General features: G+C 50.1%; 4 protein-coding genes across 6 annotated transcripts; 2 read left to right on the top strand and 2 right to left on the bottom strand.

The window, feature by feature from the left end:
• Nucleotides 1-6,239: 6,239 nt before the first annotated feature.
• On the bottom strand, nucleotides 6,240-10,673 carry PTMS (parathymosin). The gene is made up of 7 exons (XM_065740869.1): nucleotides 10,602-10,673; nucleotides 10,075-10,307; nucleotides 9,525-9,957; nucleotides 8,759-8,830; nucleotides 7,965-8,046; nucleotides 7,737-7,801; nucleotides 6,240-7,205 (listed from the first exon to the last, which is right to left on the bottom strand). The coding sequence occupies exons 1-7, from the start codon at nucleotides 10,671-10,673 to the stop codon at nucleotides 7,155-7,157; spliced, it is 1,008 nt and encodes a 335-aa protein (XP_065596941.1). The 3' UTR covers nucleotides 6,240-7,154.
• Nucleotides 10,674-14,577: 3,904 nt separating this feature from the next.
• Nucleotides 14,578-21,472, top strand: MLF2 (myeloid leukemia factor 2). 2 transcript variants are annotated; one of them, XM_065742238.1, is made up of 9 exons: nucleotides 14,578-14,723; nucleotides 14,851-14,926; nucleotides 16,695-16,821; nucleotides 17,129-17,164; nucleotides 18,649-18,702; nucleotides 19,428-19,553; nucleotides 19,871-20,030; nucleotides 20,117-20,357; nucleotides 20,867-21,472. In XM_065742238.1, exons 2-8 carry the CDS (start codon nucleotides 14,877-14,879, stop codon nucleotides 20,293-20,295), a joined length of 732 nt encoding a protein of 243 aa, XP_065598310.1. In that variant the 5' UTR covers nucleotides 14,578-14,723; nucleotides 14,851-14,876; the 3' UTR covers nucleotides 20,296-20,357; nucleotides 20,867-21,472. The 2 variants fall into 2 exon arrangements, with proteins under 2 accessions (XP_065598310.1, XP_065598311.1); XM_065742239.1 differs by lacking the exons at nucleotides 14,578-14,723; nucleotides 14,851-14,926 and adding an exon at nucleotides 15,081-15,273.
• Nucleotides 21,473-32,023: 10,551 nt separating this feature from the next.
• COPS7A (COP9 signalosome subunit 7A) lies at nucleotides 32,024-35,128 on the bottom strand. 2 transcript variants are annotated; one of them, XM_065742229.1, is made up of 8 exons: nucleotides 34,878-35,128; nucleotides 34,726-34,801; nucleotides 34,180-34,268; nucleotides 33,902-34,104; nucleotides 33,338-33,443; nucleotides 32,903-33,054; nucleotides 32,557-32,622; nucleotides 32,024-32,298 (listed from the first exon to the last, which is right to left on the bottom strand). In XM_065742229.1, exons 1-7 carry the CDS (start codon nucleotides 35,037-35,039, stop codon nucleotides 32,583-32,585), a joined length of 828 nt encoding a protein of 275 aa, XP_065598301.1. In that variant the 5' UTR covers nucleotides 35,040-35,128; the 3' UTR covers nucleotides 32,024-32,298; nucleotides 32,557-32,582. The 2 variants fall into 2 exon arrangements, with proteins under 2 accessions (XP_065598301.1, XP_065598302.1); XM_065742230.1 differs by having other exon boundaries at nucleotides 32,024-32,249.
• Nucleotides 35,129-46,853: 11,725 nt separating this feature from the next.
• On the top strand, nucleotides 46,854-51,087 carry PIANP (PILR alpha associated neural protein). The gene is made up of 5 exons (XM_065742228.1): nucleotides 46,854-46,870; nucleotides 46,975-47,540; nucleotides 47,947-48,028; nucleotides 48,161-48,388; nucleotides 48,539-51,087. The coding sequence occupies exons 1-5, from the start codon at nucleotides 46,854-46,856 to the stop codon at nucleotides 48,558-48,560; spliced, it is 915 nt and encodes a 304-aa protein (XP_065598300.1). The 3' UTR covers nucleotides 48,561-51,087.
• Nucleotides 51,088-60,948: the final 9,861 nt, after the last annotated feature.

The raw sequence follows: 60,948 nt of genomic DNA, 5'->3' as shown, positions 1-60,948 counted from the left end.
CTGCTAAGAATGACGACCCTGCTTTACCTATTCTCTCCAGCACACATTTAGTGATAATATGCCCCTTTATGGAGCAGTCAGTCAAGCCAAACATTAAGTGTAAAAGTAGAAGAAAAATACACTCAGATACAGATCAGAAAACTGCAAGTGACTTGAGTATGTACATGCCTTTCAAATGGAGGGACTTTTAAGTTGGCATGGGTGGATCCAGCCACGGCTAGAGAAGATGAGGTGTGAAGAAACTCGGATCACCGTTCAGCGCCTTTCGGTCAAGAATTTACCGACGTGTGCAATGTGATGCCACCAGGGGGCACTTCAGATGGGAAAGATGGAGACCTGCTCTTGTAGGACTCCGGTCCCTCTCTCACTAATGAATCCGTTTGAGAGGCTTAAGGAAAGCAATAGAAGGCGCACCCTTCAAACTGAAACAGAGATCAGTCCAGGCAACATCCGGTTGTGTTGCCTGTTATCTTAGAATGATGCTCTATTTCGAGTACAAGCATAGATCGTGAAAGAACCTTTGTGTCTCAGATAACGCAGGACGATAGAGCCCTGCTGGGGGGGCCCCTTGGAGGCTTCAGTGAAGACAACATATACAGCACCGAGATATTCTGCTGCATAGCACTGTATTCCTGTTCCAAGATGGCATTCTTTCTTGTCTGCTGTCTGGGATCCCATCAGCTGTCTGTAGGCTTTTCACCCTTTGAAGTAAAAGCCAAGGCAGCACTGAGGAATACTGGCTCACCCGTGGGAATCCTGCCACAAATGGAAGATGTTAGGACAGAATATCATCTGGAACTCCTTTTAAACATAGAGAAACTTAGGTGGAATGGGATTCTCACACGACAGGAAGTTGCAGTCGACATGGCACGCTGTTAGCTGTGCCCTAGAAGAATGCTTATTCCTGCAGCAATGAAAGATGAGCCACAGAAAGACCCTGAAGTCTTCTTCATTTTAACAATGAGCAAAAATTTAGGGGACATTTGAGTAATGAGGTTGGCTTCCCCAAAAGTCTCCACTGAGTATTCTGTGAAATTAACCTTGTGGAGAAGTGGCTAATTCCCAGCTGGGCCTATACCTTTCATGATGGTATCTCAGAAGTTCAGGAGGTTTGTTGGATCTTACAGCCTTGGATAGTTTCAAGACTTTGGATTCTATATAGGAAACAAATTCAAGAAACTACCTTTCACATAGGAAAACAGCAAATGGATGGTTTTATGTTTTTGACTGGCTTTCTGGTGTGCTTACAGATGAACCAGAGCATTGCCTGAGTTCATGCTCTAGAGTGCTGTCCCACATACACTCTTTTATGAAATTATCTGGATATGCAACAGAAACAGATGCTGGAGGATGCTTCAGGTAAGGGTCTTCGAAGATTTTTGTAACATATTGAGTATACTAATAGTGTTTAGTTTCAGAGTTTAATCATTATGTTTGCATTTGTGCTGAGGTGGTGGCTAAGCTTCCAGGTTAAAAAAATAAAAATAAAAATAAAAAAATTGCTATTTTCAGTATGCAAAATGATAAATGAATGGTTGGAAGACCTCGGAAAGTCTAAGATATGACTCTATCTGACATGACAAAGACATATAGGGAGACACGATCACAGAGCTCAGGAAATTGACTATTTTAGGCCACATCTCATCTCATAGCCTTTAATGGTTTTAGGAGCTTGAATACATGAAGCCCCAGTAACATTTCATAGAATCATAGAATCACAGGGGTTGGAAGGGACCTCAAGAGATCATTGAGTCCAACCCCCGTGCCAAAGCAGTTCCCCACACCAGGTCACACAGGTAAGCATCCAGGCGGGTCTTGAATATCTCCAGAGAAGGAGATTTTCAGACTTAGCAACAGATTTCTTCTTTGCAAGACATGTGGCCAATACCCTGCTGACATGACAGCACCAATTTGTGGATGAAGCAACTAAATAGAGAAGAAAGCATGTGGAACCCCATTAGGGCACTGGAAATATTGAACTGGACTTTTTGAGAAAAATTGTTTGTGATACATGGTAGAGAATGGGAGCCATAAATGTTATTAAAAAGTCTAGAGATCTGTAGAACATGCAGGTCCTACAGCCACCTAGTCACAGATAATATCAGCTGGATATCACCAACAGCTCATATGTGGGTTGCAAGTTCATCTGACCTTTCTAAAGGGTAATTTGCAGAAAGGCTCCTAGCTACCTGCCATAGCCTGCCTGCCCAGTACACCTGACAAGGGGTAACTTTGTCTGCTCTGAAATGACAGTTCTCTGAGGCTCTAAGGAGCAAATTCTGTCTGCAGATATGTCCAGCTGGGATGTATAGCCTTTTCCTCCTGAGCAGTATGAGATGGGGAAACATCTTTTTCTGTGTCTGGTGGGAAATGCCTTCCATAAGAGCAAGCTATATTTGATAACACCAAGCTTGGTCCATAAGTCATCCTGTGTGGCTGGGACCTTTGCTTACTAACACCCCAGGTCTTCCCTCACCCTTGTGACTGTCTGTGTTTTGCTACAATAGTAGGAGCTCAGACAGAAGTAAACCTCAAGCCCGTTGAGTGATAGGCAATGCTCCAGTGCTGTCCTTCTGCAACACATTCCCAGTCTGAGCCCACACATACAAACACAGAATTCCTCCCTGAGAAAACGCACAGGCTGCATCAGCCACATATGTATCTTTGACTCCACTCTTGAAATAAGGGAGAAGTGGGAGGGAAAAGTACATGGGCTTCTTAAGGATCTGGAAAGGCAAGTTGTGTTAGTTTCCCATCTGGTGTATGGGAATTGGCTGAGAAATGTGACTCCTAATCAGAGGGCCTAAAAAGGCCCCCTATTCCAGAGAAGTGCTGGGAAGAGAAGAAACATATCTGCAATTACTTCTCTTTTAAGCTGATACAAAAGAGTGGTTATGAACTTTCCTGAAGCATGAAAGGTTTTTCCTCCCTGACTAGCAGTGTTCAGAGTGCCCGCTTGCTCCAGGTCTGAAGGAGGGCTCATGGTTCTGCTTGTGCGATGACTTTGATTACAATGATCTCGCTTCATTTATTGGCTTAAAACTGATGTGAAAGACCAAAGAAGCTAGGTAGAGAGCATCATTTGCCTGAGGTGGAAATGAGGAGATGACAGCTATAATATGCAAATAATATTTGTTTCTGTGCTCAGCAGTTCAGTTCAGACTTCCATGGCAGGCCTCATTTCTTCACACACTCACATGAGGATGCTGGTGGGAAGGGACCTTTGAGGTCTCTAGCCCCATCGCCTTGGTCACAGCAGAACTGATGCCAAAAAGGAGATCAGATTGTTTTATATGTACTAGCAGCGCTGACACACTTAATTCAACTGCAACTGAGACCTGCTGCCTGCTCTCATGCGTCTCATTTACAGTTCACTAGCACAGCCAGAACTGTCTTCTTCATGAGACCATGTCTACATGATCCCTCAGGAGGAGCAGGCACCCAGCTGTGTCTGCTCACAGCTTCCTGCTGTCCAGCTTCCACCTGATCCCACCCTGTCTGGATGAGGAGGGCCCAGTGTGGCCACATAACTTCTGGGCTGCTCCCAGCAGGCAGCACTGGCTGGGCTCTGCCAGTCACCCCCTGCCAATGGCCATGCTGAGGCCATGAGATTCAGCTTCTCACCTTCAGGCTGTGAGCTGGTGGACCTGGTGTCCAACCATTCCATTCATTCAGCTGCCTCAACTGAGGAACACGGATGAAAAGTAGTAATTACCTCGAGGGATACGGAAGCATCTCATTCAAACCCACCTCCGTGTGGTGTGTATACAGTCAGTTCTTGCCCAGAACCACTGAGCTTTGACTCCTTTAGCAAGATGCACCTGAGCTACAAGGCAGGGCAACCAAACATCGCGACAAGAAAGGGGCCATTGACACCAAACATCTAGAGAGCTCTAACAACACTGTGATCAGGGCAAGAAAGCTGCTTACAAATTTGCCTCCTGACAGCAGAACCTCCTTCATTTGAAACCACTAAAGACTTTGCTGCAGGCATGTTAAAAACTAAGGTCTGGTCTGCAATTGCACTTGGCCCAGTGGTAAGGCCTGACCAAAAGACAAGTCCATCCGGCACGCATTCCTGCACAGACAGCTCTTGCAGTCTAATCCCAGTATGCGCTGACTTCTAGTGTGACCTTTGGACAGCTTTGAGGGAGTTCTGCCCCCAGCCGATGAGGCTGACAGATGGTGAGAGGAATTAACTGAAATGAGCAGAGGATTAGTGCAGAGCTGAGAAAGGTGGCTCAGGCCTCTGGATGTTATCACTGCTTCTGAGGAATCGCTGCTGAAGATGGTTTTACCTTGGTGATGCCAGCATGACAACACCACCGATTTTACTGTGGAAGAAGAATTAGGCTCAGTGGTGACAGGTTTCTGCAGGTTTGGATGCAAAGTGCAGTGCATAACTCCATATCCTCAACTTTTTCTGGGACTCCAAAACTGCTTTCTGTGACTGTTTTGTCCGCATCGTGGAAAGGAACTAAACTGCGCTATACTCCGTTGTTACCTGTAGCCCTCAACTCAAGCCAACAGTGACATCCTGCAGAGCACCAAGATGAATGAAAATGGAAGCAGATATTCTTCTATTTCCTTATCTTCAGCTGTATCTTCTATCCACAGGTATTGACAAAGGTGTCTGGTAAAACTGAACAAGATGGAAGAACCAGAAGCTGTGGAGTTGAGGACTCCATAGAGACACATGGAAACCAGCTGGCAGCCTTTCATTGCTTCTCTCTGTCCTGCAGCAGATCCCTCAGAGGAAATGGGATTGGCTGCCCTAACAGGCAAGCTGCCCCACTTACAGATGGATAGTGCCAGAGGTGCTGATGTTGTACTCACGTGGAAAGCAGAGACCTCTCTCACCTTCTCATCTGCAAGAGCATTCTTCACTACTCAAACTATAGCACCGCTGCTGGGAAGACGCATGGAAATTGGAATGGGTTTTTGTAGAGGTTGGATTATCCTCTAATGATCTATCTCTGGTACCAAACAGTAAAAGTTTACTGGTCAGCAAACACTGGGGTGAATTCTGAGGACTTGCTCCAACGTGCAAGTATTTTGAAATGAGCAGGGACTGAAATCTATCAATTTTTAAAATGGAGCAATAGTAGGAATATAAAATTGCACAAGTGTGGTCAAATGATACGTGCAGGTTGAATCAGCACATTCATCACAGTGCCCAGGGCAAGTGGGAGCAGGGAGAGGCATTGCAAGTCAGTCTGATGCAAGAGCTACCTGCTTTTGAAATGCTGCTCACCGGGGAGATGGCCAAAATGGTGGCGGCTGCAGTTACTGAGCAGGACAGAGCTGCACCAACACAGCCCGTGCTGCCATGACAGCTTTGCTACAAGACCCCCCAACGTAGGGCCCAGCGCACGGCTTCAGCTGGAGACGGGGCTGCCCCAGAGACCTGCATAGGTGGGAGAAGGGTTGGCAGCAGCTGCGCCATTTGCACCATATCCCTGTCACTCTGCACGCCAGACCAGTCCTGCAGCCAAACAGGGACGTTCGGAGAAAATGACAATGGATGGCTTGCATCTCCAGAGACCAGTGACTGTTTGTACTGCCAGTATCTCATCTGTTGCTGTCACTGGACACGCACAAAGCCGCTGACGCTCAAACAAAAGTTGGTATTATTTACAGCTCCTAGGCTTGGTCACTCATTGTGTGACTGCCAAAATAGGAGTTTAAAAAGGAAGAATCAGTAACAGCAACTTTAAAGGTCTCCAAAGATAAAAGACAATTATTTGACAGATCTCTCCCAGGCAGCTGGTGGGACAAAGAACTGAAGCTCTCGCTCTCTAAACACTTTCCTTTCATTCTGTGACTGATGCTGCACAGGTCATGCCTGATGCCAGCTGGGGCAGGGGTGCTGCAGAGCAGCATTTGCCTGCATAGAGCAGGCACAGCTTAGGCTCCATTTCTGAATCACCACTGCCTGGTATAGAGGCTCAGTTCATTTCCAGAGCTTCGTGACAGCCCCAGAGCTTTACCTCAACATTTGTTGCGCATCCTCCGTGTGAGAGCCTGGCAGATGGAGCTGCGTGAGAGGGAGCAGAACCTATGCATGCTAATCTGCAGCAGGCAGGTGTGATTTAAATAATTACCACAGGTTTTTTAACCGATTTTCTTCTTTCCACCAGCTGCTATCCAAGCCATCCTGCTTTTTCCACATGCTGACTTCTACTGATCAGAGCATAACCTAAGACGAAGACACAACCATCCACACAAGTTGTCTGAAATATTTTTAAACGCTTTTATTTACAGTGCTAGTTGAAAACAATATATATATTTATATCTATAATCCTCGTGATGTCTGTGCCGTAGAAAATGCTGTGGCTATATTGCCTTTAAATTACAAAAAATGGTCACAAGAGAATCTAAACAGAAAAATGGAAATCAAAGTTTGGTCCCCAATTTATTTATCTCTTGATTTGTTTTAAAAAAGCCTCCAAATTAAAAAAATATGCAGTTCAGATGAAATTCATATATAAAAACAACCCTTATCTGCTGAAAAATTCACGAGGGCCAGCTTGCTGTCTGCCATGTAAACTTGGGAAAAAAAAGCTTAAGATAAATCCCATCTCTGCATATGGTTTAACAGAACCGTTATTTGCCTGTAATATTCTTTTTACTTATCTCTCAGGGTTCAACGGGAAAGCAGATGAGAGGAGGACTAGGACTGGAAAATGCACCATGAGATCTGTGCCCGCAGCCTCCTGGACTCAGGGAGAATATCTGACTGACAGCAGGTCCTGGGAGCAGAAGCTGTCAAGAATCTCAGTCACACTAGTGAAGAGGGAGGGCAAGTGAAAAGGAATGAGAGGTGCTTGCCACGTGAACAGCCAGTCATATAGGCCTGGCAGGGTTACGTGTTGGGCCATAATGGAAAACGAGATTCTTGAGGGAAGAGGTTCATTTGTATGAGGGGCACAGCTTGGAAGGATGTGAGGAGGTGGAAAAATTTCAGGTGGGGAATGTCATAGATGGGCTGGACCTTCGGGTGGGGAGGAAACTGCTGTATTCCCTGTTTTGAGAGCTTTTCTAACCTTTCCTCATCTGAGATTGTGTGAAGCCAGAGGCTAATGGACAGTGCAAGCACAGGCTGGAATGGAGGAGGAGAGATGGACGGAACAGAGGAAATGGGAAGGGAGGTCTCAAGCGGAAGACCCATTTTCTGTCTTCTGTCTCTTTGGATCCACTTCATCCTGAGTATGATAAAGAGGGAAAGAAGAAAAGTTACCAGTAGTCACTGCACCAGGACTTAATTTCTCCACAAAATTCTTTGTTGCTCTTTCTTCCACACAAAAATCTGCTTAGCTACCCTAAATCCATTCATCTTTAAAGCATTTTTAGTGTCTGATGACTGTTCTGCTGACAATGGTTAAGACATAGACAGCTTCTTTTCCAGGAGCACGCACACTGCTGCTTTCAGGAGGCATAGCAAGCAGAGGCTTACACCACTTCACACAGACCCTGAGACCTGGCCTGCAGCCCAGAAATTACAGGTCTTAGCAGGGTCATCACCTAGCACTCGACTGGCCCTGGATCTCACCAAGAACCCATGAGGCTTCAATGTCCCTTTGCCACATCAGATTTGTTTACTCATCTGCTGCTGAAACAGCAATGAGACTCAAGATGAATCGAGATGTTCAGCAACAGCATCCTCATGGACTTCATCAGCACACAACGTGGTCACCTTGCTCCCTCTCACTGCCTTTACCCACACAACCACTCACCTCTTCCTCCTCTGCAGATCGTTTTTCTGCATGTCCGTCCTGCTCTTGCCCATTTTCATCTCCTTCTAAGCACAAGCAAGAAAAGAAACTGAGTTAACTGAAGTAGCATTTAAGGGAATGTAATTTCACAAAGGGCTCAGAGAAGGCATTTCCCTTCTTACTTTTTATTTCCCCAAAATTTGCCTTTCACACAACACCCCCCTTTCTCCCTATACTAATCATACTCACCATCATCCTCATCACCACCTTCTTCTTCATCCACATCCTCAGGATTCTCTTCCTCATCCTCTTCAGCTCCATTTTCCTCATCCTAAGCAAAACAAATTCGTCAGAGCAGAAACTACTCTCAGGATGACATCCCCATGTGCTCTGTGCTGCAAGAGCAAGAACACCCCTGCCATCCCAGCCTCCAGTTGCAATCACACACAAGTGAATGACCTCTGCACTGTATTCGGACACTGTCCCACGCTGCCAAAACCTTCCACCCCTCATGCCTCCTTGAGGAAACCAATCCCCGAAGTCCCTCCCCACCACAGCGAACCTGTGACATCCACTAGCTCATACCACAACACGCTGCTGTCACCCAATTCCAACAACAGAAACATCTTTCTGGTTACAAGCTAACGACAGCTGGTGCTAGCTGTACATCTGCTCCAGATGCTCTTGACCTCTGCCAATCTGTTCATCTCCCTGCTGCTCCCTCAGCCCAAGCTCCTCAAGCACCCATGATATGCAGTGCCACATCCCCTTGCTGCCACCTCCTGACAACCACTGCCCCGTCTCCGTCTCCATTCTCCTCTTCAATCCTGCTTGTAGACAATGCTTACTACACCAAGTTCTTCAAGACGCATTCTCTGCAGTTATCCTAGGTCTCATCCATTTGGCCCCCCCAAGCCTCGCTGCTCCTTTCTCTTCCCCATCTCCCCTCGCGCTCACTTCCTGCAGCGACTCTTGTCGATGACCCTTCCCAAAGTCCTCCCATCTCTCTAACCTCGCCTCGAAGACATTACTCCGCACCTCACCTCCACTATCTCCTTCTTCTTTTCTTTGTGGACCGCTTTCTCCTCTAGTTTCTCTTTCTTCTCTTTCATTTCCTATACGCAAGATAGGAAAAAACATGGCAGCGCTCAGCAGCCAGAAACGAAGCCGATCGTACGGGCGATCTCAGACAAAGAGGGCTCGGGGCAGGAGACGCCGAAGAGAGGCACTGACGGCACGCGACGGGCAGCCCGGCTCTCCGAGCCGCAGCAGGGCACCCCGGCCGGCGGGGACTGAGGGCACGCCTCGGGGCTGGCCGCGCGGAGCAGGGCAGGGCGGCCCCGGGCCAGGAGGACAGCCCTCTCGAGCCGAAGCGCCCGCCCCCGTCCTCCTCCCGCCGGAGCGGGGCGGCAGGTTGTCGGCGCGCCCTCGGCCGCCTGCCTGCCGCCTTTGCGCTCCGTTTCAGTCGGCTTTCCGCTTTTTCCGTCGCCCGCTAGAGCGGCTCGGAGCCCCGCAGGACGGAACGGCTCCAGGCGCTCCGCCCTCACCCCGCTCCCTCCCCCCACCCCACCGAGCGGGATCCCGCGCGCGGGCCCTCGCGCCCCCCGCCCCCGCTCCCCATTGGCGGAGAGCCGCGCACCCCCTCCCCCCTCCGGCTGCCGGGCGGTCGGGGCCGTCGGGAGAGGGGGGGGGGCTGTCAGGGCACACGCCGCGGGCGGGAGCGAGCCGCGGAGAGGGGGAGGGGAGGGGAGGGGAGGGGAGGGGAGGGGAGGGGAGGGGAGGGGAGGGGAGGGGAGGGGGGAGTCTCACCTTGGCGCTCAGCTCCGCCGGCGCTTCCTCGACGCGTTTCTCCGACATCGTGGCAGGGGCAGTGCGGGGCCGCTCGGGAACGTCGGGGACCCCCGAGGAGAAGAGGGCGCTGGGAGAGGGGGGCGGCACGCGGCGGCAGCTCCGAGTCCCAGCGGTCCGGGCAGCGCGGCTCCCGCCCCGGGGCCAAAGCGCCTGGGTCTGCTGCGATGGGGGATACGGCGGCGGAGGGGATTTATACCGCGCCGGGTGACGAGGGAAGGAGGGACCTGGCGAAGGGAGGGGAGAGGGCGGAGGAGGGAGGGAGGGAGGCGGAGGACGGCCGTCGGCGAAGCGGACGCCGAGAACAATGTGCGGTCGGCAAAGGCTGCGCACCGCGTCCAGCCCCGCACCGCGTCCCGCCGCCGCTCGCTCGGGTAGCGGCGCGGCGGTGCCTCTGTGCCGGCCCGCGCCTCAAGGCGGCCCCGAGGTGCGAGGGAGGAGCCGCCCCGGCACCGCGCTGCCAGCACAGCTCTCCCGGGCGACGGGACGAACGAGGCGCGGCACGTCTCACGCCGCAGGGCTTCGCCCCGCTGCGAGCGGGCTGTGCGGGACGCGCTGCGGGGCCGTGCGGCGGCGGGCGGGCTCGCGTCGCTCCCGCCTGGAATTTTCCACTCGGCTGTCTCCCTCCCCCTGGAAGCGCTTGCCAGGCCGGGCTCCTCCCCGCGGCCGCGTCCTGCCGGGCCGGGGCCCCGCGCGGACCCGCGGTGGGGGTGGGGCGTGCAGGAGGCTGTTTTTTCCCGCGCTCTGCGGCGGAGGCAGGGGGCGGGGCGGGGGGGAGGGGCGGGCGGTGCGTCCCGCTTCCCCATATAAGGAGGGACCGAGGGTGGGCGTCCGATTGGGTCATTCAAATGAGCAGTTTGCCTGGCAACAGGCTTCTTATTGGCTGTCGGGGGAAGGCTCTGTGTGGGGGAGGGGTCGCCGTAAGGAGAGGGAAGGGCACGTGGGGATGGCGGGACGGCGCGAGGACGGAGCGTGGGGCGGGAGGCGACGGCTGCCGCGGTGCTCCCGTCCTTCGGCCGCAGTCCGCGGTCTCCTTACGGCTGTTCTCCGCGGCCGGCGGCGAGGGCAGCGGGTGGCGTTCCGGAGTGCTACGGGCCCGCTGCGTATCATCAGCGCCTGAACCCCAGCCTTGCGCTGCAGAAGCCTCGTCCGCGGCCGTACGGCACGGACTGTAGCGGAATATAAGGGGCCCCGCGGCTTTGAGTCCGCCGTCCGGGCGCCGCCGCCCGAGTTGCTCGGTTAGGGTGGGGCGAGCGGAGCGCGGGGTGTGGGAGGAGTGCAACAGCGCCACCTGGTGGCCCGCTCGGGAGCAGCTGCGCCGGGCGAGGGGGGCATCGGCCGAGCTCTGGGCACGGCGGAAAGGAAGGGTGAGGTAAGGGAGGAAAAGGCAGCGCCCTGCAGCGCTGCTGCTATAGCAGCTTGAGCTGGTGCTTGCCGCCCCGCGTGGCGCGTTCGTTGTTTTTCCTCCTGTTTCAGAAGCTCCTTTAGCCACCTTCTCAGGTCCACGTGCTGTCAGCATTTGAGCCCTGTCGCCTGGTTCCACTTTCGCTCCTCTTTTCCGTAAGAAACAGAAAATCTTAGTTTCTGGAGCTGCGCTCAGAAATAGGAGTGGAAAAAAACAAATGAAGTTGATGGCTGGATGTTGTCATTCCCGGCTTCTCTTTGTCAGAGATGTATGACTCATGGCTCTGCTGTTCTTTGCACCAATCCAGGATTTTTTGTCCTTATCTTTACATCCTTAACTCCTGTGCATGCAGAGCTGCACCATCACGCATCCCGTACTAGAGATGTTTCTGTGCTACTGCACAAGCAGGCCTCAACATCCTAGAAGAAAAAACGTGAAGACTGTATTTGGTGATGATACTGTGCCCAAAGAGTTGTGTTGACACAGGCAACACGCCCTCAGATGCAAATACACAACCGGCTGTTTATGGGAGGGAAGTGTGTTTCCAACCACCTGTAAAAGGGACCATTTGGTTAGCTCTGTGACCTCTTCCTTCTCCCTCGGTACACTCCAGTACTCAGTGCACAGTCTTGCTTCTTCCTATTCACAGTCCCCACCATATGCAGTTTTTACTGGGTTCTGTTGTCTTTCAACTTTTGCCACATCTGTATTTGTTGTCAACATTGTTCCCTTGGCCATAGCTCCCCCTGTTCTCCCTGTTTTGCTTTACTGTATGTACAAAATTCAGCTCATGTCCCCCTTTGTTCTTCACACATCCCATTTTTCCCTGCATGCCTGCCAGTTTTTTTTTCCCTTTTATTCTATGTGAAACTCCTCTTCACACCCTGGGACATGTCTGATTCTGTATCCCAGCTTCTCCTCAGATATTGATAGTGGGATTCTGTTGTCTTCTAGAGTGCAGTTCCTTCACTTAGACCCTGTGGGCATCCTTTCACTGGCTTGTGTAAATAGTTCTCGGGCCTTCTGTTCCTCCATCACTTGGTACCTCTCTGCATTTTGTCTGCTGGATCAATTTAGAGCTTTTCTCTGTTCCTCTCTCCCATCTGAATTTTTCCCTCTGTGGCATATGCAACTATACTCATCATGCAGTGTGCAGACTTTTCAGTATGTTCAGCAGTCTTTGCTTCAAGTTGCTTTGCAAACTCAGCAGAATATATTCCATCTTTTTTGGAGTCTTCAGTCTTTAGACAAGATGATGGAGGTGCAGAAGTTAACGTGATATATCATTGGGAACACTGACAGTATGCACGTCTGCAACCAGGAGAACAATATGTAATTTTCTCTAAGTTCCCATTTTTGTGTAGTATGCTGTTTTGCTTTGTGTTTACGTGGGTGTATGCATCTGTTTAGATGCAGTACTCACACGTTTGTATACAGTGATGGTGTTTTCTGTCTTTTCACACATTTACTTTTGTGAAAGTATGGCACATTTCTACTGGTATTAAATTTCAAGTTGGCTGGTAAGCATCTTCATAGTGAGTATGTGGCTGTGTATTTGTATGATATGTATTTTTATGTTTCTAGCATATGCAGGGAAATATTTATACATTTTCTTTTAATGCCTTCCTAGTCTTGTCATAGTACCATTGTAGTCAGGGTGAGGAGGTTATAGTTTATGGTGAAGGCTAAACTAACTCCGAGCAAAACCGAAGCATCATGCTGGGTATTCTAAGAATATTATTCTGTCAACTAACTCAAAAGTGGTTCCAAAACTCTTCCAAGCTACTTGCTGAACAGCAGAAGAGCAGAAGGCCAAGTATTTACATCAGCTTTTCTAAGATTTTCAGCAACTGGGGCACAGAGTATCCTTTCTCCTAAGTTGAAACCAGCCAAATTTGGGGGGGGGGTTGGGGGGGGGGGGAGAGAGCCAGCCTGTTAGAGAATCAGAAAGGGGAGGAAGGTTTTGAATCACGATTTTTTGAACTTGTCTTCACTAATATAGCACAGATGGAGGTTGTGCTTCTCACTCACAGTGCGACAGACTCATTCTTGAACAAAATATTCTGAAAGTAATCACTGCTAAGCAACACATGCCACAGTCACTGTGAGCTGGCTCTAGCATTCCAGATATTAATTGTCACTCCTGAGGATCAAATCAGAGCTGTCCTTCTCTTAGGGTGCCCTTCATCTGAGGTCAGAATTAGTTGCTGGCTGAGGGTTACGTAAGAGGCACAGATGAAAGGAACCGGAGAAGTGGCTGTGGGTAGTTCTGACTTCTGATAATGAGAATTTCTTTGTCACATGGATGATCCACAGGGGCCCTGGAGTATTTGGATGTGTTAAGAAGCTGTTTCTGTCTTCTTGTCCACAGTGATTGGTCCCTGTTAGAAGCAGGTAAAAGGCCTGATATTCAGCATACTGTTTATTTACCCATACCACGTGATATTCAGTTTGCTTTTAAAATGCGTACACTGTGGTTGCCCCTTTGGCTGACTGCACAGCTAACAGTGATGGGGACGTTAGGGGGAGGGATGCTGCTCCGCAGCAAGTCAGCAGCAGGCAGCAGAGGGTGGAGCTCAGGGCAGTGGCATCAGTCCTTGCTTTCATTTTGCCCTTGGCTCACCTTCTCCTCTTCCCCCATCCTCCTGGACAGCTTAAAAAAGGAAGGGAAATGAGGCAATGGGGGTAATGGCTTTAATTCATGACAGGAAATTGAAACAGCTTAAATAGAGAATGTGGGAGGAGAGAAATGTGAGTCTTGCTGTGCGTCTGCACACCCATGCTTAGGTATCCTGTCCTAGCACATGGCCATCCACTTGGTGCATGTTAGACATTACGTACTAAGTGGTATACAGAAACCTCATGCACAGATTGTGTACAAAAATGCAGATTCTGCATTTATGAAATGGGGAACTCGTCTGCGTTCCAGAAAAAGGTTGCATTTCCACTTTCCAGGGTTTTACATAGCTTCAGCCACCAGCAAGTTAGGCTCCCTCAAGATTTGCCGAACCGGTAACACTGCTGGTGACCAAGGTTACATAGGTTTTGTGCTCCTGTGCCACTGCTACCCGTGCCTCCACATCAGCAATGGCTGGCACAGCTTCTGGAAACAACTGAAGGAGCCCTACCATCTCTGGGGGTGGGATGACTGCTGGGATCTTTGGAAGGCAGGTCACTTCGTTCTAGACTTGCTCCCAGTCCCATAAATAAAAATGCTTTCGTTCTTGTCCAAGCAGCTCTCTCTCTGCCTCTGGATCCTTCCAGGGCAACTGCACACACCCAATCCAGCACGGCCCCACTCCAGGTTGAAGGAGAACGTGCCGGGCGGGAAATGCTTTCCAGGCTGGAAAGCTCATTAGGGTGATTCAGGATCACAGGACAGGAGGCAAGGAGGCTGCGGTAGTTTGCAGAGGCTCCAGGTGAGCTTCCGTGCCCACGGGAGGGCTCCGACCGCCGGCACACGGGGCGGGATGCGCCCGCCGCCAGGGGGCGCCCTGCCGGGCCTAGGGCGCTCTGCCCCGAGGAGCGGGGCCTGGGCGCCACTTCCTGCCCGGACCGGCTGCGCGGAGCCCCGGGCCTGTGCGCGCATGCGCGAGGCGAGCCGGCTGGAGCGGAAGGGGCGAGCAGGGTGCGAGCCGCCATGGGAGTGCGGGTGTGAGCGGCCTGCGCTTTCCTCATCCTCCTCACCTTCGCTCCTTCTGCCGTCCCCTCGGCGCCGTCCGGCGCGCCTGCAGGCAGGGGAAGAGGCACGGCAAGTGGGGGCGAGCCCGGGGCCGGGGGTAGCGGTGGGGGGAGGGGGACCAGGTCCGGGACCGGGGGCAGCCGCCTTTGCGGGCGGGGTGCGGGGTGCGGGCGGCCCGCTCACCGCCTCTCCCTCCGCAGAGCCCGCCCCCGTCGAGGGCAGCAGCATGTTCCGGCTGATGAGAGACGGGGAGCCGGAGGACCCCATGTTTGCTATGTGAGTCGGCTGGGGGGGCTCGAGGGGGAGGGCGGGCCGGGGCGCTGCGGCAGTGCCTGCCCAGTGGCTGCGGGGCTTCCGCGGGAGCGTTCGGGGAGCGGGGTGCACGGGGAGCGTCCCGCTTCGTGCCGGCAGCACCAGGGTGGCTTTAGAGGACGGCGTAATGAAATAAAGTAGGCCAAGTGCGCCGTGACTGCGTGAGGAAAGCAGTGCTGGAGTACCCAGTCTTTCTCTGTGCTTAAGGTTTTCTTCGTTTACCGAGTAAGGCTTTGATAACGTCTTCTGTGTCTGTTGTTTGTGGCTGCTCTGCTGGAGGATTCATTAATGAAGCTGGAGAAGGCTGTTAAGTGAGTTGCCTTGTTGTAAGGGACTAAACAAGGAGAATTCTGGTGGTTTTAAAATATGAGCCTGAAAATCTGACACAGGTCCCAGGAGCTCTTCTTTAGGATTCCTCTTACTGATTATTTTTTTTGGTGTCCTGTCTCCTGAAATTCTTTGCAACTGATAAAAGGTGGCAGTTCTCACCAAAACAGATAAGGATTAGAGTTTTATACAGTAGGAGTTTGTGTTAAGCGTGGCACTGCTATAAATTTTGTAGAATTTATGTAGGAAAACAAAGCCACGCTTTTTCTTACAGACTTTATTATGAGTGTTATCAACTGTAAACAAATTGGAAGAAGAGGAGACCTTGATGTCGCAGTCACAGAAAGAGTGTATGTTCTCACTGATGTGGCAGCTATGAGTCTAACTTTTATTATGCTAAGTATTCCCAGTAGAAACAGGAAAGTATTGGTTTGCGCTAGATGCTTTTGTGATCTCAGGAAATTATATGTTGTTCAGGTTGTTTATGCTCTGGGAGGGTGAATGCAAGACTGTCAGATGTGCATTGAAATGCTGTGATATTTCTCAAACTCTTAAGTCTGGCTGCTGTTTTCTGTGACTGTCCTTGTTCTACTTTTTCTGTCCTTCTCCAGTGTGTGCATGCCCTCAATGCAGGTGCTGCACAAGAAGGAAAGGAGAAACAGAGGGGTCCTAATTATTGTTCTCTTTCATTCTCACAGTGGAGTTGTAAAAGCTGTCTATGATGTCAGCCTTTTGCAGTTGTATACATAACATCCCAGGAAAACAGCAAGTTGAGAAGACTTGGGGCAGAGGAGTGTCAGACAGTCAGTGTCAGGCCACACAGTGTATTCTGGAGATTTTGGTTATTGTATTTGTGCACGTTTACCTAAAGAGGTGGAGGAACAATAGTTAGGACCATGTATGCTCTAGTCCTGTTAAGTGTGGCCCCCTCTTTGCAGCCAGGGCACTTCCCTGCAAGATGCAGAACTCTTCTTCAAGAACAGGTTGTGTGTTGTGACTGTTAACGTAAAGAGTTTTGATGGCTCAAGGGGAGGTGACTATGAGGTGATGGTGGTACTTGGGCTGCAAGTCCTTTTAGAACAGTGAGGTTTTGGAATACTCTTAGCCACACTCGGCCCAAAAGCATTAGTGGGAGCAGAGCACGGAGCTGCTGCTGAATAGACATCAGTTAGTGCATGAGAGAGATTCTGTGGCATAGTAATACTTTCAGTCACAAGAGAAGAAATGAGATCCAGCCCCAAGGATTAGCATACACAACACTGAGTACTTGGGGTTCTGGATTTCCTGCTTAGGAAGTGTAGTCACTGTTGCGTAAGAGAACCTTGGAGTCAGAATGGGTGTATTGTGCAGGGCTTTGTTTTCTGCCATTTTTTCCTCACCATTGTTCTCTCACTCTTTCCAAAAGGGACCCTTTTGCAATCCACCGGCAGCACATGAACCGCATGCTTTCTGGAAGTTTCGGGTTTGGCCCGCTGCTTGGTATCACTGATGGGACCACGCCTGGGGCTCGCCAGGCTGGCCGTAGGATGCAGGTAAGAGAGGAGCTGGTCATGGACTAGGACTTTTTAAACTGTCTTGTTAAGCTTCTGTCTCCCACCATTATTGGGTTGAGCCTTCATAGAGACGGTGGAGGAAATCTAGGAATATCCCTCCTGTCTGGTTTGTTAGTGGTGATACTCTTTGAACACTCATAAGTCAGTGGGTTGCTTTTTAAATTTTTTTATTGGCTCTGAGTGAACCAAGTCCTGTTTCCTAGAAGGATGAGAGTGCTCTGTGGAGTAAATAGCGTTTAGCTGCTGCAAGATCATTGTTTATTCCATTTTTTTGTTGTCTTGACAGGCAGGAGCTGTTTCACCCTTTGGAATGCTGGGCATGGTAAGTCCTCTGTTATTTGATGCTGAATTTGAAGCTTCCAAATAGATTCACCTTGAGATTTGTTAGAGCTGTGGGCAACTAGTGGCAGAAATGTGAGTGAACCCATATATCTTACCAGATAGTGAGAATGGGACAGTTTGAAGAGAGTAGAATGAGCTCTGTTTATTATTAGATTTGTAATGAATCGTAAACTGAAGGGGGTATTGAATTGAAACTGAAGGCAACTGGTTTTTCTTGGGCTGCTATTCCTGAGTTGCTGTATGATTTTAGACCTTCCCCTTCTTCCCCTCATGCTTCAATCTAGTCTGTGGAGCTCTTTTAGGGGAGTTTGTTGTATGGGAACCTTGAACAGAGATCTATAAAGCCGACATAGCGTGGTATTTCATAGGAACTGGGATAGGTAATATCCAGGAAGAATGGTGAGTCTCTTAACCTCAAGTGACTAAGAAGCTGTGGATCTGTTTGGAGATCATTGTGAAACTGTGATGACACAAGGAAAAGGCTTGTCCATCATTAGGCAGAGGCAATAATTGAACCTCCTTTGCCAGTGGTTGCAGGATGAAGAGCCAAGAGAGTAATTCAAGAGGACAGAATTGGGATGAGAATGGCTGGATGTATGTGAGAATGCCATTCCTGGAGCTTGCTGATCTCTGTCATCTACAGTAGTAGTACAGTGGAAATAAGTTGTTCCAGATCCAGCAGCTTTAGCTGCCTTGCTCTGCAGGATTGACTCAGTGAAAGAGGCTTGCGTCCTGGAATTGCTCTAGCTCAGAAAAGGATTAATAATACAAACAGTTGAACTTCAAAGGATAATAACATTGCATGTGAGTGCTGGTCTGCTGTAAATGAGAACAAGAAGCCACTTGAAAAGGAAAATCAGCACATTTAAACTGACATAGTAATTTTGTTTGCATATTGCACAATTAATCTATGAGACCTGATGGCTGAGTATACTAACTGCAGCCTTTAGGTCTGCCAGATTAAAAACGGTCACGTTTTTAATGTCTTATTTCCCTAGAGGGAAAATAAGAAAAGTTCTTACGTTAGGAAGCAATTCATGAAAATTCCTGTGTGATTTGAATTTGTAGTTAATAGTGATGATGATGACTGTCTTATGGTTAAATCAACTATTAGTGTATGTCCTGGGATTTCATCTCTTAACTTCGCGAGTACCTGAATTCACAAACCTTAGTGCATTGGGTATCAGAGCTAAACTGAAATAACACTATCAGATCCAGAGATCTGGAGAGCAAGAACATTTAGGCAATGCAGGCTGAGAGATTGCAGAGAACAGCAGCCATAAATCTGTCTGTTGTTGGTTTTTTTTGTTTGTTTGTTTTTCTATCAGTAGATAGAAAAGAAGGAAAAACAGGCTGTTTTTTTTTTTTTCCTAGGCAGTTTCATGGCCCTTGCAGGCAAGTTGTTGTAATTCTTTTCTTGTGTATCCATCCAAACTGACTATTCCCCTGATGTCTTTTTCTTAGGCAGGTGGCTTTATAGACATGTTTGGCATGATGAACGACATGATTGGGAACATGGTAAGAACCTTCAATACATTAATCTGCATTAAGAAGTACTGATAGTGCTCCTGCCGTCCTCTCTGTTGTCTGCTGTCTGTTGAGCCTTTCTGGTACTGGCTGTAATCAAGCTGCTGGGGTGGGGAAGCTGTAACATCCTGCTGAGCAAGATGGAGTGACAGAGATCTTGTTCCTGGAGCTTGCCTGCTGAATGCAGGGAGGAGAGATGGAATGGGGTGGTAGTGTGAGTGTAGATGTTCTCTCCAAGAAACAAGAGTTGTTCTTCAGAAAGGTGGACCAATGGGGCATGTACTTGCAGAATCACAGAATGGTTGAGTTTGGAAGGGATCTCTGAATGTCACTGGTTACACAAACCCTGCTCAAGCAGGGACTCCTAAAGCAGAGTGCCCAGGCACGCATCTGGTGGTTTTTTAAAGGTCTCCTAGGAGTAGACTCCACAACTCCTCTGGGCAGCCTGTGCTGGTGCACACTAAATAAGTGCTTCCTGATGTTTAGAGAGAACCTCCTGTATTCCAGTCTGCGTTCTTTGCCTCTGGTCTTGGCACAGGGCACCACTGAGCAGAGCCTGGTTCCATCTTTATTGCAACCTGCCTTCAGGGTGGATGCAGTATAGATACTCTTCCTTTTGTAATTCTTTCCTGCTTTGTTGTATGAAGAGGGAAGTGGCTGTCATCTCTTCTTCCCTCTCTTTTCCTTGTTATGCCATTGCCCATTTTCTTTTGCAGGAACATATGACAAGCGGTGCAAACTGCCAGACATTTACCTCTTCAACTGTCATCTCCTATTCCAACCTGGGTGATGGGCCCAAAGTCTATCAAGAGACCTCAGAGATGCGTTCAGCACCTGGTGGGGTAAGGAGGAAGCATGAGGCTGCTGGTTTTGCTGGGGATTGATAGAATTCCATTGGTGGCTCAGTGTTGGCCGCCCTCAGCGCTTCTGCTCTCCAGCCAGCTGTGGTTTGAGGAATGTTGTGAGTCACTGAACCATGCTGAGGGCTCCTGAGATGGGAATTGCCAGCTGGAGAGGGAGTCTTTTTTCCTCATTATCATGTTGCATTTGACCGGGAGTGGTGGCAAGCACAGCAGGACTGAAGCACTGTAGACAAGAGCCAGCAACTTATTGGGCTGGGGCAGTGAGTTAAAATGCTGGTTCTCAAATCTACCCTCAGATCCGTGAGACTAGGCGGACCGTAAGGGACTCAGACAGTGGCTTGGAACAAATGTCTATTGGACACCACATCAGGGACAGAGCGCACATCATGCAGCGATCCCGGAACCATCGTACAGGTGACCAGGAGGAGAGGCAGGACTACATCAACATGGATGAAAGTGAGTACTGTCCTGTCTTCCGTCTCAGCAAACCCAGCTGCCGCTTCCCGCCTGTTCCCTGGCTGAGCTTGTTCTTCCTGACACAGGTGATGCAGCTGCGTTTGATGATGAGTGGAGGCGAGAGACGTCCCGCTTCCGGCCACAGCGAGGGCTGGAGTACCGGCGTCACGAAGGCAGCGGCAGCCGCCGCGCTGAGGGGACTCGTCTTGCAATCCAGGGCCCTGAGGATTCTCCCTCCAGACAGTCCCGTCGGTATGACTGGTGAATGCAGAGCAGGCCTTGTGGGGGGTGCAACATGGTCACCCCCAAATCTACCTACGCGCTCTTGTAAGTCCTCGCACCGTTCTTTTTTCATTCTCCATTGCCTGGTTGGCTGTTAGATGCGTGGGTTTTCTTTTCAGTGTCCCAGTCTTGTATTATTTTGAAGCGTTGGTTGGAAGTGTTTTCTCACTTAATGTAAAGAACAGAGGAAGATGGAAGCCTCGAGGAAGTGTACTGGGTGGGAAGGCTGAAGCTGTTCGAGTTAGCCTTGTCACCAAGAAAAACGTGTGATGTCAGCCTTAGGGGATGGTTGAAATAGTATGAGATGATGTAGGATCACAATCTATAGAATATTTACACTATTTCTGTGTACAACTTAGAGACTATTTACTGTCAGTCCAGTTTGAAATAAAAACAAGTGCTGCTGTCTGGCCTGTGTTTTGAGGGTTCACTTGGATATGATCTAGAACTTGAGGTTTGGGATTTCTTTTTATTATTATTGTTGTTAAATCTTTGCTGCTTTCTAATCACCTTTTACTCTTTTTATGTTCTCTCTTTATTTCCCTTCCTCCCAGGTACAGACAGTGAAACTCTGAAGCTCCTTCAAAGCACCACTTGGACCCTTCTCAAATTTAGTATTAACCTCCCTGCCACTTAAGAATTGAAACAAAGCAACTAATTTTCTGCATTGCTTTTTTTGTTCTTGTTTTTTGCCCCAGTTGGCTGTTGCAGTGGTCCATGGAGAATCTCACTGATGTGCAAGGGAACACATTAATTGCCCATTCCCTTTCTGCTCTTCTTTGGTTCTGTTCTTTCTGCCAGTAGTGGTGGGCATGAGGAGCTGCCACCTTGCTTCTTCTGTCCTTTCCACTCTTTCTGTGCTGGGTTGGGCTGGTTCTGAAGTTTGTGTTTAGTTTCCCCTGTGAAAGAAAGATGAGGGAATCCTGCTAGTCCCCTGTGTTAGTCCCCTCACTGGGACAAAGGCTTCTATTCCCCTCCTGAATCCTTGGTACAGCTCCAGAGTAGCTGAAGGATGTGTTTGAGAGAGGTGAGGAGCAGAACAAAAGCTGGGTAGCTTGTGCCCTCCCCTCCCCAAGTCTCTTCAGTTGGCTCCTCTACTTTTTTAATTTGTGAAACTTGTAACTAGATGTTTACTGAATAAAGAAACAAACTGTAAAGAATTGTGTCAGTTTTTACCTTCTGCTAATCTAGTTGTGCCTGCTTTGGAGCTAAGTAACTTCTTCTGTATCCTTGGGAAATTACTGAGGAGAAACTTGGTGTCTAATTGTAACTTTTCTGTACAGGCTCCTCATGTGGTTGCAGAGTGAGATAACGCTCAGTGACAACAGGGAAATTGTAAAAGGTGACCCATCAAACCACCATTTGCAAAAGTACCCTGTAATTGTTATAGTTTCACTGCATGTTCAGCGAAGATTGGTTGTTGTTTCTTGCTGCCTGGCCATTCGTGTAGCCTTGAACAAGGCCTCGGGTTTCTGCATGGCTGGGGAGTTTTCCCATTATTTGATTGTTTCTTTGCAATGGATTGACAGTGTTTGACATTGTTACTAATGATTTCTTAACTCTGGTGTTAGATGATGCTCGGAAGACATTAGGAATACAGGACTAAGAAGGATTTCCTGTGTTCTTGGTCCAGTTTCCTGCTCTGGCACGTATTGCTATGTAAACCATTTCATAAAGTCACTTGGAACGGAACAAAGGAAATCAGGGCATGACTTACATTTGAAAATAGCATGCCAGGATTCTACCATGCATTTCCATGTTGTTCATCTGGGAGATAACAGGAATAGGGAGCTCACTGAGTACTGGTTGTTTTACCCTGAAAACTGAATGTGGAATCTGGTGCTTTAAAGCTTTGTGCAGGATTTATGTTACTCGGTACCCTCCAAGGATTCATGGGGCAGAATGAATGGAAGAGCTTAGGGGAGGTTCTTTCCCCACTTCCATTCTGTCCCATAGCAAATCCCAGCAGGATTCTTGTTCTCGTGCCTGTTTACCAAGGCCTCCACACCTGCAGTGCAGTTGGAGAAGTCTCCAGCCTCCGTGAAGGTGATGAGAGGAAGCTTGGTTGAGAAAATGAAGCAGGTGTTGGAAGAGTGCAAGCTAGCTGCTCCCTGGGTGTGGCTGGAGTTGCTGGACATATTGTAATTATGCAGGCACTGAAGTGGGCAAGGTCAAAGAAATAGCTATGCACTGAAAAGCAGGGCTTGAGAGAGGCTGTGTGGAAGATGGGTCATCTTGGGGTTGCTGGACCTCAAGAGAAGGAGCTGAAGCAATAAAGCCCTCATCTCAGCAGTAGTCATAAGCTGATGCAAGATGTGATTCCTTGTACTATGATCTGGGAAAGAACCACTGAGCTCAGAAAGTTGCTTTTAGCATTGAGACAGTGAGCAGCCATAAAGTCCTGGCTGTTCTTCAAGCTGATGTCTGAGGAAGAGAATGGGGAGATTGACATAGTGATGGAGGAAATTACTTTGACCTTAAAGATGCAAGAATCCTTTTCGGTCATGCAAGTCCTAACCTTGACAACAGATACAAGAAAAAATGTGACAACTGGGGTGGTATGACCTGTTGCAGCAGTGACTCCTCACAAACTGGAACAACACTTGAGCAGTTGTGCCTCCATACTTGGATTCAGCTTCTGTGTCTCGTTAGGTGCCATCCTGCCAATAGATCTTGAATCATGTGCACTTGCACTTGATAGTGAAGGGTGTCAGAAGAGTTACCTGGCTTCTTGAGCCTTGTTAACAGCTGTAAAGTCACTTCCAAGATCTCTGCCTTCTCCAGATGTGGCAAGGCTCTGGTATTCTAGGGAAATGGAGGAAAGGTTCAGTTAGAGGACCTAATGTAGGTGGGAAGCAGACAGCACCCCTGGGAATCACAGTCACAGAGTTGAAGGGATTGGAAGGACCTCTGGAGATCATCTAGTCCAACCCCCTGCCAAAGCTGGGAAGGAGCTGTAGGGATACTGGATCAAAAAATATGCACAGCAAGTATAGGAGGAGGTGTTGTGGTTTAACCTGGCAGGCAGCTCCACAACATGCAGTTGTTAGCTCACTCCCTGCTCCACACCATGTGCATGGAGGCACATGGTGTGGAATATCCTTTTGGCCTGTTTAGGTCAGCTGGCCTTTCTGGCCACTCTCAGTTTCTTGCGCATCCCCAGCCCCTCACTGGCAGTGCAACATGGGAAGCTGAAATGCCCTGAGCTTTGTGCAGTGCTGCTTGACAACAAATAAGCCATTGGTGTGTTTTCAACAGTGTTTTTTCTCCTAGATCCAAATCACAGTGCCAGTCACTGTGAAGAAAGTTAGCTCAGTTTAAACCAGTACAGGAGGGTACGCCCCTCTATCACTCTGAAGGTTCCTTTCAACCCAAAGGTTTGATCTGGAAGGAACTTTTAAAGACCACCCATTTCCAACCTCTTTGCCATGGGCAGAAACGCCTCGGACGAGACCAGGCTGCCCAAAGCCCCTTGCAACATGGCCTTGGACAGGTCCAGGGATGGGACATCCACTGCCAACTGAGCTGCCTGAAAACAAGAACATGTGCACTCAGAAAGTCTGCTTCTGGTTAAACCCCTTCAACTTCCTCATTTAAGCCACACTGAACTTGATTGCTTCTTTCCCCTATTAGCTAGCTTTAAGTGAAAATGACTTCCTATTTTAAAAGTAGTCCACCTTTTGCATATTGAAGCCTCGGAATGTCATTTTGTTGCTACTGAAATTGTTAGGGACTGGTTTTATCAGTTGAATATTCATGAATCTACAGGGCCTGATGAGATTTCCTCCCAGAACGCTGAAGAAGTTAATGGATGTTGTAGTTAGACCCCTCCCAACAATTTATCAAAAGCTATGTGAGTAGGAGGAGTGCCGACTGGAAGCTAGCCAGCGTTACATCCATCTACAAAAAGAGCATGAGAGAAAACCCAGGGAACACGTTAGTCTAGCCTCAGTACCTGGAGCAGTTATGGACTAGTTTGCTCTGGATGCTACTGATGTGCAATCATCAGTGGCATGAAGTGCAGGAAAGAAAAATGCAGCCTGGCAGGAAGGGACCTGGGAATGCTGGTGACAGCAGGCTCAGCATGAGCCAGCAGTGTGCCCTCACAGCTCAGAAAGCCCAATGGTATCCTGGGCTGCATCAAAAGTTGTGCAGACGGCAGGGTGAGGGAGGTGAGGCCTCACCTGGAGTGGTATGCAGATGTGCAGGCCTCAGTATGGGAGAGACATGGATCTGTTGGAGCACATCCAGAAGAGGGCCACAGAAATGATCCAAGGCATGGAACACCTCCCCTGTGAGGACAGGCTGAAAGAGCTGGGGCTGTTTAGGATGGAGAAGAGAAGGCTCTGGGGAGACTTGAGAGTGGCCTTTTAGCATCTAAAAGGGAAGGAAAGGGGCAGAATCTTTTTGTTTTGTTGTGCTCCATTTCATTCTGTTCTATATATTTCTGAGATGTCTATGAAAACTCTTCCAGCAGAATGGAGAAAGATGTGAATGTATGTTCCCAACATGAAAGTCACACGTCATGTTTAAGATGCAGAAAACATGTATCCAAGTCATCTTTATCCATCTGAAGGAGAGAAAAATGGTTCTCACCTTTTGTCTCACATCTGTCACCTTTCTGAAGCACCAAAGCAGTGCAGCTCGGTGGCACTTCTGGTTGATGCCAAAGAACAGGTAGGGCACGTGGAGTGAAACAGAAGAGCCTGCCTAGATTTCTAATTTTTTAAATAAAACCTTTTTTAAGTTCTCCATATCTAAAAATTCCTTAAGAAAGTAAGAACTATTAAACCAACTGGGAACTTTGCATGGTTTTCTCAGGAACCATAAAGCTCTGCACCTTTTGTTGTACTTTTAAAGGCATCCCAAAATGTTGGTGAAGTAAGACAAATTAGGAACATTAACATGCCAGTATTAAAATCAATCTTGTGCCAAACAGTGCGTGAAGTCATGTCCATAGCTGTAAAGCAGTTACTGATATTAAATCAAGAGCTTGAAAAGTCAATGTTTTAAAATAAAGACAGTTGTATCAATTTTTATAATGTTCTAATGCTTGCTTTCTGTATGTTATTCCCGACCACTTGCACGTTTTCTGATGCAGTCGTGGGTTGGATTAGCAGAGATGCTGCAGGAATCTAAAGTTTCACCAGCACGAAGGGTCTAACTTTGCCACCTAAGCCTATTCTCTGATTAAAAACAAATAAAAGCAGCATTATTAAAACAACAAGGGGACACACATTATAAAATGTAGGCTACTGATAAATTTCAAGTAACAAGAGGAATGAGAGTCACCAGAATACTGAAATATTTCTGGTACGAGGCTGTTCAGAAATTAATGCTCATTAGGAACTTGATTGATGATTTGAAAGAAGATATTAAACCAGTACTGATGAAGCTTTTAGGGGACACAAGGAAAGATGGAGGTGATAAATTGTGGAAAATGATGATCTGCTCAGGGCAGTCTGTAACCACTGGTGTGGTCTTTTTCATAGACAGCATTTCTGGCTGTGCTGAAACCAGAAGGACACGTATCTAGGAACATTAATGTCATCTGTGCTCTTTCAAGATGGAGGGCTTTCCTGGGAACTCTGGAGGGACTCTAGGAAGAATCACCTGAAGATAAAAATGAACTCAGACCCACCGAGCCTGCCTGGCGTGGCTTGATGGGAGCCAGATTTCTGACAGCAGAGGGCTCTTTAACCCCGCAGAAAACTCGCAGCTTCCAGATGACGAAACTGGAATCGAGGAGTGAGCTTTCACTGCGCACAGTCATCGTTGGGACATAACGGTACTCTCCTGCTACACCAAAAGCAGGATGGGAGCGTCCCCAAACAGGAGTTGGAGGGCAGGCACAGGAACGAGAGGAAGCAGCTCTTGTGGAGCCAAACTACACGATCAAATCATTCCCATCAGGCTTTTCCAATCCATGAATCAGAAGGAGTGCAGGCTGGCAGGGTGCGAGACTGCAGGGGAGGGTGAGAAGGAGAGGGAGAAAACTGGTGACCTAACAGATGCTTCAGCACAGAGAGGACAAAAGGCAGAGCAGCAGGAAACAGAGCTGTCTTTGAACAAGCATAGACTGGGGGTGCAAAATCCCAAGGGCAAACAGTGCTCCCACAGCACGGACTCAAGAGGTGGAGAGCAGCAGGACTTGAAACAGACCTGATTCTGCAGTCAAGGTTAATATCACTTGCGTGCTATTGTGATTTTGAGCTGATTTCTGAAACATTCTAAAGAAGTTCCTTAATTTTACTTTTCAACCCTGACTTAAATGTAATTTTTTGTTTGTTTGTTTGTTTGGCTGGTTTTGTTTGAAGACAACACTTCATAGAATGACCCCATGAGGAAATTCCACTTGGATTATTATTTCCTCCACAACCTCCTTGCATCTGGCTGCTCTGGCTGGCTGGGTTTGTAAATCCTGAGGGCCCTTAATACAATCTGAGGGAGGGGGGAAAGGAGATACAAAGGAAGAGGAATGAGATCAGTGCTGTCTGTCTCCACCTGCTGCTGCCATAAGCAGCAATACAGCTTTATGACATCCTCTTTTATTGGTGACAGGGGAAAAAAAACCAAACAGATGCATTCCCAAACTGGATCACAATGTCATGCGGAAGAAAGGAGATGGCCTTTATGATGTCAGTAACAGCAAAAGAGACTACAGTTAGTAGTGCAAAACAAAAGGCACATATAAACTAAAAACAAGACTGATAATAAGAGACAGAAGAAAGGTTCACCGGTAAATCAGATAATAATTATAAGCATTTACTGAGGCAACATGAAAAAGACAAATGCAACCCTGAAAGCATTTCTAGTAGTTACAGGTATGCATTACCACTGCCGTGCAAGATGCTGGTGAGGTGTGACCAGTGGATCTCTGCTCATTTCTAGCCAAGAAATCTTAATTGGAAGTGCAAGTAAGAGCTCACAGTGTATGTTGTATGAAGAGCTCACACTGTAGGAAGAGACTAATTGGGCAAAGCAAAGTCTGTATACAAAGGAGAGAGAGACCAGAAGAAGGAACAGCTTAATCTAAAGACACACTGGCACAGGAACAAAAGCACATAAACTAGCTGTGAATAAATTTAAGCTGGAAATCAGAAGAACTTTCTATCAAGTATAGCAGTCAGGCTCGGGGGCAGCCTTCCTAAAAGAGTCATGGGGATGTTAAAATTAACCAGGCTTTGGCTGGCACCTGGGAGCATACACACGGGACTGTGGCACTGCCAGCATCAGGAAGAGCTCACAGCCGGTCACCAGGAGCCTCCTGCTCATCCTACACATATGGTATGAGTGGCTCTAAATTCTGCCCTTGCTCCCATGTTCCAAAGCTGTTGCTAAATGCTTCAGAGGCCAGTGCAGGGAATCCCAGAAGAAACAGGGCAAAGTCTCCCCACAGACACATCCTCCTGATTAGAAGGGGCTGGGGTTTCACTTGTGTCTTGAAGCAGGAGGGCCTTGAGTTACTCTTAACCCAAGCACACATGCTACAGTAATTCTGCACATTGTGTTACCCATATGGAGTTCACAGCTCTTAATTCCAGCTGACACTTGGGTACCAAATGAATGCATCACAACATGAATGTGGCTGCACATTGCACACGCAGTTCTGCTACAGATGAGCCCCATTCCCAGAGTGGCAGCACCCAGACCAGCTGCTCCCTCTGAGGGAGCAGGCGGCCATCAGGTCTGGCTCATACTGCACCCACAGGGCAATCCCAAGGAGAAAGAGCCAGGAGGGGGGCAGCTGGGGAGCCAGCAGAAAACCCAAGTGTTTTTTTGGATCTTAAGCAATGCAACAGCTACTGCTAGGAACTGGGATGAGGAAAGAACAGCCCTACAGGCAGGAACACCAATACTGCAGAAGGCCGAGCGTGGGCTGCCTTTCTTCTGGGGCCTAGCCGTTCCAAGCCAGAGCTGCTCAGCAGGACGCAGTGCTGAGGGAAGATGTCCCGGTACTCCCGCTGCTGGCACTGGGCTGGGTGTGCGGGCAGCCAGAGGCACTCCAGCCTGGGCCTGGGCTCCTGTGGGTCACATGTGACGTGGCCATAGGGAGATCCTGCGTTGGGTTCAGCTCCTGCCTGTGGCTGCCAGTGCTGTGCTGCAAAGTGCAGAGCTGCGGCTGGCAGCAGCAAGCTGGGGGGTTCTGCAGGCAGGAATTGTTCCCAATCATGAAGTAAAGAGAATTGCCACCATTAACCCCAACTCCTAATTAGGAACTATGGCTGACTCTCAGCATGGAACAGCTGGAGGTGTTTGGCAAAATTCAGACATCACTCTCCTCACTCAGGTGTAAACTGGGAGGAGCAGGGATCAAGCAGTTCAGCTGCTGCCTTTTCCTCTTGTTTGAATCCAGATGTGCGAGCCCTACGTGTGGTACACAAACAAGGTGGCAGCAAACTGCAGCTCAACTGGGCTGGCACACTGTGTGAAGGGCTGGCAGAATTCCTGCTCCTGTAGCAGGGGCTGGCGCAGCTCACATGCCTCTCCTTCAGCCCCCCGAGCTGTCATTCCTTTGCAGTGCTGCTGCTGCCATGTGTCAGATATCTCTGTTCTGCTGTACTCAGGGCCTCTCCTTTCCTTGGGAGATTAAAGGGTTAAAAACACAAAGAAGACATTTAAAATTAAAATTAAAACGTATAATAATAATGCTCAGTACTTATCTCACCCTTGCCATCTTCAAAGTGATTTACAAATGTTAACTAATTAATTAATTTCCACATCCTCCCTGACTCAAATTCAAAGTCAAGGATGAAGTGAGCAGAGAAATAAAAAGCACGGTTTTCAGGTGAAGGGCAGAGGGAAATCTCTGCTCCTGCCCACTATTTGCTGCAAGGCGAGACCTTTTGCAGCAGTATTTACGTTCTGGGCCGAGCAACTCGAATTTATTTTTTCTGCCATACAAAAGGTCTAATTTTACCTGCTACCTTCTGTTTCCCTTTTTCTTAATGGAGGTCTTAAAGGTGCTCCCTTTTTGAAAGTGAACAAACAGGAAGACCTTCAGTGCTGTGCAGATGTCTCTCCATCAAATACATTTAATCCCACTCTCTGGACACGCATGGCACAACGGGACCTTGAGCGCAGGACCATAGCCGTGTCTTGAAAATGCAGTGACAGTGTGCCCAAGCTGTGCTCATGACAGCACAGTGCAGAGCACAGCCCATGATGCCAGAGTATCACCCACCCTGCTGCGGGCTCTACAGCCTGAGTGCCAGCTGTGCACTGCCAGGCAGCTGTGCCTGCTCTTCCAAGGTGGGGTTCTCAACAAACGTCAAGAGGTGCCACCACACCATGCCTGTCACATCATGTCAAGAGCTTGGGGTGGCTGTGAAGTGCCTGAGTGCCTCTCCCATCTGTGCTCTGTGCTTCATGGATCAATGCTCTTCAGCATCTTCATTGATGACGTTGGTAGTGAGATTGAGTGCACCCTCAGCGACTTTGTGGATTACACTAAGCTGGGAGATGGTTGACACGTGCAAGGGACAAGGTGCCATTCACAGAGACCTGTTGGAACACATCCAGAAGACGGCCACAGAAATGATCCAAAGGATGGAACACTTCTCCTGTAAGGACACACTGAGGGAGCTGGGGCTGTTCAGCACGGGCAAGAGGTTGTGCTGGAGAAAGCTGACAGAGGCCTGACAGTATATGAAGGGGGGCTATAAGAAGAAAGGGGACAGAATTTTCAGCAGGGTCTGCCATGACAGAACAAGGGGAAATGGTTACATACTAAAAGAGGTAGGGTTTAGATTGGATATTAAGACATTTTGTACAATAAGTGTGGTGAGGCAGAGGAACAGGTTGCCCAGAGCTGCGGTGGATGCCCCATCCCTGGAAACATTCAAGGTCAGGCTGGACAAGGCTTTGAGCAACCTGATCTAGCTGTGAATGTCTCTTGCAGGGGAGTGGAGCTAAATGACCTCCGAAGGTCCCTTCCAGTTCAAAAGATTCTATGATTCACCTGCTGCTCCCCTTCAGAGCCCGTTCTCCTCCCTCCCTAGGTTCACAGCACAGTGGCTGTACAAGCGGCTCCTCTTCCAAAGGACACGTGATGCTACCTCAGTTCTTGCCAGGTAGCATTTCCCCTGTTAACATCTCTCCCAGATTCGCCCTTCCCAGAGGTGGGCAAATTTGATGTATGCAGTTATCACTGCATCTCTCAGACATTTGCAAATGCAGAGTGCGCAGCGACCTTACTCACTGAGACAAACAGATGAAGGTGATGCTATGCAGAGGGAAGAAGGCTCAAAATAATTTAAACAAAAGCTGAAAATGTAGTCACAACCCCTTGCTGTGTTTTATGGAAAACAGCACTCATCAAGTAAATTCACTATCGCTGCCAATTAGCCAGACCTCTCTAGGAACGCTGAGACAAATCTGTGTAGATAACCCCAATCTGCTAATCTGCCCCCACAGGCACATCTGCACCTCCTGCCTGGGGAACATAATGCCACAACTCTCTAACTTGGTATGTCTGTGCCAGCAGGCTGCACCTAATGCCTCGGTGCATGGCATCACGAATGGGGAATGGTGTGGGGTTGCCCTTAGGGAGCCCTTGGCCAGGGACAGTCACTAACCAAGGGCAGCTGGCATGTCCTGCCTGACAAAGCTCTGTCTGTGAGCTTGCACATGGGGCCTCAGCCACTCACAAAGAAGGAAGCTGCATGTAACTGCTGCCCATTTCTGAGCATGGGAGACAGGCATTTCCCGATGGAAGTCAGTGCTGCAGTGTATCAGAATCAGCAAAATAATAGCAGTGTCACACAAAATGTCACTTTGTGGTGTTTGAGATGACCTCACACCTTGCTGCCATTACAAGAATGGTCTCAATTCCTCTACTGCCACATGCCCTTAACAAGCCTTGCTCCCCTCGGTACCACCTCCCTCTTCTGCATTAGCTCCAGCTGTCATAGTTTTGCATAGGAAAACGACCCAGACAACAAATCATCCAAGCCAATGAACCGAATAAGTCTCACCCATGCAGACAAAGTTCGGGGCTTTCTGTTACAAAACTTATTTTTTGGTGGTTTGCTCAGGCACAAAAACCCAGGTTCAGGGAATCAAATGTTAGCACAGGCAGAACTGAGTGGGTGTAAGAGTCACAATGTCAATTTACATCAGCTTACACTGTCACAGAGCCATCACGCAGTGTGACACTCGCAGCTGGCTGTCTCTGCTCCAAGCCAGTATCACAGATGCAGCCTCTGAAGAACGTGATGGCTTTTTCTGGGCACCTCACAGGAGACAATTTTACTGGCTTATTTTCAGCCAGACTCTTGGTGTCAATTGAAGAACAGATTGAGCAATGCCTTTCCTAGGAACACTGCAGAAGGGCACAGAGCGTTTTACTGTCGTTCCTTTTTCAGACAACTCTCTGTACATATCTCTTCCCACATATTTTCTAAAACCTAGGAGTATAAACCACTGAAACAAACACAATTTTTCTGCCCCACCTCAGTGCCTGCAACTAACTTTGAGGCTCCCTGAAAAGCACTTTCTTTGAATGTTCTTCATGCAAAGAAATTACGTAAGACCATTTAAGGTTCACTCCTGCTTTATGGACTTTTATCCCAACAGAGCTAGCATCGCACATCCTTCTGGAATGAGAGGTAATCTGAAGGAACTGCACCCATAAATAGAACAGGGGGTCACACCATCGTGGCTAATTTTGAAATATATGAGGTAAAGAAACACCAACACAGGAGCACAAGTTTGTATAGATATGTCCATAGATCTATATTTTTATTGTTTATATATATTTATAATATATTTATATTCTTTTAAAAGAATCCCTTCAAAAACTACCCTCCCACCTAGCAAAACAAAGATTAAACAATCAAAGATGGCAGCTGCATCCTGGAACAAGCTGTCCCAGTGGTCTCAGAGAGCCTAAATGATTGCTGAGCACCAGTGCACTTTCCAAGCTTCTGTGATGCCCTACAGATACAAAGGTGACAGACAGACTTTTATGACTCTTTAAATTCACCTGTCAAAAGACAGGGAGAGAAAAAGAAATGTGATTGTGGTGATGGAACCTTGAGGGGTAGGGGAAATAACGCATTCATCCAGAAGCTTAAGAGTGTGAAATGTCATGATTAAGAGGGGGGAAGCGCTGCCCGGAAAGGAAGTAAAGAATATAGAAAAGAGAACATGCAGGAGAATTAGTTGGCAAGACAGATCTGAGATGAGCTCGGAAGCATCACACTTAGGACATGGAGGGGTAGCAAGAGTCTCTTCCTCTCACCCTCCCACATGTGAAGGGAGATCCAACTAGTTTGATTTAGACCAAATCTTTGCACTGCCCCGGAGCCTGTGGAGAAACGAAGAAGTTTTAGACTGGACACTAAATTTCATCTCTGACTTCCTTTTCTAAGTGTACATAAATAGCAGCTGGCATTCAAAGAAGGCTTATGAATTGTGCTTCAGTTCAAGAGCTGCACCCTGACAAGAGGCAGAGGTCAGCCTGGACCATCCCAGGTCTGGGGCACAGACCCTTCCAGTCAGTGACCTCAATGCTACAAAACAGAACTCCCATGAATACGCATAAGGCAGTGGCTGTGTGGCTGTGTTTATTTGCCACCATTCCTCACCCTTTGGCTTTGGAAGTCTTCTTGCTAGTCTGGCGCTGGTTGGTGCCAGGGGCAGGTTCCCTGAGCTCTGTGAGGTGCTGTTCTGGGTCTTGAGATGTGGCTGCAGCAGCAGCTGCTGTTGTCACTTTAATTGTCTTCTTCAGATTTGCCACCTGCAACAACAGTAAAACAAGAACCAAGGAATTTCTCAAGTCTTTTTTTTTTTCTCCTCCATTTTTTAAAAGACCTGGAGCTAAGTGCTAACTGCTGTCCAGATTTCTGCACTGCTGAGAAGTGTCTAGTTGATTCACAATTCTTTAGTCACAGCCTACCCGAGCATTTCAGCCCAGGGTAATGCCTTACTTGAACAAAGGCTGTAGAAACAACAGGGTACTGGTTCTGTTCTTTCTTTCTTTAAGCAAGGGGTACTGCCTTCTCCCTCTTCAGCCCACTCACCTCACTCTCTATCTGCTGCTTAAGTGCCAGCTGTTGCTCTTTGTGTTGGTTGGCTCTGCTAACCTGCTCTTCAATGCCAGATAAGACAACCTCACAGCCCTGGCACCTGTAGAGAAAATGTTAAGCTGATGAGGACAGGTAGTGTGTACTGCACAGAAAGAAACATGGAAGATGATAGATTTAACTGTAGAGACCAAAAAACCTGGAAGGTAACGGCTGCTCTTGGCAGGGTAGGCACAGGGGCAGCAGTCCAATGTAATAATGTAATGACATTATTACCTGGGAGGGAGATGCGTAACAGCATGACATTAGGTTAGGAGCTACAGATGTGTACCTCAGAAAGCCTCTTGCCAGCAGCTTGGACTGGCTGCAAATTTTGCTGCCGTTTTCCTCATCCCTCCAACGTGGAAGAATTTGGAAAATTATTTTCCACTGCCACATGGGGAAAGGGGATTTAGGTCACCTTGCTACACTGCTCTCCAGCAACACAGAGGATGATCTGGTGAAGCCCCTGACCACTCCTGCAACCTTTCAAGGCGTTAGTACGGGCGGCTTCCTCCTCACCACTCCTGCAATGTGCGGGTGATGGTGCTTAGCTCCTCCCTCCGGATGTCCCTCCCAATGCTGTAATCCACCTCCAGGCGCTGGTTCCGCTGATCCAAGCTCCCTCGCAGCACATCTGCATACACAGCCTCGATCACGAGGTCCTCCAGTTGCCGGACGTTCTTCAGCTGTAACTGCTCCAGCAGCACCGAATAGGGGATGCACTGCAGAGACGCAACAGTAACTATTATGAGGTAAACCCAGAAGCAGGAAAACTAGAGGTAAAATAGGGGCGTTACCTTGATCTTGGCAGCCAGAGTGACGACTGACAGGTGCCTCAGTTTGTTCTTTTGAGCCTCAGTCAGGGGAGGGAGGTTTGCTGCTTCAGCTGTTGTCAAAGGGAAGAATAGGGTATAACAATTTATACCCTATTTTCTATTTCCCAGTCCCACAACGGAAACATTTGCACCAGTCCCATTTCTTAAAGCTTCAGCACACCAATCCCCAAAGCGGCGCTTTGTCTTGCCAAGTTGTCACCATTAATCTACAGCTCAAAGGACCTTTCCCAAGCAAGCTCTCCTCTTTTCCATTTCAAGCCACCTCCTGTAGCCGTCCCACACCTTATTTATAGAGGCCTCTACATCCCAAAGGATTCCTCAGCCCTTCCCTCCACTCCCCACAGACGCCGTTGCCAAGATGTTTTTGGAAGCTCCCCATGCAGCACGCAGACGGCAGCACGCAGACGGCAGCGCTAGTTACTGCGGGCCTCCTCGGCCCCGCGCCCAAACCCAAGCTCACTCCCAACCTGGCGGCACAGGGCGCGACCCCCCCGAGCCCGACCTCACCCAGGTAGTCGGCGTAGGTGCCGTAGGCGAAGATGGTGAGCAGGTGGAAGACGGGAGAGAACTCGGAGTCGGCCAGCTGCGGGACAGAGGGCGAGTAAGGCCCCGTCGCACCCCAGCCGCGGGCGGGGCGGGGCAGGATGGGGCGGGCTAACCTCGCGGACGGCCGGCATGTCCAGCAGCTCCCCGAAGACGTAGATGCCCGGGGCCTCCAGCACCTGGTGGATGAGGCTGGCGAGCGCGGCGCCGCGGGCCGCCTTGGCCAGCAGCAGGAACTGCTCCTGGCTCTGCCCCGTCACCTTTCCCTCGGCCGCCATCCCGCCGCCGGGGACTCGGCCCCGCCGCGATGGCGTCCCGCAGGCCCCGGCCCCGCCGCCGGGAGCCACCTCCAGCCCGCCCCGACACCGCTCCTTTATGGCGGCGCCGTCGCAGATCGCCCGCTTCCGGGTGTGACGCCACACGGGCGGAGCGGCGGAGCGCCCCCCGGCGGCGGAGGACTGCTCGGCCGGGAGGTTCCGCCTGCGGCGCTGCTCGCGGTATCGCCGCGAGCGCGGTGTTCGGGGATGTGCGTAAGGGCCGCGGTTATTCCCAGAGGTAGCGAGGCCCGTGCTCACCTTCCTTGCGGCGGGATCGGAGGAGGAGAAGGGCTGACAAGGTGAAGCTGGGGCTGTGCAGGCGGGCTGCGGGGCGGCATCAACACAAGGTGCAGCCGTCGCCTGCCTGCGTTCACCTGTGTGTCCGTGCGCTTAGGTCCAGTTCAGCACACCCTGATACATCCAGCAACACCAGCGCAGAGCGCGTTCTGCTCGGGTTAAAGTGTAGCCCTGCTGCTCTGTAGCATTTATTGCTCTCTCCCCCACCCCCTCGCTGGCTCCTTCCATCTCAGTTTTATCTCCCTATCGATCTGTTTCTCTCACACTCTCTGACACGCTTGCTGCCTTTCATTATTAGTCCGATAAAGCAAGGCAGCCTGAGCGTCCCAGCTGCACCAGCCTCCTTCTGTTCTCCTCCTCCATACCGACCCCAGGTCCTATGTGCTCTTTGCTGGGTCACCACGATTTTTCTTCTCCTTTGTCCTGCACGGAGCTAAAACAAGGGCAAGGAATGAATCACATCCTGAGCTCCCTAGATGAGAAGGCCATCAGCTCTGAGTATGCAAGCTGTCACATGAGTGCGCAGTATCTTACCTATAACTTAGCAAAATCTTTGCTTCATCCCTAGATCAGAGTAATGGATGTTGAGATTAAATTCCAGAATTTTGGAGTCTTTAAGTACCATGATTTCATTTCATTTTGCTACAAACTCTCAAGTGTCTATCTTAATGTTACAGGGAAACTGAAATGAGATCTCTGTGTAACCTAAGTCAAACATGAGGAGTCAAAAGTAGGAGGCAAAGAGAGCAGACGAACAGACGAACAGCAGATAAATCTCATAATAGCAGGAGGTTGTAGGTTATTATTTCTAAGTGTTGGGGATTTGTAGTCCTCCCTGCAGCTACCTCTCACATCAACCCCCTCTTCCCAAATGAAAGCACAACTCTTTTCCAGCTGTAGACCCACCTTCTTTCCCAGGCACCCACTGCCCCACATAAAAGCTCACAGAGCTGTGCTGTATTGTTCTAGATTGCTTCTCTCTTTACCACTGCAAAATAAAAATGACTTGTCAAAATGCTGACAATATTTTTTCACTAGCCCTTCTCCAGCATAGTTTGGTTCACATCTTCTAAGATGATTTTTCACAACTCTGTGCAAGTGTCACAGACTCCTAGGCAAAAATCTTGTGAGGACAAGGGAGGATGGAGCGAATCTCTTTGGCAGGCAACATGATCAGGAAGGTTTTTAACCCCGTAACTTGTACTAGGTTAACACACAGGGTGATGAGACCTGTACTTAATTGTATCTAGATCAGCCTAACACCAATTGCTTTCAAAGGAGTTTAAGAGGAGGGTGGCTGCACAGTAACTCTTCTTCCCATTCACTCTCACAGCCCTTAGGAATTTCCAGATCAGGAACTCTTTTTTTTCAGGCGGCCTACAGTTGTGATTCTCCAGAAGAGAGAGGACCTTTCACATCACATGGTAGGTTGTCTGTGATTAAGCATTCTCCAGTGACTGGCTTTCGTTTATTCTCTGCCCAAATACCTGGTATGCTTTTCCCCAGGAAGGAAGTCATGCTGTAGTCAGGTCATGTCTCTTTCTGCTTTTTGATAAGTTAAACAGGTTGACCTCTTTAAATTACTGAGATATCCAGCCTTCAGATAATCTTTGATTCAAAGTTATTTTTTAAGTATGGACACCAGCATTAAACTCACCCAGGTAACAGAGACAGGCTTGATCATCTCCTTTCTCCTCCTAACTCTTGTCTTTGCACATCCAGGCACTTCCGCAGTATTATTCACAGGGATTGTGCTGGGTTTTTTGTTTGTTTTCTGTCTGATTCCTTTTAAGATCACCTTTTCTTGTTTTCAGTGCTGGAAGTTGTTCACTGTAGACACCGTCTTATCTACTTCATGGACAACTTTTCACAGCTATGCAATTTGCTCTCATCTGTCTTACAAGAAGTTTTATGAGAACAACCACCTTACCAGCGCAGAAAGTCATTCTGTGCTGGCCCTACCCTCATTATTTTTAACACTAACAATATTTGTGTCTACAGCAAACCATGTCAGAATAAAGCATATCTGCTCACAAGCGCTGAATTAAATGGTGACTTACAGCTGAGCCAGGACTCGTTCCTGGACATCCACATCAGAAACTGCCACTCAGTGGGAGGCCTCCAGGGACGGCCCCTTTGCATTTGGTTCGACACAGTTAAGTGGTCCACTTAATCTCCTGCTCAGTTAATATTGTGTAATGCTGTTTTTTTCTCACCAGATTGTTTTGGGATATTAATGCTCCCAGAAGCCTAAATAGATCTAAGCCATCACCTATTCCAAATAAACCTGAAGTCACATCAAAGACTGACAAGAACAAAACAAGTTTATGCAGCAAGATCAGTTTCCTTCAAATCAGGCTGATTGGCATTAGCTGGAGAATCTCATATCAGCCCTTCCTTTGCTTTGCCTAGAAATTTTCAGGTCTTCTGTTTGCTCTTTACAAATACCAGCACAGCACCACTCTTCTCCAGTCTTCTGGGACACCTCTGAAATTTCCAGAACTTATTAACAAGTTGTTTTTTGAGCAACAGGACTGAGAAACCTTGCTTCTCTGAGGATTTGTTGCCTGTGTGTTCTATACTTGCCATGCAATCATCCAGGCCACCTCAGTGACACCCTTTCTACAGTGTGCCACAGCTTCAAGACCTTTCCCCTCGCCCATAGTCAATGCCTTGGGCTCCTCCTTCACCTCTCTCTATCACACACAGCTTCCTCAGTATTTTCTGCTTAATTTATTTCAGCCTGCTGGCAAGACTGCTCGGACCAGCAGGGTTTTGCCCAGCAGCGTGGCCGTGGGTTCTCCTCCAGCACAGTCACCAGCAGCCTCTCTCTGTCTGGCTGCTGGTTCTCATACAACTTACTGGAGCTTATTTACCTTTCAGACTGCTTCTTTTGTCAAGTCTGCCTGAATGCGGCTCACGGCAGCTGATGAGCAGATGGACTGACAGACAGCAGGGCAACCGCAGGAGCCTCACTGCCCTCAGGACACAAAGCTAAACCAGAGCAGCAGAGGTCCACTTGGCCTCGGGACTGGTGTATAATAACCTGTATGTGATGACTGTGCCAGACAGAAATAACAGCCTTGCATCCTTCTAGGTGTGATGGTGAAGAAGGTGCATTATTGATCCTGGTCCAAATCTTGGCCAAATACACAGCAGAGGGAGTTTTTACATTTCCATCTTCATTTCATCACATCATCTTCACTTGAACACCCTCAGAATAGTACTTCATGCTTAATGTATCTCTCATCCCCTTCCCGCAGCCATCCACCTGCACCTCCAGCAGCCCAGCTCACCCCAGCTCTTCACTCAGATGTCTCTGTTGTTTCTTGCTATCTTTCCCTTCTGCACATCCCAAGTACTTCCTTTGGCCACCCTGCTTCTCCAGACCCATGCTCCCAAAGAAGCATGCCTTTCCCTTTATGTCAGGTGAGAGTGATGTAAGCAGGACATCAGCCCCTGAGCTTGCTGTTGCCATTGCCTCAATGGCTTTCCTAACTTCTCTCACACCTCCCAGGGTTTCCTTGATCATCTTCCTCCTCCTCATTCTCTTTCCTGCCTCTGTCTCTTTCACTTCCTCCTGCAGTTTTGCTCTTCAGGGGGATTTTCAGTTTGCGTCATCTGGATTTTCGCCCTTTAACTGACCTTTCCCTGGTTGAATTTTCTGAACTGTTTTGTGCTTCCCAATTATTCTAAACACATTCATCATAATTTGAAAAGGTCAGAAGAAGCCTGCCTGGCTGAGGTAGACCCTTCCAGACCTTTCTGCCCTTGGCTCCCTCTAGACCCCAACCACAGCTCTCCAGGCAGCACTGTTCTGTCCTGTCCCGTCCTGTAGCCAGCCAGGAGTGACCCCAAGCAGCAGTGTGCTGGCACATCCAGCCATGCACAGTCGCTGTCTCAAATGTGGAAATCCCACAGATGCTCCCAAAGGTATACAAAAGCCCCGCTGGGTGAAAGGTGTGCACAGTCCTGCTCGCAAGTGCGGGAACTCACAGAGGGCCTGATGGACAGCGGCAGCATCAGAGCCCTCGGGTGTGTCAGAAGGTGGCACAGCCCACTCCAGGCAACTCGCTGCACTCAGGCTCAGTGCTGGGTGCCCGTTGGTCACCTGTGTCCGTTCCTGGTGCTGTTGCTTATTGCTTCATAGAGCAGTGCAGTCTGTACTGTTTCTGTTTTATCAGGGTCAGTGACAGCCTTTCCTCATTGCTTCATGATGAAAAGTTTGATTGTTTCTGAGGATCTGAGGAAATTGCTTTCTGGCTCCCTCATATTTCAGACCCTGGAGTGGAAGCCGCCTTGATGCCTCTGACTTTCATCTCCCACCCAGGGCTGCTCGGCGTCCGCCTCCTGATTTGGCCTGTGCCTTCTGATAGTGCCGATGGTGGAGAGCGAATCTCCCTGCAAAACACGCAGCCCCTCCGAGGCACATAATCTTCCCCTCATTTTACCACCACATCCCTGCCATCCCCAGACGCATCCATCGATCCCCAGCAGAGACAGCTCGGGGACCTGCGGGGTGATCCCGCGGCTGGAGCAGGCTCTGCTCCGCTCCCACGGCGCGCAGCGTTACACTTGGCTCACGCGTGGGCGCCTCTGCTCTGCCCGTGGGGCTCCCCCTGTCCCCCGCCGGCCGCGAAGGCCCCGGGCCCGGAGCACGGCGAGACGGGGACGCGGGGCGGGGAAACGAGGACCGGGGGCGGAGGGGGCGAGGCGGGGAGGGGGATCCCGAGGGGTCCCCGAGGCCGGAGCCGTCCGGGGGAGGCATTCGCTCTGCCGAGGGAAGCGGCGGGTCCCTTGGAGACACCTCTCTCCATGGCAACCCAATCGCTTCCTGGGAAGATCCCGAAATAACCGACACGACGGGAGCGGTGCGGAGCGGGCAGCGGCGGCGGAGAGGCAGCAGCAGCACCGGGCAGGTCCGGCGGGGCGGCCGGGGAGGGCGGGGAGGGACCGGCGGTGCCCCTGCGATCCCGGCACCGGGGCTCCGGGCGGCGGGCCCCCCCCCCCGGCGGGTGCCCCTCGGACTGCAGCGGGCTCGGGGGCGACGGTGCCGGCCCGCGGCCGTGCCAGCAGCCATGGGGTTAACGGGAGGCAGCGAGCGAGAGAGACGGAGACGGAGAGAGAGAAAGAGGGGCTGGACCAGCGCTCGGCAGCTGTTTATTTCAAGGCATCTCTCGCTCCCTCTCCCTTAGCCAGGGCTCAGCCTCGCCGAACCTTCCTTCTCCTCCTCCTCTCCTTCTTTCGTCCTGACCATGAGCGGCAACGGCGGCGGCCGCCGTGCCCCCCCGGCCCCCAGCCCCGCCGCCCCGGCTGCGCCCCGCCCGGCTCCCCGCAAGGTAAGTTCGCTCCGGTCTCAGGCACGGCGTGGGGACGGGGCCGCAGGGCGAGGGGTGGGCGGTGTGCGCCCGTCCACGAATCCTCTTTCCTCGTCTCCTTCCCCGTGTCCTTTCTCCCCTCTTCTTTCCCCTCTCCCCATTGGGGTTCCTGCCCCCTCGCAGCCTGCTGTCTTCTTTCCCCGCCGCTCCCTCCTTCTCCTCTCCGGGCTGGAGGCACCGAGGGGCCGGGAGGGAGTGGGCACAGCCGCGGCGTTGCTGCCTTTCGCCCTCCAGCTCCGGGCTCCATCGCAGACCTGTTGTGCTGTAGCACCGGAGCCTGCGCTGAGCCAGACGACTTCAGCCTAATTGGCGCAGCTGGAGAGAAGAAACGGATAGGTCAATCCCTCCTCCTGCACGGCCAGGGGTGCATCGTGCCACAGAGAGCGACTCGGATGGGGAGTCGGCACCTGGAGCACTTGGATGCCCGAGAACAGTAGGAAGCTGGGAGCCAGGAGATTGGCAGACTCATGACATGTATTGCAGGCAGGCACTAGATGGCAGGGGACCGGCATCCTAGAGTGCTGGCTGGAATGGGGCCATGCTCCCAAATGCAGGAAGACCTGAGCTCAGAGGGCCGCTGCCAGCGTTATCCATAGCGGATTCTGTTCCCTAGTTACCAAGGTGTCCAGATGCATGGTCACCATCTCTCTCCATCCCTGGATTGTGCCCTAGCACAGCATTTCCACGCTCAGCCCACAGGGTGCTTGCCCTGGCACCCAGCAGTGGCATGCCTGCCAACAGGCACTGAGCACTGCAGGACCTGCACTGACACTGGGTGAGCCCACGGGCCCCTCCGTGAGGCGGGCTGGTCCATGGCACTACCACCAACCCTTACCCTGTCAGGCAGCAGGCAGAGCAGCCTGACGTGAGCCACCACATTCAGACTGCCAGCTCCGAGGTCAGCTTGCTTCGTGAGCCATCATTCCCAGCCACGAACATACAGGAACTCCCTCCCCAGATGGGCTCGGCTTCTCCCATGGCTGGACACCAGTACTTGGCCTCACACCTCCAGCAGTCTGAGCTCCTCCAAGCGCAGCGATTGCCTGACCTGGAATCCTTCCCTTTCCCTGTTCCCTCCCAGCAGGATGCAGAATCCCTTCTCACCAGCACTGGGGCTCATGCTTGCTGCTACCAAAACAACAATGATTGCAGCTCTGCATCTAGGACCTCAGTCTCCTAGGATGCTCACAGTCACTGAGAAAAACATAGATGCAGGGTGCTCAGGGCACCGGTGGTGTTGCAGCATCTCACTGCCAGTGTCCCAACTCACTCTGCTCAATGCCCAGAGGTAACTGCTGAGCTCTACAGTCCCAGAGTGCCGTCACCTATCAGTAGCTATCACTGTAATCCTGGGTGCTGGCTGGGAGTTACAAATGCCAGCCAGTGTTCTGCCTCCATGAGCAGGGCTGGGTCCCCCTCAGGTTTGTTTTGATTTTTCATTACCGTTCCGAGTGGGATCGTTGCTGTGGGGGAGCCAGGCAGAGAGAGGATTTGCATGAAGCTGTCGGTGCTGCAGGGCTGCTAATGGCAAGTGCTATTTCAGCTGGTAGCAAGTTTCATAATCTTGGCCCAGCTCTGGTGGATGCTGTGTTCCTCGGGATCATGAGCCTCTTTCCCATTCTCCTATCCCTTTCCCCACTCCCCAAATTGGTCAGCAATTTTGTTGTTCCACTGGAATATATCTGTCATGTGAGGTCATCACTGTATAAGTAGAGGTGATTGATTGCTCAGGTCGCAGAGGCCCATCCCATGTTTGGCTTTGAATACCAGGTTGAAGACCTTAACCAGACCCGGTTCTCACAGGAGAATGGTGTGGGGTGTGGAGAGGCACAGTGATGCATTCCCGACAGATTGAGTGGCTGAGCAAACAGACTGCTGCATTCGGAACTAGCTGGAGCGCTTGGAGAGCAGACAGCTCCATTCCTAGAGGCACAGTAGCACAGCAGTCGAGCCCGAGATGCTACAAAAATACAGATAGATCATCGTCTGCCAGCCAAGCCAGGCAGGAGTGGGCGCAGCTCCCTTCCCATCCCCAGATGGAGGAGGCTGCCCGCTCATCACCAGCACATCCTGCGTGCGCTCGGCCTCACCCAGCATCCCTGGTCAGAGTCAGTCTCTCCTCTGCACCAAGAAAGCTGCAAGATTCTCAGATTTTAAGGCCGGGGGACCATTCTGATCATCCAGTCTGATCTACAGCACAGCACAGACCAGAGAATTTCACCAGTTTCATTTTCTGTGTAGAGCCCACAGCCTCTGGTAGAGACCCTACAGCATCTCTTTGAGAAATACGTGTAAATGCTTCAAGCAGCAGGGAATTCACTGACTCTCAGGTAAACCGTTCTAGTATGTGACCCTCTTTATTAATAGTACTGTTCCTCATATGAATTTGTCAAACTTCAGTATTTTGTAACAGAAGGTTTCAGATTGCATTTGATGTGAGGGAGCTACAGCACAGGAATTGCTGCACGTGACTGGCACCTCCACTCTTCTATTCCAGTGAGAGTTTTTATATTCAGATAGGATTTCTCCTTGGGACTGCTGTGTACCAGAGTTCTGAACATGGAGAAGGAGTTGCCCATAGCAAATACCAGGGCTTCACCCAAGCATGGGGGCATCTGTACTCCAGAGCTCAGGAGTCCCATCTGTGATTCAACCTGTGCTCCCTGCTCAGAGCTGGCGTGCAGTGGGCTATGCTCCCAGGCATTAGTTAGGGTGCACATTCCCAGCTCCCTTGGTGAGCTGCCATGCATGCTTTGGGGCAGGGCTGCTGAGATCTGCTCTCACATCCCAGCTGCAGTGGTCGCGGACTGCAGGAGATTTACAGAGGGAGGACACTTGGCTGGGTCACTGGCTTACGGGAGCAGCAGAAGGATTTGGGCTTCCATCCTGTACCTTCACTGAGAGCAACTCCTAAAATATTAGCCCCAGATCTATAGTCTAGCTCTGTAGTGGGGTCTGTATGCAATAGCAACGAGCAATGTCATTCTTACTCCTCACTTCCAGGCACCGAGATTCACAAACTGAGCTCAGAGAAGTGCCCTGGAGAAATAGCTTTGTCATTCACACTCTGTCATCTGTGCATAACAGGACGCTGGAACGCAGTGTTGAAGGCCCTGTACCTAGAGTGAAAGCACACAGGTCCATCTCTCCACCCTGGAAGCAGCCCTGTCCATTTTTATCACAATTAGATCTGGGAGACAGCTGAAAGCAGGAACTGTGCCAGGTGGTTCTGGTGCAGAAATCCAGCCTCTGTGGCACACAGCGGCCACCTGAACGGTGTGAGGTGCAAGGACACTGCGATTTGTATCTCCAGGCAGGAAGAGCATTCGAGCCCCCCTCCTTCTCTCCAAAGATCTGCTATTCTTTTCAGCAGCAGGATAGGAACTGAATCAAGGGCATTTGCTGTGCTTGCCCTGAAGCACGGCAGTGTCTGTCCTCGGTACACAACTCCCCCTGCCAGCAGCTCAACGCAGAATGCCCCAGACATGCTTTATCTGCTGCTGCACAGGTACACTGCAGGGAGATCCATGCCCTGCTCTGAGCCCCAGCGCTGAGTGCGTAGGGGAGTCCAGCTCATCCTGGCTGGTATTTCAGCACAAGTTCCTTCCCTTTTGCTCTGATGTGGGAGAAATGCTTGTGCTCCTCCACCAGACATGCCTGCTGTGCTCGTGCCAGGACACACACTTAAGTCTCTGGCCTCAATATTGTGAATAAACAGAATGCACTGAATGGTGGCAACTGACACTGTCTTGGTCTTGCACTCCTTTGGACCTGCCTTTGGGTTAGGGCACAAGGAGTCACTTGCTTTTCACTGTCCGTAGCAGGATCTGTGCACAAAAGTGATTTAGGTCTGAGGCTTGCAAACAGCTTCCAGCTGTCACTACCACAGCAGCACATGTGGAGCTCACTCCCCGCCCTCAGGTCTGGTTACAGCCATAACCTGCTCCTTAGGGCTGAAATTTGGGCTTCCAAGTGCAGAAGCAAGAACAGTTTGGGTTTATACGGTACTATAGGGTCCCTATTTCCAGGCCTAAAATCCTGGGAACACTTGGTGCTGTTGCTGGAGTTCACCAACACAGGCAGGGCAGAGAGGTCTCTACTGCAAGACAGGAGCAGGGTGATTCATGCCAATGAGCAAGCAGAGCGTGGTGAGTGGGGGGGAATGCAGGACAACACTGTGCCCCATGTCCTTCCATGGCTCTCCCAGGAGGAACACTGGCACTTGGGTGTGTTCCCCTAATATAACACTCTGCTCTGTGGGACTAGCATGGGTGTTCACTTCCAACTGGAGGGGATTTCCACTTCTGCAGTGGCACTGCTCATATTCACATCTTCTGCCTGATGCCAGTGCCAGAACTTGTAAAGCCATGCAGAATGTGGCTTTTCACCCTGAGGGAACAGCAGTCTATTCCCAGCCATAGCATCTTGAAGGTGGCCCAGTGGTTTGCATACGTCTTGGCCTGAGGACTCACACGGAGAGAGATTCCTGACACCTGGAATCCCCTCCCTTTCCAAAGTCCAAAGGAAATTCTGTCTCAGATTTCCTTGCCAGACATGATCCTCCACAGCATCATGATCATCATCCATATGGCCAAGATTTTGCTAGCATGAGGGAGTCTCTAGCTTTGGAAGAAACTTGCTCCATTCTACTGCTTCTCTGCAGAGCTGCATTTTAACGAGTCCCCTCTAAGGCTTAGAGGTTCAGGAGCAAAGTACAAAGAAACGCTGAGAATAGCTGCTCTTTTGTCCTCATCTTCATCTCTGGATCTCTCCAGAGACAGATCTTGCCCCAGAGGGAAGGGCAGGGCACATTAGCCGACAATTCCTTTTTTCCCCATGAACTTTGTTTAAATATTTAACAGAAGGAAACTAAAAATATCCCGGGTTAATGCAGCGGGAACCAGACAGCTGCTCGCTTCTTAGGTGTTCTTCCTCCCGGTTCCTCTCCTCTGGCTCACACTGTGGGGTGAGAGCCCCCAGCCCAGCGAGGAAGGCTGCTGGAGGAAGGCCTCCAGCTCGGGAGGTGCAGGGCTGCCAGGGACTGAACAGGGGACCGGCCGTGGTTCCCTGGGAGCCGCAAGGTGCAGTGCGGCAGGTGCAGGGCTGGAGATGCTCGGTCTCTACGATGACTCCCACCTGAGCACTCTTCCCACGGCCAAGCACTCTTCTCTCCATCCCGCAGCCACAGGAGGGCACAAATGGGGGTTGTCAGTGCTCGTACTTGCCCCTTCACAACGAAGGGACAAGCTGAATGTCATGAACGATTTTTCCTGCATGAAGTCTGTGCTGCAGAGTGAATCCCGGGTCAGGTACATAACAGTGCTGTGCCAGGAGCTGAAGGGAAGAAGCAAGCGGCATGAAGGGCAGGTGGCCGTGCTGCTGCCGGGCTGGTGCTGAACGAAACCCAGCCAGGTGCTGGTCCCTGCCCTGTGCTGTCCGCAGCGGCTGAGTGACCGGCAATGGGAGAGCTGAGGGAGGAAGGGCAGGGCAGTGGACGCTTGGACAACAAGCGTGGAAAGGTATTTCTACTTAGCTAAGAGGAAAGTAAATACTAAATATTTGATAGGCATACTTTTGCTCTTAAGTTCTTTACTAATGCTGGTCTTTTCTCGCTGATTCACTCCCTCTTCCCCAATCTTCCTTTATCACTTGTGCGCTTCCCCTCTTGCTCCCTCACCCCAGCACACAATGAAGAGGCTCCTTTTTAATAAATGGATTACATGCTCCACACTATAAATAAACACTGGAATTAAGATTCCAACTTGTTCTGGTGATAAGCAAACAAAGGCGCCGGAGCCTCCCCTCGGCCCTCAGACGGGAGTGTCTCCCTGGAGGCTGCGCACACATCTCTACACGTGTGCTCAAGAGGCAGCTCACCCCTCCCCTGTGCATGTTTCTGTGGGCCGGGGAGCAGCCCCACGATGGATACACCTGCATGTGCTGCCGTGCTCTCCCTCCCAGGACTGGGGGTTTGTACCAGTACCAAGCAGAGCACGATGGCCACGAGGCTAGGGTGCAGCTTAACCTCTCTCTCTCTTGCCTTCCAGTGAGCAGCATGAGGCAGGACCTCGCCGTGTGACGAGGTGTTGCTGCATCTGTGATGGACCCTGGTGCCTGGTAGGTTCACAGCCCCTGTGATGCGGGAAGGAGTCAGATGCATGTGCAGCAGGCCTTCCTAGCAGGAGAGACAACTGGATAACACGTTCTTCCTCCTTCCACAGCAGGATGCCTCTCCTGCTCTCCTCCATCCACTGCCTGCAGCTATGGCACTTCCTCCTCCTGGTTTCAGCCATTCCTCCGCCCGCCGTCTGGTCCCTCCGCCCTCGTGGCCCCATGGCTGCCCGGCCTCTCTGTGCCCGTCGCAGCACCTCAGCCCTCCGGCCCATTTGCATCTGGGACAGGACCTCACTGCCGGAGTGGGATTCGCGCCTTGCCACGCCACGCCAGCGGGTCCTGATCCCCCGAGGAGGGGACCTGCGCCACACCGTGCGGCTGAGACGCCAAGCTGCGGGAGCCCGGCCTGCCACTCCCTCTGGCTTTGAGGACGGCATGCCCTCCTCCCAGTACCCCTGGGCCATCGTGTGGGGCCCCACAGTGTCAGATGAGGATGGAGGGGATGCCAACTCGGCCAACCCGGGCTTCCCACCGCTGGGTTACACCTTTGTCTCACCACGCGGGATGGCGACAGCGCAGCCCAACTCCCACTCGCTGCTGCACAATGCGGGGCTCAATCTCCGTGAGACCCCGGCCACCCTGCGGCCCTTCCTGTTTGGGCCCCGGGGTGAAGGTAGGCTCCCTGTTGCTTCTCCCAGACTTATTCTTGCCTATGACCATAGAATCGTAGGACATCTCAAGTTGGAAGGGACCCACAAACATCACCAAGTTTCACTCCTGGCCCCATGCAGGACCACCCAAAATTCAAACTCTATGAAAGTGTTGTCCAAACATTCCTTGAGCTCCAGCAGCTTGGGGCTGTGCCCATTGCTGAGGAGCCTGTTCCAGTGCCTGGCCACTTTGTGGTGAAGAACCCAACTGAACCCCCAATCTGACCTACTCTGATGCAGCTCTGCGTTGTTCCCTTGGGGCTTTCTGCAAAACTCATCAGTGCCCCAGCAGGAAGCTTGCATGCACTGCTGCTTTGTGGGGGCTGATAGGGTGGATGCCACACTGCCCTTGTCCCCTTTATCTTGCAGGAGTGGACCCCCAGCTCTATGTCACAATCACCATCTCTATCATCATTGTCCTGGTTGCCACCGGGATCATATTCAAGTTCTGGTAAGTGGTCCGTAGGGCTGATGGATATTGTTTCATGATAGTGCACTGAGACTGTGGACTTGGGTACTGAAAAATGCTTTGAACCTCTGGGTGCAAGAGGCACTTATCGCCTTGCTTCTCTTCTCTCCCAAGCTGGGATCGAAATCAGAAGCGCCGGCGTCATTCTGGGCAGCAGAGCAGCGGGAGGCAGCAGGACAGCCAGCAGCCCCTCACAGACCTGTCCCCCACCGCCATCAGCATCCTGGGGCCCTACAGTGACTCCCTAGCACCCACCCCCGAAGCAGAGGAACCCAGACAGGGGCAGGAGGGTGCGGAGAAACTGGGTGGCCATGGGAAAAGTACCGCCTTCCAGCTCAACCGGTGAGTCTAGCAGGGAGCAGTGGGTGGCAGGCATAGAGGGCATCAGGTTGAGGATGGGCAGGGCGGCTCAGAGCACTGTCTGGTTAGCAGGGCTTCAGGGCTGCTCAAGAACCCATCTCTAATTCTTTTTTGATTCCCTTTTCCCCCCAGAATTCCACTGGTGAACCTGTGATGCAGATGGGAGAATCAGAGCTGGCTCCCCCACCCTCCTGCAATGCCAGGGAGCCCACGCTTCTGCCACCTCTGCTACCCCAGGAACAAAACAATCTCCTTGTGCCACGGCCCACTGCCACAGTTGTTAACTAACTCCACCAGGACGTGCCTGGGCAAATGGACGAGCTGTGCCTCGCTAGTGTCCTGCGGGGGAAGGTTGGGGACCTCCGTGCAGGATGGGATGTGGAGCAAGTGGGATGCGGGAGGGGAGGCAGCTGTCGGTTTTTGAAGTCATAGCCTGCCCTGCCTCTCTCCTCACGCACACACACACACACGCACTCTCCGACCTCTGTGACTCTCCCACCAGTGCATGCCTGACAAAGGGGTAGGTGAGGTGGAAAGGCATCCCCCTGTCCCCACGGGCCCAAGCCCCTCTGTGTGTCCCTTCCCGTGTCGTGTGCTTTGATGTGAATGTCTGGAGTTCAGTGGCTGCAGCGTCACCTCTGGGCTGGGGATCAGGTGATGGCAGGTCCTCCTGTTCCCAAGGCCTTGGCTTTCCTGAGAGCCCCAAGGTGAGTCTTGGGAAGAAGAGGCTCACACAGCACCTGACCCTCTTAGCTACCCATTTCCTTGAAGGAAGCATTGCCCTACCTTTGATAGTCACATCTTCCCATTTTCTTTCTGCCTAACACTCCTCTGTTTTCTGTCTTCAGCTTCTTCATCTCTCAGTTCCCAGTGTTTCTATTTTTTTCTCTCAGTTCCTTCTTCCCTCTTCTCTTGCCAGTTAAGGTTGGAAAAAGTTCTGTTAGTTTTCCAAAATGTTTAGATCCCTTGGAATTCTCCTTGCTGCCCCATTCTGCCCCCTCAGGCTCCTTCATCGAGGTTTTATCTCTACTCTGTGATGATGTTCTTCAGAAAATCAGAGGTGAAGCCTTCTGGGCATTTAGCAAGAGTGCTGTCCATTGAGATACTGCTGAAGCAGCTAACGTGTGACAAGCAGATACAGATGGCTATGAGGAGTGTGAGCTTCGCTGGGCTATGGTAGGGAATTGTTTTCTGACAGTCATGCTGCAGGCAGTGAGCAGCAGAGATTACTCTATTTGCTTGGGATGGAAAAGAGCAATTTAGAGAGCTTTGGAGGGATGACATGCACTGCTGGGAGGTCTCTCTTGGAGCACCTTGTGATGGGAGACCCCCGAGGCAATGCTCACTGAGTGCATGAGAGAGGGGTGCAGCCAGATATGGGATGCCAGCTTTCCTGAGCACACATGGTTAGCAACAGTTGTTGCCCTCCCCTGGCTTTTGTGGACACCTTCAGATAAATTCGCAGACCCACACAGCAGCCACTGAACTGCAGAATGATGAAGATTTGGGTAAGGTTGCCCAGAGAGCACACAAACACCTTCAGCTGCTGGACCAATGTGCCCAGAGACAGGAACACAGCCACAATTTTAAGGCTGTAATGCACCACACAAGGTCTCTGTCAAAAAGTTATCTATTATCTTTGAGAATAGGAAAAGGTCTTTCCCCCTTTATCTCTGCAGTAAAAGCCTATTCTTGACAGGACAAAGCACAGAGAGTTTCTCGCGGGGCCTGGTTCTGCCCATTTACCCAGCTGAACGACTGGTGATCTCAGGTCCCACATGGATCACCGTGAAGGACATTTAAATGAGAGGGTAACTTACAATAAGCTTCATGGAAAACAGTAGAGATTTGAAGAAAATGACACATCAAATAAAATTATCGGCTTATTAGAAGCACAGAATGGCTGAAAGATGTAGGTGGAAAAGGACTCTGGAGGTCTCTAATCTAAGCACAGGCTGAGTCTCTGCTCTCAGCAGTGGATATTATTAATTCACTGTAGCTCAATCTATTACCAAGCTTTTTCTTTACTGAGGCCCCCTCTCGAGGTTTTAGTGGACATTTCAAGCTGTGGATGGACAAACAATGTAGCAAGTGGCTTTTCCTGCCTGCTGCCCCACTCCCACCACCCCTAAGGGCAGGTCTCGGCTGTTCCCCCTCACGCTGGCATGACCAGAGCTGGAGAAGGACATCTGCACACAGCCTGCAAAGGGCTGCATCAGTTATTCCCAGCAGTTTACAATATAATGCCTTCAACTTGTTTAAGTAATCTTCCAGACCAGGCTAATTAGATTGCTCTTTGATCAATAGTGCTTGTTGAAACAAGGCCAGAGTTTAGACTGTACCACTTCAAGGGCTGTCTTTGGACTTTCCACATGCTGTGTTGGAGAGAAGGCCTGTAAGAAAGTGGCAGGGCACTGCAGAAGGAATAGTGAAAACCTTTTCCAACACTTGCTGCAGAAAAGCCCTGTGCTCCGCTGGCTATGCTTTGTAAACTCTGCAAACACATCAGATTTCAGTGTTCTGTTCTGTTCTTTAATGTGTCTCTGTTCCTGTTCAAAGTATCTTCAAGGAATGAAACCTTTTATGGGCTGTGTGGTAAGATAGAAGTGGGGAAATGCTGTAGAGAAAGTTTTTACAATAACAGAAGGTTGGAGACGCTGAACATCTTTTCCAACACCAACTTTTCTAGCCAAACGTTTTTATCATGGTCATTCACCCACATGAAACAAGTTAAATATGGGAAAAACCTTTACTGTCCTTACAACATTCAAAATGCGTTCAGACACGTAGGCTTCTTCCAGCCAAAAAATAATCTCACTGGATCAGTTTTCCCCATGGCTGGAGCCATACAAACCACCTTCCCCTGTCCAGAATGGAACCTGGTGCCAGCTAACATTCTGTGAAATGTGCACACATACATAATGCCAGAGCAGAGGCCAGCACCCTTTCAGTCACATTCTGACACATTTCCCTATCTTCTGTGTGACTGGAGGAAAAAGATACAGGTTGATATTTATCCAGTGGAAATTTCAAAGAGAAAACACCTGAAAATGTTGATTTGGGCTGAGCCTGTCTGATGCCTGGGTGGGCTGGGCAGCTGCTGTCCCTGTGGAACTCCTCAAGGGACATGCTTTTGCTAACAAAAGACCTTGTGGTCTTCCTTCTGGAGGAAGGGTATAGGGCACAATTCTTCCCCTGTGTCCTGTGCTGTGTTGAAGCAGGACCCCAACTCTCTCCATCCAACAGAGTGAGGTGACTGCTAGGCCAAATCCTGCTTGAGCTTTCCTATCTGGTTGGTGGTGACTGGTTGACAAGGGAACAGAGCTCAGCCATGAACTTCCACAGCTCTCCTCCTGTGTGATTTACAGCAACACAACCAGCCCAGTGTCCCACAGCTTCAGAGAGGGCTATCTACCTCTTCCTATGCGGCACCAAAGTGCCCTTGTAAATCTGGCTCTTCACACCCTTTCCTGCTAAGGAAAAATACTTGGAAAGGAGCTGTTTGCTCACCTCCCACACGTTCTCAAGTGAAAACACCATCATCTTCAGATTGGTCTGAGTAAAACTGGTTTTTCGCACTAAAAAACCATGCCTATGGCACAGACTTATAGTCAAGTCCTGCAGCACAAAAGCCCTGGGCCAAACTCCAGCTACCTGACCATACCCCAGCTTCATCTTGCTATATCCTAGCCCTACCTTGGCAAGACAATAGAGGGGGGCCCTTCTTTCACCAGCTGCCAGCTCTCTGTTCCTCCTTTCCTGTTGTTTTCCCTCTCCCACTGTTTCCCTGCTCCTGTCCTGTACCAGCGTCTCCCTCCAGGTTCTCGCTCCCCTCCTGCTGTTCTGCTCTCCCATCCTGCTCTCGTCCTCTCTCTGCCATTTGGTCTCGTTCTGCTGCAGCTCCCACCCTCCCTTTGCTCTTCCCCCTGCTTCCTGCTCGGTCTCGCTTCCCCTCCTCTGCCCTTGTGCGCTGTGATATATATTTTTGTAGGATTTCTCTTCTCCTTGTGGTGAAATACTCAATTCTTGTGGGATGTTAGTTTCAACATTTTTAAATAAACCTTTGCAAAATACTGCAAGCAGAGCTCTCACTGCTGTGGAAGAATCCTCAATGGAGATGGCAGGGGTGGGAAGAGATGGACTTCAGCCTGGGCAGACACCCGTGGAACTGGAGCTCAGGCATCTACCGTCCTGTGCCCTTCTCCAGGGAATGGGCAGAGTGACTTGGTTCTGTGTCCATCTCACATGGCTCCCTCCTGACCAAAAAGGTCTTCCAGCCTTCCTCTCAGCTTTCCTCAAGAGCTAGCCCTGTTCGAGGATACTGTGGGGGCCCTGCACAGCCACTTCTCAGCTCAGAGCGGCTGCTTTTGTGGCAGAGCTGCTACCTCCCAGCCACTTTCTGGGGTCGCTTGTCACACACTGGTTTGTGCCAAGAGCCAGGGTGGCGGTGAGAGGTGAGAGAAACTGGAGAGACAGAGAGATGCAGGAGCAGAAGCCTCCCTCACTGTTCCCCGCGGCTGCCTCCGCAATTTCTATTTACAGCCCTGCTGCCTCCCCTCCTGGCCACAGTGCTGCTGCTGCTGTTGCTGGTTTCCAGGGCTGCTCTGTAATTAAGCATCCTCGTCTCCTGCAACTCCCCCACTTTGCGAGCTCCAGTGCCAATCGGTGCTAGGGAGGGCAAGGAAGGGATGCTGGAGACCACAGCAGCACTGGTGGCACCTCCAGAGGGCTGCTGTGGCATCATGGGGCAGTGGAGAGGGCTGCCCCACCCGGGCCTGTGGGAGGCTTATAGCACCTCTTCTATCACTAAGCTGAGGGGTGGGAGGAGGCTGTCCCTTAGCCTTGCTGCTTTTGGTGACTGGTCACTGGCTCTGGAGGCCAATCCGCTCTCACCAGCTGTGTATGGAGACTGTGGGACTGGGAAGGCTGAAGAAACGTGGCTGGGGAGGTGGCAGATTCTCACTATGCTGACATTACAGACTCACATGTTCATTGGTGCAGAGAAATGGCTTACACAAACCTCAGCTGCTTCTAGCCAGACTTCAGCCCTTCCTGTTGGCACCTCTGTCAGCAGATGCTTTTTTTTTTCCCAGTGTCCTCTCTGCAGAGGCTGCAGGTGCTCAGAGGAACCTTCCCTTTCTTCACCAGGAGTAACACCAGGAGCTGACCCATTTTCTTCTGGTTTATTGAAGCACTGACTCCTCGGTATGGTCCATCTCACCATCATGTCCCACTGTATGGCTTTTGCCCACTTCTCACTCTGACTTCCCATCCTCCTAGCCTGCTCTTAGCTCTGCTTCCTCTGCTCGCATCCCCATCCTCATTGCTCACTTTTAGGGGGCTGGAAAGGGGAGCTGCATGCTGAACCAAGGGTGGTGGAGACTCAAGGAAGGGATATGATAGATCAAATAAATCACGTAAGAACACCTAAAAACTGCACAATTACATCAAGACGTGAAAATCCCCTCAGCAAGAGGTCAAAAACCAAGCACAAGGTATTGCTGACCATTGTGATTTCTTGGGAAAGAGAGTACTGCAGAAACACATTATGAAAACAGCTCCCAAAGCTGGGATTCCCTCCAGCTGAATGCCTTCAATAACCTGCAATAAATTCTCCCATAATGTAAAGAATAAAAAATAAATAAAATTCAGGCATAAGTCTGCTGGTGTTGCCTGTCTGTGTTAGGGTTTTAGCAGTGAGCTAGAGCACTCATTTGCTTCCCCTGCTCAAGAAACATTTCCACAGCTGGGGTTTGGAGCATGCACCCTGCACTGCTCATCCCCATGGGGCTGTCCTGCTGCTTTCTATCACTTTGTGTGCACTCGTAATGTACCCTTGAGACAGCCAGTCCAGCACTATGGGCGTGGGAGTAGTGGATGGAAAGCACCAGCGGAGTTTTGGGCATCCCTGTGCTTATTAAGCCCATGGTATGGACTGGGAATGATGGCAAGGAGCATGACCAGCTCAAGTTGGAGGTATCTCCATGCCACACTAAAGGGATGTGGCTGTGCAGATCGCGGTTTAATAGGGAGTAATGCACAACTTAAAACTTCCTTGAAGAATCACCCTGAAACAAGAGACCACACATTTCAGTGTCATGTAAAGGAGCTGAGTAGTTCCTTTGGTTCACTCCTGCTTTGATCCTCTGAGGCAGAATTGAATCTTTATTGAGGGCTGCTGTGTCTCCCAGTGCACATTGCACTTGGTGAATAATAGACCATTCAGTGACGCATTCCACATTGATCCAAAGCCCAGCTTTCTCAGAGAGTGACCAGAATGCAAGCAAAACCATCTTCAACTTCAGATCAATCCCCACAAGGGATTTGGCAGGGAGATAAATGACAGTTTCTGCTCCGGGGACTTGTCCTGCATCCCTGTCAGAGCTCTGGCAGCAGGAGAGCAGTCACTGTAGGGCAGTCAGCCTAGCTTCAAGCCCAGACTTTGTCAACAGCTGGACATAGCGTGGGGGTTCATCTAACAAGCAAGCAAATGAGCCTGGGTTGACTCTTTTCTGAGTGTCAGAGGACTGTAGCTTGATGCCTACTGGTCACAGCTGCTTTGCAGCCTGGCTGGAAGGTCTAGTTAGTGTGTCCAGAGAATGCCTGGGCAGGCAATTGTGATTGTCTCAGGTATTATCTGAGCCTCCAGAAATAGACCAAGAAAGTAAGAGCTTTCTGAGCCCTCCCTAAACCAAAAGATGTTGTGAGTGTCCTCTCCTAGGGGCAGGTCTAGCCAGCTTAGCGCATCAGATGCAGCTTTGGTTGAAGGTATTTTATTAGTCAAACTTCGATGTGTAACCGCTAAACACATCTACAGCATAGGCTTGTACTAGTGCCATTAGATTGACTCAGAGCCATTTGGTAACACCAGGATGAGTTAGTTGAGCTTGAAATGGTTTCCTTTTAATGTCTTTTTGCTTTACAGATTCCTTTCAGAGTGACATGTGAGTGAACATCACACAGATGCAGCCCAAGGCTCTGCCTAGCATTACCATGTGCTTTAAGATGCACAACAGGATATGTAGGAGGTGGCAGTGATGTGTTATTTCCTCCTTTATAATGATATTTCTTGAGCACTGGGTGTTGGGACCTCCATGGCAAAGGTGAGGACAAAAAGACTGCTCTATAGCTAGATGTCAGTTTCTTGCAGCTACTCATACTGGCCAGCTTGCTTGTGAGTGTCTAAAAACCATGGTGCAATAAATCTGAGTGCAGCAGAAGAGAGAGGAGATCTTATCAATGTTTATAAATATCTAATGGGTGGGAGTCAAGTGGATGGGGCCAGGCTCTTTTTAGGTGCTCCACAACAGGACAAGGGGCAACTTAGACAAACTGAAACATAGGAAGTTCCATACAAACATGAGGAAAAATGTCTTTACATTGTAGTTTACAGATCACTGGTACAGGCTGTCGGGAGAGGTTGTGGAGTCTCCTTCTTTTCTAGAGATGCTCAAAACCTGCCTGGATCCTTCCTTCTGCAATCCATTCTATGGAACCTGCTTTAGCAGGGGGACTGGGCTAGATGATCTCCAGAGGTCCCTTCCAACCCCTACAGTTTAGTGATTTTCCCATGGTACTTCTACTCAGAGGAGGGCTGGGATGCAGTATGACTGAGGATAACACTGTCTCTTCCGGGGCTTCAGTGACAGCACACTGCTGATGCTCAAGCAGTACCATGAAAGAGGTGGCTTAACAGAAACACGAGGAACTGGAACTGTCGAGGAAAGACCTGAAATTGAGTTGGGAGGTAGAGGAAAAACAGGAAAAAGCAGGGCAAAGAGAGAGTGGGCAGAGCTGTAAATGTTATCTACAATTCAAAGATGGGGCAGCAAGAGGAAGTAGGGTCAGTGGATGGAATAAAAATGGAAATTTGTAGTTAGGAGGCTTTAAAGTAGGGTGACCAAGGACAGAAGATAGGGTGAAGGAGCAGTCTGGGTTCTCACAGGTCCAAGGGTGCTGCTGGCTTTGAAGCCACTGTTTAGGGCTGACCCAGCTCCCCTGAGCTTTGCAGTTATTTCAGGAGCAACAGGCAGAACTTCCCCAGCTCACCTCATTTTCAGTGAGGGAAAGCAAACCATATTCAACATGCTGATGGCTTAGCACTCAGAGCTGAAACTCCCTGCTGCAGAGGGGACACAAGACAAGACTCAGACCATATGACAGTTTCAGGACTGCCATTTAATGCATGTTAAGAAGTGAATGTCCATTTTGCAGGTTTAAATGTTGCAGTCCTCCTGATGTTCCCTCCAAAGGATGACACATTCCCACGTTGTTTCCTTTTGTTGCCATATTTATTTCTGGATGTTAATTATTTAGCCATCATTTTGTAGGAGATGAGGTAGAGGCTGTGTCACAAGACTTAGGAGGAGTACCAGGAACTAAAGTATAGGGGTTGTGCTCTGAACATGCACAGCACAGAGATCATAGATGATGATGCCATCAGTGTCTGCCCTTGTGCTCCTAGAGATGATATTTTGATCTCTGGGCTTCACAGCTAAAAGGCAAGAGTGGTACTACCAGGAGTGGGGTGTGCTGAGAAGGGGAGTCTCTCAGACTCAGTGATGAAGACACCAGAAAGCCCAGAGAGAATAATGACATGTTAGAAATATATCTCGCAAAGAAGCCAAGGATGTAAACATGAAAGAGGCATGTACACCATCTTGTAAACCAGAGGGGCAAGCATCTGCTGGAGAAGCAGTACACTGACATGTAGCAATAATGTGAATCCAGGCACCTGCCAGGATGGTGGCTAAACGAAGAGGCCAGCATCTACCAACTTCTGAGCTGGATGTGCACCCTTGATGGTTGCTGCTGTTTGTTCTCTTCTTCAGTGATAATTGTATGTCATTTCTCTACATGGTTCACTGCACAAATGACTTCATGTACTTGCCTGAGCTGTGCTTTGTTGTATTTTGTTTAAATATGCAAAATTGTATGCAACTCCATGTGACATCTTATGCAAATTACTTCTTGTGTTACTGCGCATATTTGAAATTAATTTGAGTGCGATCACAACTCTGACTCTGAAGCCCCTGTTTAGGCTGAGAACTCCCCCAGCTGTGCTGATCCCTGCAGTTATCTCAAGAGCAGCAGCCTGAGCCTCCCCCGTCTGCCGCAGCCTGGATCCAGAGGTGACATCCATGGGGGTGATGCAGCACGGATCAAGGTCATGTTCCAGATCTCTGCCAGCTAGTGCAGTCAGAGGGAGAGGATTTAATGGGAAGCTGGGACTCCAAACTCATGTCCCAGAAGAGCCTACAGACATACATTCACAGAGAACTATTTGCAGTCCCCACAGAGCCAAGCTAGACTCTGGGCAGCGATCTGCCATCCAGCAGCTCAATAGCTCAGTAAAATGTCATAAGGCATCTGGGCTCAGAAAAAAACACTGGAGTTACGTCAAGAATTAAACTTCCTTTCTGGAAGAGCTTTCTTCTTAATGATCTGCCCTTTATGGCAGTGAATCTGCAGACAGAAGCAAAATGCTGTAGATATAGGTGCCCCACGTTCCTAAAAAGATCAGATTTCATCAAAAACAAAAACTAAACGCACCAGCCATAACACAGGCAGCAATACAATATCTACGCTAATCTCTAAACACATACAAGCCATTTCAACAACATTCTTCATGCTAATTTTCCCTTTTTTTCTATTCTGCCTGGCTATGAGTCAGCAGCTAGGCTTGAAACCCCTAACTTTCATCACTGAGGAAGATGTAGACATCACTCCAGCAGCACATTAATCTTCTATTAAAAAGCAGAAAATATAGTGAACCACAGATTTTTCTGTAACTCCCATTTTATCCCAGGCTTGTACATAACCCCCTGTGGCCTACAGTGAAATACTTCATGCAAGGCTTTTTGCTGAGGGCAGTTGCCTGCAGACAGGTGGCTAGTACCTGCATATCTTGTCCAGGGCTGCTGGTGTCCAGGGCTGGCAGCAAAGCAGGGGTGCTTCTAGGCAGATGCTGCTGCTTGAAGCAACACCCAGAGGCTTGTCCAGTGCCAAGAGAGCTGCCCTGGCAGCTGCTCCTGGGGCATCCCTTTCCCTCATCTTCGTCCCAAACTGGTCTCATCTCTGTACATACTGTCCTGCCTGGAAAATGTGTAAAATACAGGCCCTGCCTCAGCCTGTGTGCAAAGCCTCAGTTAATAAAGTGAAGACGATGGAGAAGATGGCTTCAAAGACCGTAAGTGCCTGGCCCATAAAAGCATTGCAATGTGGATGAGCCTTCTTGTGCTTATCAGAAATCCCATTGGATCTGCAAGACATCCAGCTGTCACCCAAGACAACTGGCCCCGGGCCTACCTGTCACTTACTGTTTGCTCTTATTTCTACCCCAGCTCTCCATGTGCTGGAGGCAGCCATGCCATCTCTGGGATGTGTATCCTGCACTCCCTGTGTGACTGCAGCAGTACAGCTCTCTGAGACTGCAGCCTCCACTGGGCACCATCCCCACCATTCCGAGCAGCTGGCACCAGCTCCAGGCAAGCCCCAAGCGTCCTACTTGGCTTGTGCTGCATGAAGAGTAAAGACATTATGAAAATGTCCTGCGGTCCCATAAGAAGAGAGGGCTGGCAGTGATCTCCTGGCCTGTGGCAGGCAGCCCCATCATCTACTCCTGCTCAGGGACTCCCAGTCTCCAAACAAGACTCCCAGTCTTCCTAGCCTCAGCAGTGCTGTTCCACTGCTGGCACTGCCTGTGCCAGCTCCTTGCACTGTCAGGTGCAAAGCTTCTTCTAATTTCCAGCCTTGGTGTACTCATGGCCCAGGCTGTAATAATTCATTCTTGTGCCAGCATTGTCCTTAAGCTTAAATTCAATGACAAAGCCCTTTGTTAACACAGAGTTAATGTTGCTTGGTGATAGCTCATTCCTTCCCAGAACATTGAGTTCATCAAAGCGCAAACTGGTGGAAAAACAGGACATTTAGAGTTAAGATGCATGCCTAGGCTACCTTCGTTCTGCTCCTCTGAGCTGCCAGCCCTCCAGCTGCACTCACTTGTCAGGTACAAGGCCCTCTGCCATGGAGAAGGTGCACAGGCAGGGGAGTGCCAGACCCCTAGGGATATGCTGGGGGACAAACCTGATCCCAGTCTGGGATGAAAGCAGAGTGCTTCTGGTCATGAGACACCCAAGGCACTCAGTGTAGCACTTCCAAGGACAGGAGAAGACAGCAGGTGACTAGGATGTCCTAGGGCAAAGATTTCATCAGGCACACTCCACTCTGTAAAAACACTGAGGGGAAAAGCTTTCTTCTAGGAGTCTGCTCATAAAAACTCATCCCTGTAGTGTCAGGCACTCAGAAGAGCGGTGCAGCACCCACTGGGAGCACACGGATACACTGCACCGCAGTCTTGGAGGTGGGCAAGAGCCCCTTCCATCAGGCAGCACCCTTAGCCCGACAGCTGGGCAGGCCGTGTGCTTCCAAGCAGCAGCAAGCTGTTGTCCCTTTTGTGCAGCTGCAGTCAGGCTGCTTTGCCACAGAGGCTGCTCTGTTTTAAGGTAAAGAACGTGAAGAAGATGGAGTGAACTCCAGCCTTGTCTTGGACTCTCTGTACAGGATATTCAGGCCAGCATTACAGCAGGTCACAGAGAGACCATAGGTGTGGGCAACACACAGGGATCAGAAGATAAAATTACGGAATCTTCAAGCACAGTAGCAAAGAATGGTGGGAATGACTCCCTCTGTGCACCTCTCCCCAGTTACTGTTGCCATTTTCAGCTCATCTTCCTCTCACTCATTAAGCCATTAGTGCTTTAGAAAATCCAATTGTTTAAATAAGTTTATTGCAGTCATTGCTGCGGGGTATGCACATGCTAAGCAGCGTACTGCATGAGATTCAGCTTGAGGAGCAGCCAGCCACCAGGTCCTGCTCTGACAGGGCTGCTCCATGTCCTGTCCCACCAGGCTTTGGGCTTGGACTCCTCTGGTTTCTCATAGTTTGGGGGCATCAGGCAATATTTCTTAAATCTATTGCCTAGTTTCTCTAGGTTTATTGTTTTTTTGTTTTGTTTGTTTGTTTGTTTTTTGCACGTGGACTTTCTGCAGGACCTCCCTTTTTCTTGGAATAGTTCCCTTGCATCCACATGCCTGCCTGCAATTACATGCAGATGGTGGGAGCTAGTCGGGGAAAGCTGGAGCTTTCATCTGTCAGGCCTGGAAGGATCCAATCCAGAAGGGTAGAGGGAATAAGTGCAGAGCAATTTCTTAGGTGGCAGCTGCTCCCCAGACAGAGCCAAGGGCTCTTGTGACAGATGCTCACTCTGCCTGTAAGGCTGGAAAACAGCCCCAGGTGACCACGATGCTTGAAAGAGTCCCTGGAAAACATGAGAAACCTTGCTAAAAGTGATGATGCAAAAGAGTTTTTAGGAACAACAGCCCTGAGGATGTGGAGATGGTAATTGCAGCCCACCTGGGAGGAGTTGCTCAGCCTGCTAGACAGGAGGCACCTGACCTGTGGGAAGCTGCCTGCTACAGGGCCCGTCTCACCCAGACTGGCCCGAGGACCCACTGCTTCCGAGGAACAGTGCATAAATGGA

This window comes from Cyrtonyx montezumae, unplaced genomic scaffold, assembly GCF_038088225.1.
Source record: "Cyrtonyx montezumae isolate F1298 unplaced genomic scaffold, pur_monq_1.0 scaffold_3, whole genome shotgun sequence".
Classification (NCBI taxonomy): domain Eukaryota; kingdom Metazoa; phylum Chordata; class Aves; order Galliformes; family Odontophoridae; genus Cyrtonyx; species Cyrtonyx montezumae.
Note: the sequence above shows the minus strand (reverse complement) of the source record. Positions and strands in the feature narration are given on the sequence as shown.

Excerpts from the sequence above, each read along its gene's own strand:
- PTMS (XM_065740869.1), bottom strand. The coding sequence starts at position 10,673 with ATGATACGCAGCGGGCCCGTAGCACTCCGGAACGCCACCCGCTGCCCT. Across the intron at positions 8,047-8,758 it reads AGAAGAAGGAGATAGTGGAG|GATGAGGAAAATGGAGCTGA; the intron begins GTGAGGTGCGGA and ends TGTTTTGCTTAG. Across the intron at positions 7,206-7,736 it reads GATCTGCAGAGGAGGAAGAG|GATGAAGTGGATCCAAAGAG; the intron begins GTGAGTGGTTGT and ends TATCATACTCAG.
- MLF2 (XM_065742238.1), top strand. The coding sequence starts at position 14,877 with ATGTTCCGGCTGATGAGAGACGGGGAGCCGGAGGACCCCATGTTTGCT. Across the intron at positions 17,165-18,648 it reads CCTTTGGAATGCTGGGCATG|GCAGGTGGCTTTATAGACAT; the intron begins GTAAGTCCTCTG and ends TCTTTTTCTTAG. Across the intron at positions 19,554-19,870 it reads TGCGTTCAGCACCTGGTGGG|ATCCGTGAGACTAGGCGGAC; the intron begins GTAAGGAGGAAG and ends ATCTACCCTCAG.
- COPS7A (XM_065742229.1), bottom strand. The coding sequence starts at position 35,039 with ATGGCGGCCGAGGGAAAGGTGACGGGGCAGAGCCAGGAGCAGTTCCTG. Across the intron at positions 34,105-34,179 it reads CTCTGGCTGCCAAGATCAAG|TGCATCCCCTATTCGGTGCT; the intron begins GTAACGCCCCTA and ends GCGTCTCTGCAG. Across the intron at positions 33,055-33,337 it reads AGCAGCAGATAGAGAGTGAG|GTGGCAAATCTGAAGAAGAC; the intron begins GTGAGTGGGCTG and ends CTGTTGTTGCAG.
- PIANP (XM_065742228.1), top strand. Across the intron at positions 48,029-48,160 it reads GGGATCATATTCAAGTTCTG|CTGGGATCGAAATCAGAAGC; the intron begins GTAAGTGGTCCG and ends TTCTCTCCCAAG. Across the intron at positions 48,389-48,538 it reads ACCGCCTTCCAGCTCAACCG|AATTCCACTGGTGAACCTGT; the intron begins GTGAGTCTAGCA and ends TTTTCCCCCCAG.